The sequence below is a fragment of the Peromyscus leucopus genome, chromosome 12 (genome assembly GCF_004664715.2).
Source record: "Peromyscus leucopus breed LL Stock chromosome 12, UCI_PerLeu_2.1, whole genome shotgun sequence".
Taxonomy (NCBI): Eukaryota; Metazoa; Chordata; class Mammalia; order Rodentia; family Cricetidae; genus Peromyscus; species Peromyscus leucopus.
The window spans coordinates 47816332-47888420 of NC_051073.1; the positions used below are offsets into that span (position 1 = coordinate 47816332).

General features: G+C 38.6%; 1 protein-coding gene and 1 pseudogene across 2 annotated transcripts; one reads left to right on the forward strand and one right to left on the reverse strand.

The window, feature by feature from the left end:
- Positions 1-11099: 11099 nt before the first annotated feature.
- Positions 11100-45658, forward strand: LOC114685168 (T-cell receptor-associated transmembrane adapter 1). 2 transcript variants are annotated; one of them, XM_028859784.2, is made up of 6 exons: positions 11100-11523; positions 22331-22441; positions 29498-29534; positions 36700-36761; positions 38915-39003; positions 43379-45658. In XM_028859784.2, exons 1-6 carry the CDS (start codon positions 11517-11519, stop codon positions 43634-43636), a joined length of 564 nt encoding a protein of 187 aa, XP_028715617.1. In that variant the 5' UTR covers positions 11100-11516; the 3' UTR covers positions 43637-45658. The 2 variants fall into 2 exon arrangements, with proteins under 2 accessions (XP_028715617.1, XP_028715618.1); XM_028859785.2 differs by having other exon boundaries at positions 11106-11523; positions 38918-39003.
- A 364-nt stretch (positions 45659-46022) lies between these two features.
- Positions 46023-46803, reverse strand: LOC114685163 (annotated as a pseudogene).
- Between the last annotated feature and the right edge of the window lie 25286 nt (positions 46804-72089).

The following is a 72089-nucleotide window of genomic DNA, read 5'->3' on the forward strand; positions in this document are numbered from 1 at the left end:
AGTACCAACAGACTTGTGAAGAAGGAAATTGGGGTGAAATCCTGTTCACAATAGCTTCCAAATAAAACACAGTAAAATAAAATAAAATAATAAATGAAATAGCTAGAACTAAACAAGGAGGAGAAAATTTTTACAGTGAAAACAGTAAGACCCTGAGGAAGGAAACCAAAGGATGCCCTGGAGGACAGAATGCTACCCCATGCTCACGGATGAACAGGATTAATGCCGTGAAAATGGTTATATTAAGTTATATCTTATCTATATTTGAATATTCCAAGGTTTTTCTCTTATCTCAATGAAATCTCATCAAAATTATAATGAAATTCTTCACAGATCTAGGAAAAGAAACCCCAAATTTATGTGGAACCGTGAGAAACCCCAAAAAGTGATAGAAACACTTAGTAGAAAGAGAAATGCTGAAATATTCACAATACTTGATCTCAAATTATATCCCAGAGCAATAGTAACAAAACCAGTATGGTACTGGCACAAAAGCAGAAATATAGTCCAATATAATAAAATAGAAAAACCAGAGGTAAATCTGCAAAACTGTAACTCCTTTAATCTTGACAAATTGTCAAAAAAAAATGGAGGAATAGAAAAGCTCCTTTAACACACGGTGCTTGTAAAACTGGATTTCACCCTGTAACGGCATGAAACAGGGTTCACTTCTCTAATCCTGCATAGAAACCAATTAAAAACGGATCAAGACTTAAACCTTGAACGTGTTAGAGGAAAACAGTAAGAATACTTGATACCAGCATAGACAAGGATTTTCTGAAAAGTCCAGTGGCACAGAAAATTGAGAAATGGTCTTAGACGAAATTAAGATCTGCACAGCAGAGGAACTAGCCAGCTGAATGAAGAGACTGCCTCTAGGTGGGAAAATCATTGTCAACTCTATAGCTAATGAAGGATTGACATCAAAGGTATATAAAAGGATTATAAAAACATAATCCCCAAACCCACTTCATACAACCCACAGATGGATGAATGAAATAGGCAGACAGTCCTCAACTGAGGAAATGTTGGAAAAATGTTCAATATCCTTAGAGATCAGGAGAATGCAAATGTAAACTACCTTGTTCTGGCTAGCTGCAATCTGAGTGGCTATCATCAAGAGAAGAAATCTAGCTTCAGTATTCACAACTGCAGGAAATGGAGCCAACTTAGGTGTCCATCAAGGGGTGAATAAAGAAACTGCGATACATAAACACAATTTAATTTTGTGGAGCCATCAGGAAAAATGAACTTACGATATCTTCAGGAAAATGAACATAACTGAAAATCATTACGTGTAGTGATATAAACAGATGAAGAAAGACAGATAGTCACATCTTTATGTCTCTCTCTGTTTCTCTGTTTTTGTTTCTGTCTCTGTCTGTCTCTCTGTCTCTGTCTGTCTCTCTGTCTCTCTGTCTCTCTCTGTCTCTGTCTCTGTCTCTCTCTCTCTCTTTCTCTCTCTCTCTCTCACACACACACACACTAGAACATACTTTTAAAGACTGTGGCTTGCCAGTGAAATTCTGTTATTTCAATATTGCAAGTGTGAAAAAAATATTTACCATTTGCACCAACTGTTCAAGTCCTAAATTGAATAAACATTTGATTTTGTTTAGAAAGATTTAACTTTTGGAAATAGTTTTTTAATTCAAAGTTAATTACCACTCATTGTAAAAATTCAAAACAAGTAAAAGTTTACATAAGAAAAATAAATCACTTATTCTCTGAATACATGCCTACTGTTAGCCTTTGAGTGATATTTGTCCAGACTTTTAGAGTTTACATGTTTTTATGGAATTTTGTTTAGCCTCAGAAGAGGCAAAGGATGGTACTATCTATCCTATCTGCCATGTTAATGGAGGTAGTCTTTAGGAATCTAACAGTGTAATGCAAATTAAAAGAGAATTAAAAGGAGCAGGTGCAGGATCAGCTACCACACCTCCTTGTTTAGACTTCCTAATGAATAGCTATCATTAGTGAGATGCAGCTTTGCCTCCCCTCCATGTCTTTAGTCTAGTCCCCTGCTCCTGCAAGAAACGGTGTGACTGATGGAGAATGGAAGTGTCAGGAACTCGGAGCTGGTGACTTCCTGAGTTGAGATACTTGGGACATTTCTCAGCTTCGTTTCTCAAGCTGGGTGTGGGTGGAATAAGATCACACCTATGATGCTGCTGTGACTAGTTGTCTCTTACAAGCTTTCTTAAAATTAAATAAATGCACTGTATGAAGACTAATATGCCTCACACATTCATTAAACTGAACTAAGAACTACAGATGCTGGAGACACACTTTTGTTATCACAAAAATAATTGGGTCCTTTTATACTGGTTGTAACAGATTTGGGTAATATAGAATTCTATCGTCTGCCCCAGAAATCTCACTCTTCCTTATTTATAACTGCTAATTTAATTACCATAGTTTTTATAGACCTAGTGATATTTCTTCTTCTAATTCAGTTTTGGTAATTTGTATCATTTTAGAAATTTAATTTGTCTAAATATTAGCATTGTATGTGTCAAGTTGGTCATATTTTCTTATCAATATTTATTTCCTATAGTATATGTATTTACTATCTATCCGCTTTGTTAATCAATCAGGGCTCAGGAAATTAAGCCCTACAGAAGAAGGGGCAGAAAATTTTAAGAGCCAGAGAGGATGAAGGCTACCAAGAAAGCAGTCCCTCTCAGACATAATAGGTCTCATTGATATACATTTGAATTCACAGAGACTGTGGCAGAATGCAGAGGGCCTGCACATGTCTAAACCAGATGGGTCCCCCAGCACTGATAGGCGAAAGTAGACATTAATTTCCATCCCTAACCAAGAAGCTGTCCTCAACTGATAACCAATTTCAAGGGAAAAATTAATTTTCTCCAATGGAATCTCACTTAACCACACTTAAGGCACTTAAGGGCAGGCCCATGCCCAGTAGAAGATGATCAACACACAACGAACTCAATGGTAGTTTTGTAGATTTTTGTTTTGTTTCATGTTGCTTTGTTTGGGCTTTTTTTTTTTTTTTAACTTACTGGGTTTTGTTTGTATATTACAGTTACCCACCCACCCCATTTTTAAAATGGATTGTGTGTTTCTGTTTTTTTTTCATTTTTTTTTTAAAATTCTGGTTTATTTTGTTTGTATTATCTGCCTGCTTTTTTTTTTTTCCCTATAAAGAGAGAAAGGAGGCATGACATTGGGCACACGGGGAGGTAGGAATGATGTGGGAGTATATGGGAGAAAGGAAACCATGATTAGAATATATTGTCTGAAAAATATTTTCAATAAGAATATATAATAATCCCCATTACCCATCTGTCTTGTGGCGACAGGGGCAGGAGAGAAGTTCCTCCTCACCCCCCAACCCCCACTCCCCACCCATCAACGCTGGAGGCAGATGGGAGAGGCAGCCCTGTGGTCATGAGAGTGGAAAGCCATCCCTGACCCCACCAGCTGCCAACACTCTGGAGAGCAGGCCCTGCATCTCGCCAGGGCAGCACAACAGAACCAGCAGGTTAGGGCAGGTGTAGTTGAGCCAGACCGGAAATTGTGACCATAGGAGCACTGTCCACATTTCCTAACTGGCGGACCAACCCTACAGCTGCCCAGGCCCAGAACCAGGCTTATAACTTGGCCTGCCCCAACATCCACCCCATCCATCTATGATCATCTGGAGCACGTGAAGGAACCTGACCTCAGACCCAAAGCTGTAGAATCTCCACAACACAGGGAAGCAGCAGAATGTCCAGGGAGAGTCCAAGTCGGGGCCCGGCATTGAACGTGTAGTGAGACCAGGGGCCTCGAATCAGATCAATGACTCTTAGCAATGAACACTTGCAAGTGGAAATGTATGGACACAGGAGAATACGGCATGACTTGTTGGGTCGCTTTGCAGCTTCCATGACAGGATTTTTAATTCCTTTCCTCTTTCCCTCCTCTCATTTTATTTTCTTCATTTTTTTTCTCTTGAATTTTGTTTTATTCAGAGTGGGAGGTGGACGGGTAGAGGGCAGGATGAAAGGGATTCGGAATGAATGAGAGTAAGATACATGATGTGAAAAACACTTAGAATAAATAAATTTTATTAAAGAAAAAGAATATATAATAAAATAAAAATACTCCCTCCAAAGTTTTCTTGTGTCATTTTGGGGCCCATTGCTTTCCCAGTCTCTAGCTTTTGAACTTAACAATATAATTTCTATTTTAATTGAATCTCTTGTCATTTTAAATCAGATTATAAAATGAAAATGATATTTTTCTATTAATCTATCATCAACCAACTACTGTTATACCTGCTGATAAGTTATAATAAACTTTTTGAAAATTCCATAGACTCTATAAGCCAGTTTTATTTTGTATTGGTAAACCATGTCTTTGATTTCTCTTTAAAATTATTATTGAAACTAAAATCTCCAGGACATCATTAGTGATGGGAATGGATGTCTTCGGCCTATACTGGTTTTAGAGGGAAAATAGCATTTCACATTCAAGGATGGTATGATGTGAAGGCTTTATTTTATAAGAATTGTTAATTAAGTTGAAAAAAATTCCCTTTTAGTCCGACTTTCCTCAGGGTTTTGTTTTTCACTGGTCTGAAATGCATGCTGGGATTTGCCAAGTTATTTCTCCTTTATTCTAACGGTGATCCGTGTTTTTAGTTTGTTGATCTGGTGACTTACACTGATTGGGTTTTTTTTTTTTTGGTTTTTTGAGACAGGGTTCACTGATTGGTTTTGAAATGTTAAATTTTCTTTGCATTTCTGAAATAAGCCTCCTTTGGTCACAATTATCCTTTTAATATGTTGCCTTATTATAGTTGCTAAAACTCTACTAAGAATTTTCTATTTGTGCAGATGAGGAACAATTTACCTCTAGTTTTCTTTTCTTACAATGCCCTTTAGAAATTTGTTATAAGGGCAATGCTTACTAAGCATTTCACAGCTAGCAGATGCTGTCCTGGGTAATTTACATATTATGTTCAAACTTCTATTTTGATACAGTTTTGGACTTTAGAAAACTAAAGTTTTCTAAAACTGTAAAAATAATATAATATATTTTATATACTTCTATTGATTTCACACATTCTAACCACCTACTTCATAGATATTATTTTCTCGCTCATTCTCTGTTGCTTTTCATTTTCATGACTCATATTTAAAACAGGGAAAATCCTATATATTTTCCTTATATCCCCTTTCTATCATTTTATAAAGTCATTGGGTAATTTCTATCCTTATTTTTTTCTTGTTATTCTGTGCAGAACCAGGTTCCCGATTTAAGCCGTCTCAGATATTATTTCAGAGTCAATAAAATTGATCTGATTAATTTAGCTGAAAATCTCAAGATGAATTGTTATTATTTACTCTGCAGCACTCTTGTAGATAAATCTATTTATAACACTATGAAGTCCATGTCTGACAGGACAGATAATGGCTCTCTAAAACTAACCTTCTCCCTGAACCACCTCTCCTATTTCTGTTTTTAGAGCCATCTCCTCTCTTCGAGAGATTGCAGGCTGATTTCTGAGCGCTACAGCCTCATGACTGACATTCCCTGACTGTGAGTTTGGCTAAGGAAGAAAGAATGTGAAAGGCTGAAAGCAGAGGAGAGCAGCTCATTTTTTTTTTGCCTTATCATAGCATGGCACTAGGTGTTGGTGACTAAAATCTGTGCCTCCTGCCATGAAGCTAGGAATCTCACAGGGCTTCCTTAGCTGGCATTCCTCTGATACTTTCAAGCCCAGGGTTGGTCCTCAGCATATTCTTTTGTTAACTCAGAAGCCTTTCACTTTCCCTTATGCTTTTCTGTGTGATGATTAATCTGGTCAGTTTGACTGGATTGAACAATACCTTGGGGATTGCTACAGCACACCTCTAGGTGTCCTTGTTACAACATTTCCATTGACAAGTATGTCATGAGCTCTCTGATCTAATGAATGGATTATTCCATGGATAGATTTAAAAAAAATGGCTAGAATATTGGGAAATGATAGATTACGGGCAGTAGGCCTGGTTAGAAGAAGTAGCTTGAGGGCTGTAATAGTCCTGTCCATACTGTTCTGTTTCCTGAGAGCCAATTCCTCCACCACTTTCTTCTTGCCATGATGGACTAAAACCATGAACAAAAGAAATCTTTCCCCATCTAAGTTGCTATCAAGTAATAATAAAACTGACGTGCCCTGCCTGCACCTAGGTAAGTATTCCCTTTATTTAACCCTTTCCAGCTCCTTTGACTGTTAGCATTCTGCCCAGCCAGGACTCCAGCTGGTGCGTCAATTCTCCACGCTCCTGCTCTTGTTCTTTGCTCCTCCTCTCAAGAGTTCTCCAGTGAGAACGCCTGTCCCTGGAAGTACTCTAGCCCCAGTCATCTCTTGTTTTGATCAAAATTTAATCTACTACATGTCTTACTGGTGGAAGATCAACCAAAAGAAGATTCACTGTGTCAGAAGCTCTGAAGTTTGCTACTTGTGTTGCAAATGTCCGCAGGCGTTTGGAGTTTTGGGGGCTCCTTCCTTTAATCTCAAGAAAACTGTTTTTAATGAGGAAACTTCATAGTCAGATGATAAAACTCATATTATCATCCTGTCCTTCGAGTAAGCCTAGCCCTGAATGTGCAAGCAGTTCAGAAAAAAAAAGCACTTAATCCAGTGTTTCCTGAAATACTTCTTCAGAACAATAGTCCTGCAAAATTTTTAAGAATAAAAGGGCAGTTACTTTAATGTAACACTTTTAGAAATAATTTTATATACAACAATTTGTAACTAAAGCCATTAGAAGTCCTACAGTATATAAGTATATATACTTACTTTGAGCTTTTTATATTTCAAACAAAAACAAAATTTGTCAGACTGTGTAGGCTGTTTGCTTATTCCTCCCTCTAAGACTTGGAAGAGCATCTCCATAAAGGGACGAACTGTCTTCCTGAAAACCTGGACAGAAGCTTCTCCCATGGAAGAAAACAGCCTACATCTGCTATCATATACTTTTCTTTAGTGCTTCTGAATTTTTGTTATCTGCTCTTTAAATCTTTGCTTTCCAATTCTGTTTCCATAAAACACATAAAGGACATGAAAAAGATTCAAGAATCTTATGCCAAACCCACTTTTTGTTCTATGGCTTTTAACTTGGTTTCACTTTCCTGTCTGAATGAGTAGATTTGCCAGGGGATCTCAGTCTAAATTCAATGAAGTTTAATAGAAATGTGAATGATCAATAAGGTCTAATCACATGCAATTGTAGCTCTATAACTAGTTTTGAATGGTTTCATGGTTTAAAACTGCCTGGTTACAGGTAGAGGGCGCTCTCCCTTCTTGTCTCCCCTAAAGCTGTGTGCTTCCTTTGCACATGCTTCAGGGTGGCTGAGTGATTTGCAATAACAAAAAAATTCTGCAGAGTGATAAGTTCTATTGCCATAAAATAGAAAAGCTTTTAAAATAGGAGAATTAAAGTGGGAGCTTTTAAAATTGCACAGTGCTTTTTATTTGGAATATTTCAAATTATAGAGAAATGAAACTATAAATATACCATAATGTCTGCTTTTAGGTGTTTAGAGTCTCTTGGAATAGATAGATGATAGATAGATAAGTAGATGGATGGATGGATGGATAGATAAACGAATATAGAGATATGTGAATATGTATATATGTTCCACACAGATATAAACATACCATACCAATAAGGGATAATTAATTATAAAAATGATAAATAACCATTAAAATAATCTATACGAAGTAGGCCCATTTCTTTACACTGTGTCCTAGTTTCTATTTTTCTGCATATGGAACCTGAGTGGCAGCTGTCATTGTATGTTTTTTACTTTTGCCAGCAAAACTTCAATTTTCTTGCTCTTCAAATTCTCATTTCTTGACAGGTATCCATCAAAACCTCTTCTCAAATTTCCTACACTTGTAACATGCTTGGAGTGCATCAGGACATTTCTGCTCAGTCTAGCTATCTTTTAAATTTCGTTTTGATAACCCATCTCATTAAAATGTAGTGCAGACTCCTCATGTTTATTTATTATTTGAACATAGCTCATGAAGCCATTATTCAAATCTGACTGTACTCACTAATATATTTCATAACGTACATATATCCCCAGACATTTTTGTATTCCGGTAATGTTTCCATTAGCCATCCATTTTTTAATGAAAAGCTATTTATTTTCCTGGAAATGAAAGAAAAAAAATCTGTGGAGCTCTCTGCTGAACACTCACAGGCTTTCCCTGTGGTTTTTGCACAACTTGGTTCTATTTTCCGATTGTGTAAACCTAAGGAGTGGGTAGCATTGTAATACAGCTCACATTTCAAAAATACTACAATCATTAGAAAGTATGACGCAGAATTCTTAGCCTTGGTTTTTTCTTCTATTTCCAAGGTCCCAGTCATGCATTTGGGATATATACTTACTCCTTTAGGCCAGTAAGCGATTCTCTTCTTGAGCTAGAGCACATCAACTGTGTCCTGTGTTCTGATTTTCGATTCCATTTAGACCTGCGTGTGTAAACTCACAAGCTTGAGCCTGGGAAGCCCTGGGACAGCCACGGCCAACAGTGAGTTTGCTTGGAGAGTCCTTCCAGCTGTTTTGTGTTTCTGGGGCCAGTAACAGAATTCTTGCATTTTTGCCCAAGTTCTTCTTGCTGTTGACCCGTGGACTGAAAGCCTGTTCCTAAATACTGCTGTTGTTTCTGGAATTGAAATTCCTGGATAACCTGGGGTTTGAGCGCCTTCTTCCTTCTCTCTGTTTTCTGTAATATTCCTTCTGCTAAAGATGTGTTTTGCACCCCAAGTTCTCAGCTCTGAGACCTTTTCCCAATGTCACCTGTATGAATCACATTACAGTTGCTTGTTTGGTTAACCTGTGGGGTTCCTGCTTGGATCCATGGTCAGTTATCTTCCTGAATGACCAACCCCTCAAGGCCATCCCACAATGGCATCCTTTCCTTTTGAACTGATGTTCCAGGAATCTATGTCAGTGTAAATGTCTGGGATTCGGTCCTTCAGCTGCCTCATCTCCATCCCAGTGTTCCCTCTGAATGAATCCTTCTAACTCTTCATTGTTTTTGGAACTCTACATGAACCAAATACTATTATTTTCCTGAAGCAGTGTTCTGTGGGCACTCAGATCTGCTCCATGGAACCTGCCATCCTGACGGTAGCTGATGAAGAAACAGTGCTCTGGCCGAACACATCTGAGAAGGACTCTGAAGACGAGATTAGCCGGTTTCCCTTTTTTGCAAAACTTGTCTAGATTCAATATACTAATATGCACCCATACAGGCAAAATTAAGATATTTTTCCTCGATACATTTGTTTAGGAATATTGTTTTCTAAGAGCTTCTTAAAGCCAAGTATTCTGTAAAACATTAAAAGTGATTTATTATTGTTATTACGTGTGTGTTTTTGTGCACTGTGGCAGGTGTGGTGTGTGTGTGGGGGGCGGTGGGTCAGGGGACAAATATTGAGTGTAAGTTCTCCTTCCATTGTGGGTTCTCGGTGGGCAATTCAGATAGGCAGACTTGTGGGACAAGCACTTCTATCCACGCAGCCATCTTGTCAGCTCTAGAACATGGTTTTAAAATGCTTCTAAGGGTTAGATTAGAGAATCTTTTAGTGTTTTTCAGTTTTACAGACTGGTTCAATTATTCACAATAAGTATTCTGGCAGGAAGGAAGTGAAAAAAAAGGTCTCTGAGTATTTAGCCAGCTCCATCTAAAGAAGCAAGAGCCATGAGCACAGCACCTGGGTTCCTACATAGTTCTTGTCTATAGAGGTGCAAAGATGCTGCAGAAGACCCCATCCATTGTGTTATGTGTTTCAACAGCATGATAATATTTACTGAAACCTAATGGGTCAAGCGCAATTCTAGGTTCTGAAGCTGTAATGGTTAATTAGGCTAATTCCATCTTGTATGTATGAATTTCTTTAAACATCATCCAGAGAACCTATATTCATATTACCAAGAATATGGAATCCACCAATGAGTCCACAAACAACTGAGAGCATATGGGAATGTGGCATGTACTAAACTGAATGTTATCTCGGTGGTTAAAAGCGAAAGAACATGCTGTATGTGGACAAAATAGTTTTACTTTTGATAAAGAGAATGAAATACTGTCTTTTATGACAACACAGATTGGATTGGAAGGTAACACACTAATTTAAATAATTCAGTCCCAGAAAGACAAATACACATATTTCCCCTCATTCATAGAAGGTATAAATAGAGTTCACAGAAATAGAGGTTAGTGGTTACTGGAGGCCAGGAAGGGGAAGGAAAGGAGACAGAGTATAGCCAAATAATAAGAAGCAAGATGCATTTAGAGAGCAGAAGTTAATTTGTGTTCTATATCACAGCAGCATGAATACACTCTCTAACAATTTATGATGTATTTAAACATATCTCAACAAGTCACTTTCCAATACACAGAAATAGTAAATGTTAAGAGAGATGAAAGCTAATTACCTGGATTTTATCATTATGCATTGCATGCATGTGCAGAATTACACCATATCCCATAAATATGTGCATATGTTAATTACATTACGTTTTAAAGCTGAAGAAGCCATGTTAGATAAAAATCTTTCCATGTGTCTACACTAACAATTATATATATATATACAACACATATATATAAGTGTATATATATATATATATATATATATATATATATATATATATCCAGGGCTGCACCGTGCCAAAAATCGTGATTCTCTGGGGTTCATGGTTACCCCCCAATGCGTTGAAATACTGCTGCATAACACCCTTAGATACAGATGTTTAAGAAATGCCGGTGCTGATGCAGGGATAGTGGTAAAGCTTGCTGGTGAGTCGGGCTTATACAGAGCGACTCATGCTGGCTACCGTGATGGCTGGTGGGACCAAGGCAGGCCCCTGGCCCCCTGGTAGGATGATGTCCATCTGACAGGCATGTATTACTCACTAAGCACTCAGAATGTTCATTCTCCTCTCTTCATTGGGTCTCAAAGGACAGAGCGAGCCGCTGAACACACACCGGGGCTTGCTTACTATTGGCCCACCAGTTCAGTAGATTTCCTTTGATTTTCATGTGAACTCAGAGGTGAGGAGACTCCTGGATTTCCTCAAGGGATATGGTGTATTTCTCCTTGATTCATTAACACCTTGCTTTCATTCTTTATTTAAGGCAGACTTTATTTTTAAATCAGGTAGCGATAAAAATTCAGCTCTCGGCATACAGAAGCACAGCAGATTTTTCTTCCCACGTTCCACCACTATTTAAGTCGACTCGGTTCAACCTAAACTCTTGAAGCCTCTCTCACCACATTTCCTGTTTATAACTGAACAAAGTACACACAAAAGAGTTGAAGAAACAGAGGAGAGGAGAAAAAAAACCCGAGTGCTGATAAAGATATATGTCGGCGCTATGCTGTTTCTAACATAACAGAGCAACGGCGTTTAGAAAAAAAAGCTGGTAGGAGAATTTGCAGTCTGTCCTTCTGTTTCATGGCTGCACACAGGTGCTTCTGAAAAGAACCATGTCAGGTGGGTGGCATTCTGAAGTCCTTTTTTTTTTTTTCATTCCTACGACTAACAGTTTATTTACTAATTTCTAAGTCTTAACAAAGAGATATTTACTTGTGGGAAAGTAAGTTGGTTAACATGGCGTTTTAAAAAATGTACAATGATGTTTTGTATGACTGGAAAGTGGTTTGAATTGCATTCATAGTATATTGATTATTTGCTCCTGAAAGGAAAAAAAAAAAAAACTTAGGCAGCGTTTTCTATAAACACAGTTATCACGGCTATTGATGAATGTTCACTAGTAACTGTGCCATTTGAAAGTTTGTTGTTTTTACAGAATCTTTTTTTGACTTTGCATATTTCTCCTTGGTTGGTGTAGACAGAAAATGGGATAGGAATAATTGATTGTAACTGTCTAGCAATTAGGCATTATAGTTTCCCCTGAGGGATCAGTAGAATTGCCAATAATCATGGAGATGAAAAACTCATGAGATAGATTGTGATGGGATCTCAGATGATTTCCCTGCTACGAATCCAAGCCCATCATTCCTTCCTTCCACATTCCTGATGTTCTCTTCACTTTTTTAACAAATGTTTTTACAACAGAAAAAAAATGTGTATTATTTAAAGAAAGAGCACTGTGAAACAGAAAACCCTTTGTTTGTTTGTTTGTGTTTGTTCTCAAGACAGGGTTTCTCTGTGTAGCTCTGACTGTCCTGGAATTCTGTAGACCAGGCTGGCCTCAAATTCACAGAGATCTGATTGCCTCTGCCTCTTCCTCCCAGGTGCTCGGATAAAAGGCATGTACCACCACCACCCAGCAGAAAAATTATCTTACAAGCTGACATTTAATTACTTTAAAATGCAAAACGTTAACTTGAATTTCCTTCTAAGTTTTACTCCTGTGCATTGCACACAGTTTGCCTTTTATAACTGGAATAATAACATGCATTAAATCATAAACTCAGCTTTGCTACCAGCTCTGTAACATACCCATTTCCTTCTTCATTATAGCACCTGCCTCGTCATGTTAAATAGATGCACAGAATGATATCCAGTGCACTAATTAGAATTTGTCCATTCATTCATCTATTGTTAGACACTTCTGTTGTATCCAGTTTTTTTTTTTGTATGTGTATTTTAAATGGCAGGAAAATGAACAACTCTAAGGCTTTCACGTATTGAGGGTTATTTTTCAGAAATTATATCTAGAATCAAAATTACTGAATAAGATGTTATGGATATTTTGAGTTTCATTGTTGCTAAATTGCTTCTCCAAGGCTGATGGCAATTCCCTCCCATTCTAGAATGCTTACTTTTAATGGTTGATCTCATTTGACAATCTTCGTGAGCACAATGTACTAGTCCACTGCTTAATACGTATCACTTTGGTTACAATCAGCTTGGACACCAAACATTCTGCACAGATTTTTAAGCTGTTTGTAACTCTGTGGTTTGTACCTTTCTGACCGTATCTTATGCCTAATTGTTATGCTGTTGGCACATTTAATATCAATACTTATTGGGCAGTAATAGAGCAAAGATATCACATATTATAATTTCTGAGAGTTCACTTCTCAGAATTTTGTTTGAAGGATTTTAAAAAATCATTTGTCTGGGTAAGGCACAGGAGTGTAACTTAACATACAACATTCATATATGCCTTCTCTTTCCTGGTTCACAGGAGAACAAAAATAAAGGGACTAGTTCTAATTTTGCTAGGGTCATGTAAAGAAACAGACACAGCAGTTCTCTGCCCATGCTGCTGACAGGAGCTTGGGAAGGGGAAGGTCAAAGACAATGAATGTGATGTTCAACTCTCTCTGGAACTTACCAATTCTCAATGAGAAGAGATAATGGTAAGTTTTCTCCATCCACTTCACAGCTCTGCACTTGAGCACAGGGCAGGGATGCTGTCATTGTCAATGAGGCCTCCCCAAAATGGAGATGAAAGTGTTTGTGATTAAAGCTTCCTAGATCTTAAAAGTCAAAATGATCTCCACCATGCAAAATTTAATATGAACCAAGGGAATCTGGTAACAACATTTTCCATTTTTTAAATAGATGAAATAAACATACTGATCTAATAACTAAGGCCATGCTTCCCTATTCACATAAAATTAACCAGATCAAATGGAGAAATCTGTTCCTTTGGCCCATCATTTAATGAATAATGGTTCATCGTTTACTTAACACTGTTTGTTTGTGTTGTTTGCTTTATGGAGTTCTCACTGTCTTTGCTCACTGGAATTTTACTTACATTTCTGGGCAAAGTGACACTCTAAGAGACTAGGGTTAGCTAATTATGAATAGCCTCTTAAACCCAGGCATTCTTTTAAAGATCCGGAGACAGTGTTTCCCATGTAACTTCAGTAATATTTGTCAGTAAATTTAAGACAAGCTAATCAAAGGAAAAAAACACGCCAACACTTAAAGGCCATAGGCATGAAACACATATGCTCACAAGTTCATAGTAACATATCATTATTACACAAATTCTTACACATTTTAAATTTTATTTAATTATCACAGCATTCCTTAATTTAAAGAAAATAGCACAGGCCTTTGCAAACATTTAACTCTAGTGTTTGTGGGTTGGAAGATTCCACATACCCATGCTTATGTCCATAGTCTTTCCAGATTGCTTCTCTAACAAAAGACAGAGTGTGTGTACAAGATGAAGTAACTAAGCGTGGATGAGCAGCAGCTTGTCTACAGAGGGGATTTGGGCAGCACCTCAACCCCAACAGCATTTGTGACATTTACCAATCTCATATAAAGGTTAGTTTTAAAAGCAACAAAGGAATTTAGCATCGGAGAAATCTGCAGCATGGTCTCTTAAAATCTGCCATCTACCTCACAGGCCTATGTACATTTTTTTTTCTTCCAGTTAACTTAAATAAAATCTAAGAGGAATCCAGATGCTTTAGAAAGAGGTGGGCTTGATGCCACAAAGATGAAGTTGGAAGCTCCAGATTGACAGCAGGCTAACTGAGGATCACTGATTTTCAAGAAGGAAGTTACATAACTTCCAGAGGACTAGTCTTGTTCTCATTCTCATGCCGTGTGAAAAATAGACATATCAAAAGTTGTGTTGCTATTTCGCTTCTCCCCCACCACTCTGTGAGCTATACCATTTACATCTCAGATACCCTCTGTTCATGGCAGGAATTCATTTTGAAGTTTGTGAGTTTCAAATTTTGCATTAGAAACAAGTTATTTACTTGGAAACCTAGAGCTGATGGGAGAGCTCCCCTGATACTAACATCTATGATTCTCATGCTTTTTATTGGTGATGATGGGCCTAGGTGGTGGAGGTTTGGAATATAGACATGGTGATAACGTGCTATATAACCCCCAAATCAAAAATATGCTGTGTTCAACACAACCATCAGCACACTGAAAAAAAAGTGTCATTAATAGACACATGGGAATTGTAACATCAATTCAATTTTCTTTCAGAACATTTCAGTGCTTCAAATAAATATGAATATTTGTGTAATGCATAAAGGATGTCCTTTGCTCTAATAGACTTTATAAGTCAAACAAAGGAACTAAGAGCAGATGGCTAAATGTGGTAAATCCATATACTTGTCCTAGTTAAAGATAGTCTGAAGTCTGAAATATGTAAAGCACTATGTTTACTTCTTTCTACCGTTAATTGTTTAAGTGAAAGTTTCTGCATTAATAAAATCTGCTAATAGAGAAGCATTACATTTGCTTAGTCAGGTCTCCTTCCATAACTCATGCAATTATGAACTCCATATACAGTGCCTGCCAATACCTGTTGACTTTAAGGGAGTCAGAGCTCTTACAATCAAATCCACTGGTACTAGTCATTGGTGGCTGAAAACTAGATAGAAATTCACATACGACTTTTCTGTCTGCCATAGCCTCACAAATGATTTCCTAAACCCTTTGGCTTCCTAATGATGTAAATACCCAAATTCATATTGTATATGAATTGCTTTTAAGTCAAGAAAAACCATATACATGAAGGTACAATTAATTTAAAATGCTACTTAAACTTGCTCTTGTTGAATAGATGTTGAGCACAATAGGATGCACTCTGCACTCACAGAGACTCTGAGGGATAAGGAGATATTTGCATTGCAAACAGAGAATTACTGGAGGGGGAAGCCATAGTTGTGTGTGTGTGTGTGTGTGTGTGTGTGTGTGTGTGTGTGTGTGTTAGAGAAGTTCTTCCATTTAATCACCCAATCTTTGCTCTTTTCATGTATGTATTTTATTTTTCAATGTGAGGGTAAGCATTGCTGACCATCAAGAAAATGCAAAAGATGTTAAGAGTGTCACAAAGTACAAAACTTCTAAATAAAAACCTTCCCCTTTAAAACTCAGATCTTATTACTGAGGAAGAAGTTTCTGAAAAATAGAAACATGGAGTCTAAAGTCAGAGAGAAACTGGATCCAGTGTTAAATTGACTCTCCCTAACAAGTCAAAACCTCTCCCAATATATTGCAATTTAAAGTGTGTTGTCGAAGTTTAGATTTGCTCATGAAAAACAAATTTGCTCTTTTGTAAACAATGAAACACATCCCCAAGGGGTTGTGTAGTGTGGCCCAAGTTCTTACCCTGTACCACTGACATAGTCCATGAATGCTGTCAGAATTTTAGCTTTTAGCATAAAATGGTATTGGTATTTTAGTTGTTTATTTGTAGCTGAGAGAAAAAAAATTATGTTCCTGTAGCAATTAATGAATTAATATAACTATTTCACTTCTCCTTTTGATTGGAAAGGATAAAGTGCAACTTCCATTTGAAATAAAATTTTGCCCAAATGATAGAATGATTTATAACTATTTTTAGTGCAATTAAAAAGTAAGTGCTTTCTGTTTACTTCTTTGAACTATGACTTTTTATATTTATTCCAAGTACAGCAATTTATTGACTGTATACAAAATTAGAAATTGGGGGAAATGAAAAAAAAAAACTACTAAGTAGAAAAATTAATTTTAGCAAGCTTCCAAAAATGGTGAGTGCCAGAGATTCATTATTATTTTCTGTAACTGTTACTCCACAGACAGAGCAGTGTCAGAGATATATAGTAGGATGAAAAGTCACCACGTAAGTCAGGTTAGAGGAAAAATTAAGGCTTAAAGGACACATGTCATCAAAGTGACTATTATAAGGTTCTAGAAATTTGTCCAAGAAAGGCTGGAAGGAAGTTCAGTGACAGGCAATATTCAGCTGGACTGTAAGAGTGGACTATTCTTGAGATCATTATATTTTAGATACCTCAAACAAACTGTTCTGTAGTATTTTTATAATTAATAAATTTAGTGATGAGTTTCATATGACTATTGCTTTTTCTTTAAACCTGTTTTCTTTTGTCCTGATAACAGGGCAGAACATACGGAAAACAGACCAACATAAAAAGAGCAATGGAGAATTCTAAATTTTATTTACTGACTACAACCTGAACTTCAGCTCTCTGTTTGTACACTTTAATGGTTTGTCAGATGGACAATGCCTTCACATTCTCTTAAGAATTGGTACCTACTAGGGAGTAGAAAGTTATCCGAGCCTGTTCTTTCTCTACCTATGAACAATCCCAGCTATTTTCATTTAGATAGTGTCAAATTTAATTTCCAAAATCAATTCTACATTCCTTGGGCTGATGCATGATCAAGATTCCAACCCCCCTTAGAGATCCAGTGCATGACTTCTAGGTTAGATTATTCTAAAGTTCAGTTTCATCAAAAGTAAATTATCGATGTATCCATTAAATGTTTACTTTTAGACAGTGCAATATTTGGGTCAAGTTTACAATAACTTAATTGTAAGATGTGAACTAAGGGAATTAATAGTAAATTATAGCATACTGCATAATTTTTACTATCCTAAGTAGCTGTGAGGAACAAAGTTTTCAAAACGATGGATATTTGTCAAAAAGTAATTTGGATTGTACTGATTATTCTTTCTTTGGGAATAACCAGTCAGCTTAGCTGCTTGGTGAAGTGCCTGAAGGAAGAATTATACTATGAACACATAGGAAAACATCTGTTTTTTTTTTTGTAGGATGGTACAAACTTAAGGAAAATAAACATTTTAGGTTTTTAGGTTCAAATGCTGAAAAGAGAAGAGCAGAGAGAGCAAATCCTCATGACAGGCTTCTTAGCATTATTATGTTGCCCACCAGGAGGTCATTTTCACTCACAGTGAACTCTTCAAGACTTAAGATCTTGGCCTTGTGCAAGTATACCTTTTCTGGCCTGGCAGCTGGCTTCATAGCCTAGCTCCACTTGTAATCGTTTTCAAATTCTCCTTCCCAGACATTTTCAGACATCAATCGAACTCCCAAAGGAAGACAGCTTTTATATTTATAGTGGACACACCTCTGAGTTTAATCAGATGGCTAGCTATCACTAACTGCTTATTTCAAGTTTTCTGAGAAACAAATGAATAACCACCACATTTCTTGGTAATTCTGGACTCAGAGCAGACAGATGTCTTTAGTTCTGGGCATTGTTGATGCACACTTTTACCAAAGCTGCAGTGGCCTCATGCATCACTGTCTCTTGCACAGAGGTCTGTTTCCCAGGTGATGGGAGGTTGGGTCTCCTCCTCAGCCAAGTTAGAGATAAGTGGAACAGAATCTGTGGCATGCCGTCCTCAGTTATGGATGTGTCTGAACTTCACACTTGGCCAGAACCTTTCTTTTGGCTCTCAGATATTATATTAATCACTCTTCATTCAATTTTACAGTTATTGAGTGATCTGATAGTGGTTAGTGAGAAATGTCAATCTCCTGAATTTGTTACAGAAATAATAACATCCTTACCAGGAGTGAGAAGATAATGTAACAAAGATAATACTAATATCAACAGCTAACATTTATTGAGCATTTTAATAGTTAGTCACACTGTTTTGAAAAACTCACCCAATTCACAACAATAAACATTATTATTACTTTCCTTTTACAGATGGGGAAATTAAAGTATAAAGACAAAGATAAATAAGACAGTGTCTGGCCCTTAGAAGGTTCACACTTTAGATTAGTAGTGAAGTTGGTACACAAATGATTAACAGAATGCTTGTTGAAGTGTAAAGAGATGAAGGAAAGTCTCAGAAAGAAGAATGTCTATTTGGTTTTGAGTTAATCTAAGGAGAAAGGCATTTCAGGCAAAGGACAATTAACAGAGACATAAGAACATAATGAGGTATGGTATCTATTGATGACTACAAGTACTTCATAGTGATTGGAAAATGGTATATGATGGAGAGATGGCAGCAGTTAAACCCCAAAAGATAAGCAGGAAATCTGGTGTAGCATTTTGTGGAAAGAGTTTATGATAAGGAATTAAGTGATGTCATAGGCTGTGGAGAACATTTAACAAGAAAAACCTGGAGCTGGGGAGGTGGCTCAGAAGGTAAAGTACTTGCTGTTCATGAATGAGGACCTGAGTTAGGATCCCCAAAACTCATGTAAAAGTTGGGTGTGGTGGCATTTGTCTATAACCTCAGTACTGTATGGCAGAGAGAGACAGAACCCAGAGGCTTGCTGGTAAGCCAATTTAACTGAAACAGTGACATCCAGGTTCACTGAGAGACCCTGTCTCAAAAAAAAAAAAATTAATGTGACAAGCAAGAGAAAAACAGCCAAAGTCAACCTCTGACCATCATGTCCTCCACATTGGCAAGTACACCAGCATATTCATCTATTCACATATATACAACATGAATACATGTCCATGGGTGGAAAAAAGCCTTCACCAACTTTATCCAGAGTTCTTCAGGGAGGGGAGCATATGAGATTAGATGGTAAGATGGTGATTCTGCAAAGGAGTGTTGAGTGATGTGGTGTGATCAACTGAAGCAGCAATAAATGAGAAGCTGCTGTCAACTGTGCATGTAGAAAAAGAGCCAAGCCGGTCAGTGAAGACAGTGTATTGTGATTGTAAACCTTGGATATAAGTAAGAAAGTCCTTCACATTATATATACATTAAAAACTTTTGTAAAAATTGTATTTATTTATTTATTTGTGTATGGAGGTCAGAAGACGTCTTGCAGGAGGTGGCTCTCTTCTTCCACCATGTGGGCTCCAGGGATCTTTCTCAAGATGGTGAGGTTTGGCCCCAAACACCTTTACCCACTGAGCAATCTCTCCAGTCTCAATATTATTTACTGTTTCATCTGGCCATTCATCTTCACAATTTTTAACCTAAAAGCATGAAAGGTATGTAGTTTTAGCAGGTTATACTTTACTAATATTCCTAGGCTTCTTACGGTTTTATTTTTCAAGCAGTTAACTATACAGAAATCAATAAATGCTGAGCATGGTAGCATATTCTTATAATCCCAGCACTAGTGAGTTCAAGGCCAGCCTGAGTTACACAAGAATGTTTCAAACAAACAAAAGCAAGCAGGTAATCAAATAAACTGTTTTGTGTATATATAAAATATCAGTGACATGCAGAATTTCTAGGTAGATTTGACATAGTAGTTACTATATTATAGAATGCTCATAAATACTTGGTAGAGTTTTGTTCATGAGGAATACATCGGTTGCTGCCTCTTAATAAAATTTGGTTGTTTTTAGTAACATTATTGCACAGGGAAAACATTACTAAGGCTTCCATTGTTTTTACATTTTATGAAACAAGTATTCCCTTAAAGAAAAAAATCCCACATATTTCATTATCATTATCAATTATTTTTCCATTTTTTAATTAACCCTTGAAAATTATTTTATAAAGAACACATTATATGTTGTCACATAAGGAAGTCAAAAATAGCCCTATTCTCAATTGTTTATGGTGTCCTGAAGATATAGGAATAATAACAGAATTAAATTAAATAGCAAGTAATAAGTAGACAAATATTTCTGGCTTTAAATGAAGCTCAAATTAGTTTAATTGGAACAATATATGTGTGAATATATAGTGTTCAGGGGTGGCTCAATGGGCAAGAGTACAAACAGGAAGACGTGAGCTTTGATCCTATCATCCATATTTAAGGAGCAAAACAACCAAATCATTGAGTGTGGCCTCATGTGAGTCTGTAAAGCCAGCATTGTTGAAACAGGAAGATTATTGGAGCTTGTTGACTGCCAGCCTAGCTCAAAGTTCAGTGAGAAACCCTGCCTAAAAGGAACAAAGAGTAATAAAGTGAGAAACCCAACACACCCTCTGGTCTTCATGTGCCCACCCACACATTCATGCACATACACCACATTCACACACATACAAATAAATGACATGTAAATTATATGTATATATGAATGTGCATGTCTATATCATAAATACATATGTAGTACAACTAATTATTTATATGCCTGAGCATGTTTATTTAAAAATCAGTGATGCCCACTTGAACACAGGAACATTGGAGGGCAACTAAACAACAAGAAGTGAGTAAAGCAGTCCCAATCCAAACATCATATTTGAGATACAGAAAACAGTAGAGAAGCACGAAGATGTTTTCATGGACACCCAGTATTCTCATTTAGTGCTTAAAGACAGGGCAAGGGAAACAAAACAATTTTCTCCTCTGTGAAGTTTTTAACACTCTGTTTATTGTATTTATCAAAGTGATATTTTAATTTCCTAAGAGGTTCTAACTTGGTCTCTGACTTGGTTTCATAGTGAGTGAGTAGGGATGCAGAAGGACTGTGGTCTCTCTTACAGCTACTTTTACTTGCAAGCTACTTATAGCTTGCAGTTCTAATGACATGTGCAACATCTATGTTCCCCACAAAGGAGTTTCATGAAGGCAAGGCCTCTGTTGGTTGGCGTTAGTTTTTTTTTTTTTTTTTTTGTTTGTTTTAAATTTTTGATTCTTTAGTATCAGGTATAGACTCTGGCATAAGGGAGTTATCAAATTTATACTGGTTTGATAACAGAGATTTAGAAGTTACTCTTCTGAGATCAGTGTATGACATGGGTCGTGTTGGCATGACTACCAAGATATACCAACTGTGGTCTGTTATGTTCACAGTTGCTCATCAATCTGTGGAGGTAACAATAAATCATCTGGGGTAATCAACTAGCAATAACCAACTTACATCTTTTTACCTCTCAGAAATAAAATGAAAAGAGAGTCCTTCATAGCAGTGAACTCTCCCCTGTCCATTAATAGGACACTCAGTCATCAGGAAAGGTCCTTGTGGCCCATGCTAATAAAACTGTGCTACAATGATTGCAGAATTGCTGCTTCATCCCAATATCTAAAGTGTTGCAGTTCCAGGACTGATGAAAGAACCAAGTGATTTCCTGAAGAAGAAACACACACACACACACACACACACACACACACACACACACACACAGAGAGAGAGAAATAAAATTTTAGCCTATAGAATAAAGTCTGGGAAGAATCTATGAAATGAAGATTCATGGAGTGATCAAGGTAATCTTGATTTTTTTTAATTGAATTCTTATAATCAGTCAGTACTTGTCACCCTTTAGTAGCCAAATTTATCTTTCATTTTATTAGCACTAAAAATATGAAAATCTTGCTTTAACCACTCTGAATCCAGAGACTTATCAACACTTGGAAATCTGCAAATATCCGATTGTCAATGTTTATTAATCTTCTGGCAGATTTGTCATTCATTACAAGTAGAGGAAATTAATTAATTAATTTTGAGACAAACGCTTACTTTGAAGACCAGGCTCGCCCAGACTCCTAGCCATTCTAATACCTTAGCGTCTCAAGTGCCGCACTCACTAGCATGAATTGCCACACTCACCAGTGTGAACTGCGACTCTCAGCTGAACACAGTGGTTTGAATTGCAGCATCTGCTAAAGTAAAACATATGTGTGGTAAGCTGCTGTATCACAGACATATCTACTTTTGTTTCCAGGAATCTCCGGCTGCCCCTTTTTGCTCTGGGGACTTCTAGCCTTCTTTGGTTTGGCTCTGGTTATATCGTTAATCTTCAATATTTCCCATTATGTAGAAAAGCAGCAACAAGGTAAGACCTTCTGGAAAACTGTTCTATGGTACCTGCTCGAACGCAGACTCTATCACCACTGGCAAACTCCGGAGTAGATACTGTTATGAAATGTCATTAATCGTGTATTGTAACCATGGGAAATCCATGTGGTACTGTTTTCACCCGGAGGGATCTCTTTAAGGATGAAATAACATTAGAGATGTGAGAAGAAGCTCCCAAACTTAGCTTTCTCTCTGTCTCAGGAGTGACAGCTGGAAGGAATTAGTCTGGTAAGCAGGTTTTTCTAAATGAACAAATCGGGAACTGGAGATCTTTTGAGACAGTGACAAAGGTAAAGAGTTGCTCCCCAAGGCTGGACTGAAGTTGTTCGGTCCCCTCAGGCTCTGGCCACGGGACTCAGCCCTGACTGGAAAAGCCACAGACTGAACCTGGGCCCGTTAGGACACAGCAGGTCTGGAACAGGTCAGTGGATCTGTCACTCCCACTCTTAGCTTTGTCTGTTTTAGCCGGGTGGCTTTGATCTACACATGCCATAGATAAAATGGCATCATGTGCACAGTGGGCACCTGGCCCATGTACACTGAATACATGGATCATTGCGCAATAGAACCAAAGTGCAACCATTTCTGGGAGGTGCTTTAATATTTGAAGGACAGAGAAACTTCAGGTAAAGCTGTAAGTAGTCGGGAAAGATTTTTTTTTTTTAAAAAAAGTGCTTTTTCCAAACTCACGAAAAGAGCTAAAACTAAGTTATCAAAGTGGAGTTAAACAGAGCACATATGTCTAAGAAAACCTGCATGAAGCGAATGTAAATGCTGATCGAATTGTAGAGCATGTCCTTGATCCACTCAGAAGCTTCCTAAGTGTTGATAATGTATGGAGAAGTCATCGTCATGCAAATTTTAAAAACTGAGAGGTACTTAAGAATGAGTGACGTCGCTGAGGTCACATAGCAATCCAATATCAAAATCATGCCTGAGTAGCCAAGGAGGACATATACTAGTTTTTCACATCTCAACGTGAATAGCTTTTTATAATTTTCACTTTTGGTGCTTCACGCATTAGATTTTATTTGTCCATATCCAGATCATTTTCCATCATACACACAGAGGCAGTCCCTTTGCATTTAGTTTTGCATGTCAGGTTTGATTTATTTAAAAAAAAAAAAAAACCGCATACAAGCTATAATTGTCTCAGCCTTACCACAAATGACTCTATTTTTTTTTTTTAAAGTACTGCGGTGGAAAAAACATTTTTGAAAATAGGAAATAATAAATTAAGCGTATGATGTCTTTCTTTTGCTTAATGCCAGCCATTCGATTTTTAACAGCCTAGCTCCTAAAGAAAATCAAATCTGATGGGAATTAAAATTCACTCTGATTGTAGGTTTCAGCTGTCAGATTTTGCGCAAGTAGCAGCTTCTCTGAGTCTCAGTTTCCATTTGACAGCAAATGGAAAACACCATTCAGAACATCAGGGTCTAGTGAGAAAAAGAAAACCTGCGTGTGTCTTAGCACAGCGCTGGGACTCAGCAGGTTGGTTGTGCACCTGGTATAGTCCACATCACAAGCCTCGGGGACCTGGCGCTTCTTGCCCTCTTCCCACAGTAATTACTTCGCCCACAGTAATCACCGAGGGCCTTCTGTGGCCCACATCAGTTCATTTAACTTTAGTACGTTATTTCAGTAGGCATCAGCTTCTCAGCCTCTTTGCCGCTCCAACCATGTCTGTGCCCTGTAGATACTCTGTAGCTCCAGGCTAACCTCCTGTCGCCATATTTACATTATTTAACAAGTTAACAACATCGGGGGCTTTAGCGGTCCCTGCTACACTCCCGCGAGTCATTTCAACTCCATTTCAGTGAGTGTTTTGAGGCTTCAGTGGGATTGGGTCCAGACATCAGTGCATCTCAGGTCATTTTATTTGATATACACTTCTTAGGAGGAACCCAATGTGACTGATGTGCAAACGTAAGATGATCAGCCTTAGAGAAGCTTCACCAGGGCTCTACAAGTGCCAGTTGCTCTCATTCACCTCCCTGACTGCCCAATCCTTCCCAACAGTTTTCCTCAAGTGTGGCTATCTACCCTGCCATCTTTTCCAAATCACAGGAACAAATAACACTATCCTTCTGTTCCCGAGACTACAGGCAGCTGGAATTGTCTCTGCGAATGCTCAGTTCCTTCCTAACGCTGAAGACTTAGGCTTGCTCTGTTTCTTTGGCAAGGCAGGTTAGAAGAGATTTTTGTCACATCAGCCAGCTTTCTCCCACGTGGTCTGTAAATGGAATGCTCTTGCTGCCTCCCGTCACTTTTATGTCGGCATCTTTGTGCTACTCTTTGTGGCTGAGAAACTTGCAAGATATGAATCCTCCTTGGCCAACAGTCAGTGAAGAAACTTTGGGGGTGTATTAAATAGCTTACAAAAGGAACTCTCCTTCCAGCGACAGTGTAATATCTACATATTCAATCAGATAGACATGACAAGCCTTGTCTTGATGCTTTCTGTAGCAGCTAGCTAGAAGCTTTGAAAATGAGCCCTCTCTCTGCTTTCCAACATAAATCTTTATTTTTATTCAATGTGCTGTCCAAATCTTTAGGAGGAGTATATTCATTTCTTTTCCTGATAATGTCTTTTCTTCTATTAAATCCAAAGAATATATATATTTTATATATATAATTAGGTTTTTGAGACAGGGTTTCTCTGTGTAGCTTTGTGCCTTTCCTGGATCTCACTCTGTAGACCAGGCTGGCCTCGAGCTCACAGAGATCCGCCTTCCTCTGCTTCCTGAGTGCTGGGATTAAAGGCATGCAACACCACTGCCCAGCCAAAGAATATTATTTCGACTCTTTCTCTTTGATTTGAGAGATTTCTTCTTCTCACTAGACTGTGGCATGTTTTTGACTGAAATGAATCAGAAGAAAGAATTCAGTGTTAGCGTTCCAGCCATGTCCTGCTGTTTCTTGCTGTAACAGAGTGTGCAGAGAGGAGTGGACACCCTAAAGGGGAAGCATAAAAGCAAGTGTCTTTGCCTTGCAGCCTCTCACATACACACCAACCACAAGCCTTGCATCTTTATCACAGGGGAGGGTGGGGGAACCTCACCCAGCTCTTCTCACTCATGATCTTGCACACTTTGCTGCTCTGTAGCAGAGCACAGTTTTCAATTCAGCCACATAGCACTGAGATGACTAGGCAGCATTTAAATCATGCCATTTATTCATAAATAAAACTTCTGAGCCTCTGTGACAGGGAAGGTCTTTGCAGGAGCCTGAGCTTGCTCACCTTCATGCTTAGCAAGAGATCATTGGCTGTTAACCTGCTTAGAAAGGACTGTAAAACTAAAATTACCCAAGTAATGAGGGCTAGCTAGCATCCAAATACACATTTATTTTTTTAAGGCTAGTGCAGCATGCAGTGTCCTTGGACTTTTAAAGTCTTCTTTCACAGAGCTTCTTCTGCAGTTGTATGATGTATAATATCCCATATTCATTTATTTTCTTTTGTTAGTTTGTATTGTTTCACACATCTTTCATCCTATTTAAGGACCCTGTGCTATTATATAATATCTTGTTCATAGTTGCTTTTATTCAACTTTTCTCACAGAACTTTATAGTGTTTTATTTTCTTTTTTATTCTAGGGATAAAACATTCAACTATATTTCTCTATTCTAGAGTTACTCTTTCAAACATTACACGAGTATGTTTTCTAGGCACCAAAATTCATATTATAATTATTTTTACCAAAAAGTCTTTATTTTATAAAAAATATTTGTCAGTTTGAGAAAATATTTTGTGAGACAGCTAATTTTCCTTATTCTTATTACTAAATGACATTCTTTTGTTTTAGTTTAATTTTGTGAATAAGATTCATGTGCTCAGGCTGGTGTCAAACTCACTGTGTAGTAGAAGATGACCTTGAACTTCTGTTTCCCCTATTTTGATCTTCAAAATGCTGGGATAAGAGACAGGCACCACCATGACCAGTTCATTCGGTGCTGGGGATCCACCTGAGAGCTTTGTGTGTGCTAGCCAAGCACTTTACCGATGGAGCTACATAGCCCAATATTCATTATTTTTTTAATTTAAAAAATATTCTTTATTTTTATTCTCAAATTTTTATTATAAGCAAAAATGTTTAACTGGCCGCAATATCCTCTCTGTAATGGTGAAATTTCAGAGATTTCCTTCAAAGTCAAACTTTAATTATCTTATATATTTCCCTTTATTAACTGAAAAATATAAGTCTATTTCCAGTTAACTCATTTACGAAGAAACTTTACAATTCAATGAGCACAAATTGTGGTTCATATAATATGGATTTAGACCACATGATATTGATAAGTAGCTTTGTCATTTATAAAATGCCCTGACATTGTTTTAATTATTTTCCATATCCACTCCAAGAAGCTGGTCTAGGTTTTGCTATTCTGTTCTACAGATGAATTGATCAGCATAGCTTTTGAATAATTTTCATACTGTCACATAACAAGTGCCCTACAGAACTGACACCCAATCCAATATTAGCTAATTCCCAACCATGGATATGTTCCATGAAACATCATCCTAGAGTTTATATTCTTATAGATGTACTTAAAATTCTAAGTGCATTAGTTACTTTTCTGTTGCTGTGATAAAACATCATTATCAAGACAACTTCTAAATAAAGGAATTAGGCTTATGGTTCCAGAGGAATACAAGTCTGTCATAGTGGGAGGCCAGGGTCATGGTAGCCCAAGCAAGAAGTTGAGAGCCTACATCTTCAAAGTCAGGCACAAAGCAGAGAGAGAGAGAGAGAGAGAGAGAGAGAGAGAGAGAGAGAGAGAGAGAGAGAGAGAGAGAGAGAGAGAGAGCTGGAAGTAGGTAATGGTTTTTAACTCTCAAAGCCCATCCCTGGTGACATACTTCCTCTAGCGATGCTGCACCTCCCAACCACCTCAAACATTGTGACCAGCTGGATACCAAGTAGTCAAATGCCCAAGACTTTGGGGGACATTTCTCCTTTAAAGCACAACACCAAGGAAACCTTAAAGTTCCTAGAGATCTGAGTGTCAGTGGTTCCTTTTTCTAAATATAGAAATAAATACATGCTATGTCATACTTTTTTCCCACTTTATGATTTTCTGACCATGTTTTCTCCTTGTGTTTATTGATATGAGTTATTTTTTCTCATGTTTTCTGACTTTGCTACACTTTCATTAACTCGGGACTATTGTGATGTGTCGTTTTTGACCTTTCTAGGCTCCCTCCAGGGTTCATCAGTATTCATGTTCAAAAGACTAATCAGAAAGCAGCTGAAAGTAACTTCATATTTTATATGAAGTTTCTTGGTAGGACATTTACTAAAGACTAGAACAATCATATTTCTGACATCCTAAGTGGATTACTTCCATCATTTTGGGTTCTGAGGCAGCTTAAAAGACATGTTCTGCAAGAACAGCCCTCATTTGGGTGTCCTCAGAACTCCTCCCCATCACTGACATGAAACATGTCCATTTCCTTCACAAATGTGACCACTTTCATAAACACTTCAGCTAATTGTTCTGAAATAGTCAGCATCCTCTCTGGAGACAAAGTCTACACTATCACATGTTCACCTAAAAGTATCTTTCCCAGTTGTTTGGTGAACGGCTCAGTTATTTTACATGGTTCTTGCTAGTGCTTTCCTGGGTCACAGTGTTTTCTACACATTAAAGTTGTAAGACCATTTAGAAACTGAGAGGGGTACCTGTCCTTATTTTTATAGAATAACTCCAACAAAAGTTCAATTTTTGTTCTATGCCTCATTAGTAGTAGGAAATTCAAATAGGGTAAATGTAATATTGCATATATCCTTCTAGCTTATATATGATAATAAACATATATTATACATTACATATAATATATAAATATATAGCTATTCTATTCAAATATGATAAATGTCATATCACATATATCTTTCTAGTTTAGTATATAAGTCATTGATGAAGAAACAATAAAATCTCTAAAATAAAGTTGATATTAAGCATCAAAACTGTACCTTGACTATCTCTAAGTCCATTAATTTCAATAATTTAGTATGAATCTATTACTTTCATAAAGCATTCCACAAAAACTATATTTACCCATCTCTTTTAAATAAACAGATGCATTTAACAAGCTATTTGTCTTTGAGGTACCACCTTCAAGATTCATTATGAGCTATTATTATTATTATTATTATTATTATTATTATTGTCATCGTTGTTGTTAGAAAGGTCTATTAGAACCAACACAACCAAAAACAGAAGTAACAGTAAAACCCAGAAGTGTCAGTGGGATTCAAAGGCAGAAACTATGTTCATGTTTCACAACAGTCAACAACGAGGGTTATAGGCATAGAAGTCTCAGATTTTCCTAATTGCTTTCTGTGCACAAAATAGTCATGCATCTGGTTTAATACTATGCTCAAGCTGTCTTGTTTTCATCTCAAAATATCAGACATAATTTGATGGGCTCAGAAAGGAAGATGTCTCTATCCACTATATTACTACCACAAAACACCAAAGGCAGTTAATTTTGTAAAGAAAAATGTTTTATTTAGCTTACAGTTCTAGAAAGTTCAAAGTCTGAACAGTTATAGCATAGGCTCTACCCCTTGACTACGTCACCTCATATCAGATTGCAACGGCAAGGGTACATGTTAGAGTAACTGATCATGTCTTCAGCCGGGAGACAGAGAGGAGCAGCCAGTTTTGCTCCTGTTTATGACTATCTTCCAAGAATTACCAAGCAGTCACATGAGAACATGATTAATCCCTTCTGGCAGCAACATTCAGGGTGATTAAAGGATTTTCCCTTAGATTCCACTCTTAAAAGTTCCAGTGTGCTCTGTGATACTGTCATCCTGAGGAGTAAACATTAGCACAGGGACCCCTTGGAGACTCCCAAATCACCTCCAAATCCTATCGTCCTCAGTTTAATTAGTAGTAGCTGCTGTGGCTTGACCAGATTCGTTAATTTACACCAAGGCTTAGCTCCCCTCAGAAGACTTTATGAAATATTTTTAAATGTGTAAACATTTCTTTTAATTTGTATATTTTTAATATTTTTCAGACAAAATGTACAGATACTGTGATGACTACATTCCAAGGTATGTTAAAACTGAATAATGCATTATAATTTCCAACTAATAAGGAAAGTAACAGTGCTATATAGCAATACGTGGCTTTGCCTCAGAAATGTTACCACATGATCTAAAAGAAAACGAAAAGTAAATTATAATTACTTTACTCTCATCTGAAAATTGGAAGCCATAACATTATCATCCAGTTATAAATATATCAACCTAATCAAAGAGCTGAGTGAAGAGTAAAAATGACAGTCTAACGTGATATCGATAAAACTCTCATTAATATCTGATACAGACATCTATATTATAACTAAGATGAAACTTTAAGATTACAGTCTAATTTTATATAGCATTATATGACATTTCAGAATGTAGAGAAGGAAGTCCATAAAACATCATAAGACTTAAGATAAGTCACAAGGCATGATGGTTCATGCCAGTAACACCAGCAGTGGAGAGGGCAAGACTGAAAAGAACACAAGTTTATGGCCAGCCTGGGCTACATAGTGAATTTTGAAGTCAACATGGGGTATATAGGGCCTTTGTTTCAAAAAGCAAACAAAACAAATAGAAAACACACGCGCGCGCGTGCACACACACACACACACACACACACACACACACACACACATACACTTAGTGGCATGTTGTTTGCAAGGATGATTTCAATCAATAGTTAACTGTGATGAATTTATACAGCAAAATAATACTTAAACTTAATTTCATCTCTTTACTACTTCCTGGCTTAGTAACAGAGAAAGTGTATAATATATATTTTTAATTTTTATTTTTGAGAAAGAGTCTCTCTGGATGTCCTGGAACTCACTATTTAGCCCAAGCTAGCTTCAGATTCAAAGAGATCCACCTGCCTCTGCCTCTTGAGTGCTGGGATTAAATACATGTGCCACACCATACCCAGTTTGTACAATTTATTTTTAAAAGAAAGTCTAGGGAATGAATCATAGCAAAGAAATTTCATTTTTCTAGATAGTATATTGTAACCCAAATTGTATGATTTTATATTGGATATTTCATTGTAGGAATGAAAATCCAAACAAGGAGTATTTCTTGCAGGATTCTTCAATTCTGAAATGGTGGACTGAGTATTCTTTGGACAAGCTTTCTAACTGGACAGGACAGGATAGGACAGAATTTCAAACCCTTGGACTCTACAAGGGCTTTTTATAACAGCTTCTGCTCTGTTTAAAAATGTCTCTTACAGATACAAGCTATGGTTGCAGGTAGATTCTCTGCATACAGATTTTTGTGACTACTCTTCACACTGGAATCTTTAGTGTGAGATAATTTCATGCCATCAAGAATGACTTGCTAACAACAAACATGAGAACACTCATCTCTTTTCTGATTAACTTGATTCTTGACGTTTGAAGGGTAATTAAGATACAGCGTGCCAGGTGTGCTGGTGGCACTAATCTGTATTCCCAGCCCTAGGAAGGCGAGGCAGGAAAGTCTATTCTGAGTTTCTGGCTAGTCTGGGTTGCATGAAGTGAGCCTCCCTCAAAATACAAAAGCCAAAAAACAAAATAAAAAAAGATACAGAACAGAAGTCTTGAGGTTTGATTGCTCAGCTAAAGCCTTTCTTTGGTATCAGCATGAGAAGAGTTGAAAAGAAAAATTGGTATAATACCCATCTCAATGTAAATAGGCTTTTATCTGTACTACAGATGTGGGAATAAGGCTGAATCTTATGTAACATTCATTCATCTAGCAAATAATCCCTCAAGAATAAGCACTACCACAGAAATCCACAAAGATACCCCCACAATAGAATGCTGGCAATGGTCAAGAGACAGCCCGAACTGACCTACTCTGGTGATGGGATGTCCAAACTCCCTAATAGTCGTGCCAGAAACCCCATCCAACGACTGAGGGATCTGGATGCAGAGATCCACGGCTAGGCCCCGGGTGGAGCTCCAGGAGTATAATTAGCGAGAAAGAGGAGGATTTATATGAGCAAGAATTGTTGAAACCAAGGTTGGATACAGCACAGGGACAAATAGCCAAATGAATGGAAACACATGAACTATGAACCAAAGGCTGAGGGGCCCCCAACTGGATCAGGCCCTCTGAATAGGTGAGACAGTTGATTGGTTTGATCAGTTTGGGAGGCAACTAGGCAGTGGTACTGGGTCCTGTGCCCATTGCAAGAGTTGGCTGTTTGAAACCTGGGGCTTATGCAGGGATGCTTGGCCCAGTCTGGGAGGAAGGGACTGGACCTTCCTGGACTGAATCTACCAGGTCGATCTCAGTCCTCGGGGGGAGGCTTTGCCCTGGAGGAGGTGGGAGTGGGGGTGGGCTGGGGGGAAGGGGAGAGTGTGGGCAGGGGAGAACAGGGTAACCCATGGCTGATATGTAGAACTGAATGGTATTGTAAAATAAAATAAAAGGAAAAAAAAGAATAAGCACTATACTAGGAAATTATAAACTAAGATCACTGATTCCCAAAGAGTAAACTCCCTCCAAATGAAGGAAAGCAAAGATCACCATCATGCCGATCATCAGGTAGAGAAGTTTAAACACTTCAACCCACTGTGTCTTGAGCTACACTTTCCTACCTGCCAGGTCTAGTGAGGAAGACTCTAACACACACCAGGTGCTTCATGGAAAGAGTTTATACATTACAATTGTGCAGTAAGGGACAAAGAGACCTCACATTCATCATGAATGGTTCCTAGAGGCTAGGACAGATGCTGCCTGGATGCTGCCTGGGGCACAGCATCTCATCTGCATGTGTCTTACTTACACTGTATGTGAGCAAAATCAAAAATCAGCCAGCATTGGCTTTTATACCCCAGAGGCAAAATGACAACTAAAGCTGTTAAGACTCCTGTCTCTATGGAGACTGAAGCGAAGCCTGGGCTTTTCCAGTCAGTTCTTCTTCATCCCATGATGTTGTAGCCTCTGTTTCATACTCTGGTTATCCTTGAGCATTACAAATGTGACAGGAATGTTCCAAAGTCACCTGGAGGGTAGTCTTCCAAAAATAAAATGACCAAATGGAAAGACATAGATCTTCTCCTCAAAGATTTAATCATCTATTGTCTGATAATAAATGCCTTAAATATCTATTGCCTTTTGTAATACATCCCCATTTATGCAAAAATTGAATATACAATGCAGATACTACCTCCAAAAGGTACGTTAATTCCCAGACTTCTGAATATATAACTACTCCCCTCTACTTGATTGTGTGGATTGAAGATTAAAAACACGTTTGTTAGGGTGGCCTTGAGACTCTGGAAAACAAAATTACCATGACCTCCACTCACTACAATGTAAAACTATCAACAGAAAACAAGTAGAAACCAATCTCTTTGAGGTGGGGCTAAAATTACTGAAGCCTCTTCAGTTAGACAGAAATGACCAGACGGTCTATCATCCTGGATTCCCCTTTTCATTCTCCTTGGCTCTAATTCACCGCCTCAGCTCTTGCCAAAGTGACCATTGAATTCTATAGGGTCAAATCTTAATTTTGTTTTGCTGGCCCATCTGTAACCCTGGGGACTGTGGCACTTTCTATTTGAAAAGCTCACTTCCCTGGCTCTGAGTCACCAAGAAACCTCTTTGGTTTTGCTTCCTGTGGTGGTTTGAATAGGTATTGCCCCATAGACTCATGTTTTAGATGCTTGACCCACAGAGAATGGCACTATTAGGAGGTGTGGCCTCTTTGGAGTGGGTGTGGCTTCACTGGAGTAGGTGTGGCCTTGTTTGAGGAAGTGTGTCACTGTGGGGGTGGGCTTTAAGGTCTTCTATGCTCCAGATAGGCCTAGTGTGGCAGTCTCTTTCTGTTGTCTGTGGTAGAACTCTCAGTTCCTTTTCCAGCACCATGTCTGTCTGCACACCACCATGTTCTGCCATGATGGTAATGGACTAAACCTCTGAAACTGTAAGCCAGCCCCAATTAAATGTTTTCTTTTATAATAGCTATTGTGATCATGGTGTATCTTTACAGCAATAAAACCCTAACTAAGCCTGGCCTGGTGGCTAGTGGCACACACCTTTAATCTCAACAATTGGAAGGCAGAGGCAATAGGATCTCTGAGTTTGAAGCCAGCCTGGTCTACAGAGCAAGTTCCAGGACAGCCAGGGCTACACAAAGAAACTTGAAAAACCAGAAGGAACAAACAACAAAAACAAACAAATGACAACAACAAACAAACAAACCCCAAGACACTCCCCTTTCTAGTAGCTTCTTTCCCCTTGTCCCTTCCCCTGATCCTTAAAACCCCAGAGTGTCAGCGCTCCCCTAGCAACCTGCTTTTCTACCAGTATTCATTCCCCAAGTAATCTCACCCTCCTTTGTGGTTGTAGATAACATTCAGATGCCAATGCAACCTGAACTTATGTCTCTACCTAGTCAAAAAAATGCCTTTTAAGGAAATCAAGCTAACATTTGTCAACATCAGCTTCTGATACACCCCAAGCCTGCTCTTTCCCTAGCCTGATAACTCCCCAACTCCTTAGAACAACTTGATTAGTTTTGTAGAAATATCCTACCTTTTTGTTTTGGTGTTGGAACTCTGTATTATATTCTAGAATTTGGAGGCTGAGAAGAATTAATTAATTTTAATGTCCTTGAGTTGTAAGTATTACAGTTAGAAACTTGTAGGATTGAAGTTCAAAGGGATCCAAGAAGAAATAATTTTTTAAGAGTAATTCACATACACTTAGATTACAAAGCACTTGAGGTAAATAAAGTAAATGTTTTTAAACAGTGATTGGATAAGGTCTAAATGAAAGCTCAAAATTTGGATAATAAAAGAGGTTACAATAATATATTTCACAATTTTGAAGTGTCAGTAAATGTTCCTAATGGCTAGAGGTCCTCTTTAGGCATGCCCAGATTGAGAGTCTGACTTGACCCCAAACTTGGGGTAAATTATCCTCTCAGGTATGAGCTCAGTTATGAATTTTTTAAAAGGCAGTCACTATATAAGCTAGGCATATAACTCAGAGGAAGGATACCTACTTAGCATGCACAAGATCTGACATTTGATTCTCAGCATTGAAGAAGGAAAAAAAGAACAGCAATTATTGTAATCTCCCACATAAAACATTGCCAAACATTTGTTGTTGAAGTTTATTACATGTCTGCAAAAAGCTGGAGCTATTTGGCATTGCCAAGTAAAAACACGTTTTTTAATTTGTTCGTTAAGCAGCTGCTTATGAATAATAGTTTATTTGAGGTGATTAATCACTTGAGACCAGCCTGCAGACACAGGGCACTGCATTATAAATCACATCTTATTTTCATTCATAGGGAATAGAGTGATATTCATTTTTTGGACATGATTTATCATTTGCAGGTTGTATCTACTATCTCTGTGGGCTGGGAAAATGGATGGCTCATCTTATTAAAAAGTCTTCAACTTTTGCTATAATATTTTCTGCATAGCCAGAAGAAAACCATGATCAAGACCATTGGTTCCAGTATTAAGGTGTACTGGATGGAAAGAATGTTGTAAATGGTTTCCTCACTATCAGATAAGTGAAATGTGGGCGAGCATCTAGGCTTTCTAAACCATTTCGTGTGGGCATCTTTTGAACTGTTATTTGTTTAAGGAGACCTACTTAGTATTTATAGATACTCTGTCTTCTTTAAGAAGTACAGGAAGCACTACTGGTGTCATGCCTTGGGATGACTTTCTTTCCCTTTGGTTATAATTCCTTCCAGCTCTCTGTGACATGCAATCTCAAAGTAAAAGTAGTGGATGCTATTTCATAAAATTTCATTTACCAAGTGATGTGTTCCTCTGTCCCTACCCTGCCAACGTAAAATTTAACCAGTAGGGCCATTGTCATTTCGAGTGATATCAGTAGACAATCTGGTGATGCTGGTAAGGTACTTACTGTAATAATGGCATTATTCACATAAAGTAAGAAGGAAAGTTAACAAGAACCAATACTCTCATATCCCTGTTAGCTCTCTTGACTAGAGGGGCAGGAAACTAAAATCTTTATATAGTCTTCTGGACTGTTTCCCTAAAGTCTTTAGACTATTTATCTTTTGCATGACTTTCTTAGAATATAGGTAGAGCATAGGATGTTGCAACCAAATTTACATTGTGACCCTAGCTCTACAATTACTAACTGTGTATCTGTATACTTAACTCCCATGCATTGCAGATTTCTAGTGTGTACAGTATAGGGAATCATACTCTTCTATAGGCCTGGCCCAAGGGTTGAATGAGCCCTGGCAGAGTGGGAAATTCTCATAACTGGTAATTATTTCTGATATTGTTCATAAAAGTAAGTTAATAAATTAATCTATCTGAGTCTCAGGCTTCTTGTAGTTACATTGTAAGTGTAACTATATGTTGCTAATGTTGTCAATCATTATGTTTCATATACCAATCTGAGTCTATAGAATTTACCTAACAAATGTAGGGGTTTTGGGGTGGGGTTTCAAGACAGGGTTTCTCTGTTTAGTCCTTGCTGTCCTGGCACTCACATTGTAGACCAGGCTGTCCTCAAACTCAGAGATCTGCCTGCCTTTGCTCTCTAGTACTAGGATTAAAGGCTACATCACTGCCTGGTGCGGTTTTAAAGGACCTTTTAGAGCTGTACTGGTAGCAGGCAAACAGGCAGTACAGCTAACAGCACAGACGACTTGTAATCTAATCCTAACTCCGCTATTTTCTACTTTTGTGACCTTGTGAACTTGAAATCGAGAAGTCATGTAACCTTTGTGTATTTCATGTTCTTATCTATAAAATCAAGGTGATATAGTCCTGGTCTGTTAGAATTGCTTTGAGAATTAAACAAACAAACTTTATTAAATGTGCTTACAAAAGTCCCTAGCACATAACAGTTCTCAGTAATCATTTACTATCCTTATGCCTGAAAGAAGGCTCCAATCTCAACTTTTAATTTGCACATACACACACACATAAAGACAAACATAGACACACACATATGCACATACACAGACATACATATACATATACACACACACATGAATACATGATTCATGCTTCCACTTATTCATATATGATCACTTCTACCATAAGAGTCTCAGGATGAACAAGAACACACGATGTTTTACTAGATATTGAAGTTAGCTGAGAAATTAGTTATTAGTTAACCAAATATTACTTAGTAATTATGTTTTACTATGTGTAAAGTGGATTTTATCTAATAGAGAAAATTATTTCCCCTATTATAGAGCTGAAGAATATTACGTTGAAGATACTCCAATTTATGGTAACTTAGATAATATAATCCCAGGTAAGTTTTATTTTTCCATAACTAGACATCAACAATTTGAGGTATGCATTTCTAAAGCTATCACAGTTAGGCATTCTAGAAGCCATAAGTTATATACAGTATATTGCATAGGATATGTTGGTAAGGGCCACACTGTAAATTGTACTGTGATAGTCAATGCAAGCCAGCAGCTCCTGTTTTTCTGTGTGCTTCATTTCACGCTGGTAGCAACAACAATATATCACCACTAGAATAGCAATAGAAGGTTCTAGTCCTGTGAATTTTGACACACAGAGAATTTTGTGAAATGAAGCCACAAAAGAGAATATGATCCACAGAAACAGTATTTTGTGATCCATAAAGAACAGAATATGTTCACAGAAACAGTATCTTGTGATCTGTGTATAGAAGCCTGTGTACAGTTAATGGCCAAAACCATGAACACTTTCTCTGGTTTCCTGTGTTATTGCCTGTTCTCTTTAAGTGGAGAACCTGGGGCTGGATTGATAGCAGCTGGGGAGAAAGCAGAACCAAGTCATCACTAAGTGGTTTGTGCTTTTATTCTTCTACAAGTGCTCTTCACTTGAACCTTCTCTCAAAACAAAACACTCTCAAGTGCTCAGAGCAAGCAGCTGTGATCTGATCCCATGGCTGATGAGAGAAGCTGCTACCCTGCTATGGGCCTTCCCTCTGCTCATGAGCAGAGTCTCTGAGTTTATTCTGCTTGCAGATCTCTGTCTCAAATACAAAGGTTTTCTGTGATCTAAAAATACCATAGTATCTATGCATCCAAACCAATACAGAATTATAAAGTTAGAGATATGGGAATTTTATGATTCAAAGTTTTAACTGTCTTTCCATTATGAATATCCTCTAACTTCTACACTATAACAAGCCAGAAATATTATATTAAAATAATGTTCCTTCTGCTTTATGTTGCAGAATTATGATCTCATCCTTCATATTTAAGTTCCTATAAATTCTGATGGCCCAGAGCCCATCAGATCTGTACTTTCCAAACCAAAATATGCCAGGGGTTTATTTCCAGATGCTGACCTCACATGCTCTGGATTGGATTTAGAAATTGCTAACAAGGCTGGGCCATGGTGGCACACACCTTTAATCACAGCCCTCAGGAGGCAGAGCCAGGAGGACCTCTGTGAGTTCAAGGCCAGCCTTATCTACAGAGCAAGATTCAGGAGGACAGGCACCAAAACTACACAGAGAAACCTTGTCTCGAAAAATAAAAAAGAAATCTGCTAACAAGCAAATACAAGATTCTGATGCTAGTTTCCCATGGACCATGATTTGAGAAACAGCACTCTAGGCTGTTTTCCCATGTTGTTTTTTTAGGGAGGGTAGAAAGATTATTAGGTACCTTTTGGTATAATAAATATATCTTCCTCTCTGAGGTCAAATTGATGCATTGCACATTTTGGCTGGGTAACTAGCCACTCTAAGTAGATATATATAGGGATGTATTTGAGAGAATAAAGATACAAAATAGGATGGTTTACTAGCATGACAAATGTAGTGAGTACAAGTCTGTTGACTTTTAGACACTGCACAAAAAGTTCTAGATCTTTCGAATAGCATTGAACAATCTTGAGGATTTGAAACAGTCCTGTCTAACTGAGATGCTTCTGATTAGTGGAACACAAATCAGAATCTAAGTCATTTTGTTCAAAATTAGAGTGAGGCACTTTAAGTGTTTCTGGATAAAGCATATTATTCATAGAATTAATTACAAAACTGTAATCATTGATGGACTTTGCAAGCAGATGGACTTTATGCTAGGGTGTACCACGTGCAGCCACACCCATGTAGTAGATAACACAGGCAACCCTTTAACTCCATTGGATCTCCAGATCATTTTGAACGGTAGTTCAGATGAGACTTCCACATGCTGTTGTGGTACAGAAAATCCCTATGACACAGTCTCCGTCTTGAGTTTCTTATCATCTATCAGTAATATTGTCGACAAAAGACTTTCTGTCTGATCTGCCAGTAACAGTTTGTGCTTTCATAACTTCTTTGCACGTCCATCTAAAAGACTACTTAAATAATTCTTGAGGCTGTATATTCTTAGCTAAATGTTGTTTGGATCACACATTTTATTTATACCAGCACTTTTCATTTTTTCCACGGAAATCTCCATCACCTCTACTCCCAAGAAGCAATGGATGAGGACTGCTATGAGCAAATGAAAGCTCGACCACAAAGGTCTGCAAGTGATACGCAAGAAGCCCCCACATCTGGACAGGTAACGTTTTCTGTATGAGTTAAGTCTAGTCTAGTTCAAAGCACCTGGACATATTTCAAGAGCACATAGGGTGTTTTCTGATACACATTTGAAGCAGCCTGTTAAAAATTTTGCAGCATGAATCACATGTCAAGTTCTGAGACTTGAGCTCTACAGGGAAATACAGAAGCAAGAGCAAACTCAAACAACACCAGAAGACTCAAAATTAGGTGTAGTTCAAAGAACAATAGGCCCTGTCTTTGTATATATATATATATATAAATGAATTTGCATAATGCCCCGAAAGCATCCAAACGTTCAAGTATTATTCTGTCTTCTTTTCTCTTATATCCCCTCACTACTGCCTAGACTAGTCATGGACAATTGTGACAGCCTTGCTTCATGTGCCCCATTTGCAGTCTCTGCTTAGAGTCCCATGAAGGAGGCAGCATTAAAATTCCTATTTTTTAAAACTTGCAAAGAAAGAAAAGCTTTATCCTTATCCTGGAGCACCCAGATACTGTGTGAGGAAACAGAATCCAAAGGCAGATTCATCTTACATACAATATTCTTGTTCTAAAATAGGTCACAGTTTGGAAATTTCCCATTGTGGTAGAATTTTTCTCCTTTTCACTACAAGAATTTTGTTAAGAAATCAGACTTCTTAACAATTCTATTAAGAAATCGGGATGTAGTGATATTTGAGAAAAAAGCCACCACATATGAAATCTGACATTTGGTTAATTATAAAATATGCTTTTAGGGGCTGGAGAGATGGCTCAGTGCAAGAGCGCTTGTTTTAGAACCCACACTGAACAGCCCACAATCACAGCTAACTCAAGCTCCATGGGATCTGACATCCCCTCTGCCCTCTACAGGCATGTGCATGCGCACACATACACAGGTGGGGGGGATATGTACATATATACACACATATACACATAAACACAAATCTTTAAAGTGCACTTTTATTTTTTTTAAAGTAGGAAAAGCTATATGACATGATATCTCTTGTTAAACTCATGAAAATAAAATGAAAGCTCTTGAAGGAGATTAAGGTGTAAATACACCATCTAGAAATGTAGATGTAACTATACCAAAAGTTATGAATATAAATTATGAATAAACACATGGGAATTGCATGGAGTCATTTTCTTTGAGCTGCAGCTGGCTTTTCCTCAAGTGGAAATGATGCAAAACCATGTAACACCGTTGAGCCTGCTCTTTTATGAATTATGTAGTTAAAGACATGATTCAGAAAACTAGTCTCTATTCCATTACATTCTTATACATTCAGTTTCACACATTAGAAGTCCTCTTCTCCTAATTGCTCCATTTCACCTCATCAGCATAGTCATGACCATTTGCTACTCTGATACTCATGCACTGATTGGTCACAAAAGCACAGGGAATCTACAATAACATGTGTAGGTTGAAGGAAGAAAGCATTTTCTGAGAAACTCGGGTCATTTCTTTGCCCTTTGCCTTTGTGTGTGGTTCAGAGACGGTAATTTGAGTATCTTGATCTAACATCGAAAAATTAAGTCCTAAGAGTTCATCAGAAAACCTAGGAATTAGATTATTCCCCAAGTGCTCCCATAGCCTATAAACTTTAAGGATATACACATGTGATATTCCTTTTATTTGTTTGTTGGCTTTGGGCCGATGTCTCGCCTCCTTACTCTGTCAAAAGCATCCTCTCCCTTCTCAGACAAATACTAATTATGCTCCGCATTATTTCTCCTGAGTTTCAGGATCTGACAACTTTAATTAATTTTCCTCTATTTTTCTTTTCTTCCTGGAAATGATCATTATCATTTGCCTAGCATGTGTGAAAATGATCTCAATATTAAAACAAAACCAACAGAACAACAGAAACTTCCTTTGTTCTTTTTTTCCCTCTAACTTTAGGACTAAGTGGAATTAAATGGGTTCTTTCCATCCCCTGTGGCTTCTATTTCTTGCTAGGGACTCACATTTCTTTACCCTTCCTCTATGAACCCCCAATGCCCTCAACTAAGCCAGCACAGTGGAAGTCTAAAGTAAACATTGAATGTACAGCTATGATCCTTTCTTGGGACTCAGATATTTTTTTTACCCTGACACTGCCTGATAAAACACAATAGTATTGCCACATATCATTTGGGGTGATTTCCTATAATTGCAGGAACCAAATTCCAACCACGCTGGTATTGAAGGGAGATGTCATGCCTCATATGACAGACAGAGCTAAGAATGTATTTTGCCTTTGAGACGACTGAGTAGCGACACACTCCTCATTCTCCTCATTATCTTTCTTTCTGTTCTGTTATCAGCAGACCCCTCAAGTGAGGTTGGACAAGCCACTAAAGGCTTATGCATTTTATTTTTTGATACAAGGGAAAAGATGCCTTTTCCATTCTTGATAGTAAATATCAATTTTCAAATGCCATCAAATGTGCCCATTCCTGGTGTCATGATATTACATATTCTGGCGGGTAGAGCCAAGGTGCCCCACGGCAGGTGAGAGACAGAGATGCCAGGCAGACAGCGCTTACTGAAGAGTTTTATTTGGTGGGGGGAAGAAAGACGGGAGAGAAGGAGGGAGGAAGAGAGGTGGGGGGTGAGGGGTTCGAGAGGTATGCATCTCATGGGAGGAAAGCAGAAGGAGAAGAGAGAGAAATGGGTGGAGAATTCTTAAGGAGAAGCTCTAAGAATAGGCTTCTACAGCAAGGCATAGGGTGGCACCAAAGGGCAGGATCAGAATATTAACACCTGGGCCATTCATTCTCTTGGGGCCTGTTGCCAGGATGATGGGAGGCAATGGATGCTTGCCATAGCATAGGTCAGTTGCTTGGTCTTGCTGGCCTTGGGTACAGGACTCCAAGTCTCTAGAACAGGATAGGGCAGAATTTACCAGAGAAGACAGGAGAGTTCAACAAAGTCCCAAAAGATCAACAAATCACCATTTCTTTATGGTTCTAAGTGAACTTTGATAACTTTTCACTAGTTGGCCTGGGGAAAGTTGAGGCAGACGACAGTACTAAATGTGTGCAGCAGTGAACTGACAAATTTTCTGGGATACAGAGCAGAGTGGGGAGTACTGAGCATCAAAATAGAAAACCTTAAAGGTCAGGACCTGAAATCCAGACTTTAGTCCATAGGCTGTGATTCTTTCAGAAGGACAGAGAGTAAAAGACAAGGGTTGTACCTTACAGTGATGATTTGAAAACAGTACAGTGGGATGAATGGTGGAGGGGAAGATGAACGTGTGGATAGCAGTTAGACAGGTCTTGCACGTTTGTGGAAATGATAAGGAATAGCAAGTCTGATAAAGACACTAAAGAGCATGTAAATGGAGCCATCTCTTCTGCCTGACATAAAAACATGAGACATTTCCCTTATAACAATAGGGAGATACTTGCCTAGGTGCGGGGAGTTTTTTCATCCAAATGTTACTTCCTCAGCCTCTGGCCACCATGATTTTGGCCGAGTCTTAGAGGTAAATCCTGAACATAGATAGCTACACTATATTCAATGAAAACCCTCCAATTTTAGTTTGAAGCTTGTAATAATAATATCATCTGCTTTTAAATAATTACAGCTTCAGTATGAACATTCTCTATTTACCAATCATATCTACACTATGAGATCAGTATTACTGCTTTCATTTTAAAAGCAAGAATACTGTGACTCAGTATGATTTTCAAGAAGCCACCCAAGCTCAAGTTGCCCAAGTTGTACATACACAACTGAGACTTAATGCTGGGATTTTCCAACAACACATTCAAGGTCTGGGCTTCAACCTGTTGTTTGCCCCAGGTTACCTTAGCCTTCTGTCCTCACCCTGACATTGACCCAGCTCTAGGACAGAGGGGAAGGGTAACAAAGTCCATTCTGTCTTAGGTATCAGTTGTGCGAAGAGATCTGTTTGCTTTATTCTAACAAATCTTTAAAACTGTAAAGCAAGAGGCAGAGGAAGGATTTGTGGGTCTGATTAAATCACCATTTATTGAGCATATGTAAAACACACCTTATACTTATTAGATTCCTCCCTATTGTATGCTTTCCCTCCTAAACAAATGAAGGTACAGTTACTCGGTAGAAGTGACATAAGACAGTAACTGCTTGAGGTGAAGGTGAAGATATAAGCAGATGAGAAACTGTCTAATGTGTTCACATAAATTTTGAGTATGAGGGAAAAAAATCCATGAAGCTTCATCTAAATACTTTTCTTTTCAACTCAAAAGTCTTGAATTAACTACTGATTTGTTGTTGTCTTTAACTGTCAACTTTGGCAAAATAAGGTAACTAAAGCCAGAAAAATTTTTTTTTCATAGGCTATGGAAATTTATAGAAGTCTTGGAAACTAAAGACTAGACCAACAATGAAAAACTAACATACCTTTTCTTTTCAGGGACGTGCCGAAGATCAGATGTGCTATGCTACACTGGATCACAGCTTCAAGGGGAAACGCAGAAGGCCCAGGAAACAGAACGCTAATTTGTTAGACAGGGAAAAGGATGCACAAGTGTGTGCAATGGATGCCAACATTTCTCAGATCAATTTGGTAGAAAATTCCCCACCAGATAACCAGGCAGTAGAGGAAAGTGTTCATGATGATCCTGCAAGACTGTTTGGATTAATCCGTGCCAAGAGAGAGCCTGCAATCTAGCTGGATGATGATCCAGCTCACTGATAAGCATCCTATCAGAGATGGTTAAGAAAACAAGAGGGTTGGCAGGACAGTCTGCTCATTTGTCGATGGGATGGTAGCTTCCTTTTTCTTCAGAGATTGCGTCTCCACACACTAAATCTAGTGCCATTAAATTTAATTACCTGAATTCAGTTAAAAAATATCCAAGTAGGAAAAGTAAAATAATAAAATCCAGTTTGCAAATTAAGTTACTTGATTACAAAGCCAAACTGTATAGCAATACCTAGGAAATTTTTTAAAAATTTTAAAAGTACATATGTGCTCTAGGATATGTCACTTGAAAGATAAAAGCCAATGTCTTAAAATATTAATCAATTGAACATTTCCTCTTTCATCACTGTGAATGAATAATTAGAAATTTCATATTGAAAGTACATTGCCAAGAAAAGTAGAATAATCTTGAGGAGTATTTTTCCAAAATATAAATAGCATAATTAGTTTAAAAATTGTTATAAGAGTTCCATGTTCCTTACAACAATAAAAAAAAAAAGAACTTAGAAATTCTACTGCCAGAGATAATCAGTATGAATAACTTTCTTTCTGTGTTTGTGAATATTGTATGGACATAACCATGTATATGTATCAGTTGTTCCCTTTCTCTGTTTTAACTTAAAAGTAGAGGATTATGAGTGTTATTTAAATTTTCTTCATGGATCAAGGTACTCTGGCTTTACTTCTACTATATTTAACTGTATCAAATGTACTACATTTTGTCTGTGTTACTGCTGGAAGCAAACGCAGGATCTTTCACACAAAAGTCAAGTGCTTCGTCACTGAGCTTCATCCCAAGTTCTGTCTCATAATTGTAAAGTCTGCGTTGTATCTCATTTATGATTCAATCAGAATTCATTCCATTAATATTGAAGACTACTTAAATTAATTCAAGTTTCTATTTATCTGTTCACAAATAATATTCTAATGAGAATGTTCCAAGACATGTCTGGATACTTATCTAGTTTCTTTTTTGTGGTAAGTCCCCTAAAGGAAATGAAATATATTTAAAGATATGTGTTCATATTGTTCATCTCCATAGGGCAGATCTCTAGAAGGTCAGAAGTTGGGTCAAAAATATGCACACAGTTTAATTTCTAAAGGATTAGCCCACATTGTCTCCCAAGCAGTTAACTCAATAATCTTTAGCATGGGGCGGAGGTGCTTAGCTGTGATCCCAGCATTCAGGAAGCTGAGGCAGGAAGAGCCCATTAGTTCCAGGCCATCTGGTCCTGAATAGTGAATTTCTGGTCAGCTTGGGTTAAGAGTGAAATCATGTTTCAAAAAAAAAAAAAAAAAAAAACCTATCAAAACCAAAATAGCTTCTATTGTCTTCCACTGAGAAAAGAAGCTTGTTGGTAGTTTATAATTAACATATTTAACTTGTTATAATATGTATTTTAAAAGGCTACTTTGGCAGAGAAGCTTGGGTACAACATACCCTTTTTTCTTTTCTGGCTATGTGCTATGGATTTTACATACATCACATTTTTATACTGTTTTTGAATTTTATTAAGTTTAAATGTAGTTATATAATTTGCCATTTCCCCTTTCTTCTTCCAAAACTTCCCCGTGTATCCTTTCTTGCTTTCTGTCAGTGACCTCTTTTTCTTTAATTGTTGTTACATCATATGTATGTGTATAATTGGAAAGCTCTACCTGTAGAAGACCATTTCTCCTACTCTGAACATTCTCCAGTTGCCCATAATTCTTTGTCTAGAGTTGAGAAACTGCAAGCTTTCGACCCTCTCCATGTTGGCACATCCATTGGCATCAACATTGTTCAGATCTTGTCAAGTCACTCATATTGATGACACTTCATGGGTGTAGGCTTTCTGATGTCATACGTTTTTATTTAAATTACCATTTAAAAATATTAGAATAATAAAAGGTACCTTCATAATGTACTTCAAATTTTCCATAATGTAATTGGAATGTCTAATTTCCTTTATAGGACTTAACCTAAAGAAGAAATTTTCCATAAAATTGGAATCTCAGTTTGTATGCATGCAGGATTCTGTCTGGTACCCTATACTTTAGCTTAAGGGATTTCTTTAACTATTTTTTCAGTCCAGATCAATGAGTAATAAAACTCCCTTTGTTAGAATTCCTAGCCACTCTCCCATGACCACGCAAGTGCTGGCAAGATGCTTAGTCATCCTCGGGCCTTACCTCCTGCATAATCCATGAGCTGCGTGATCACGTAATCTACGCACATGAGTGCCGTAGCTATATAAGCCTATATGCGCATGTGCGGGGGAACATATATGTGGGTCCCACTCATCCTTCCATCCTTTCTTCCTGCATGATCTTTCCATAGGCCTAAGCACCCCCTTCTGTTCCCTTCCCTTAATAAACTCTTATAGTGGGTTTTGTTGTACCTCGTGGCTTTTCTCACACAGTAAACAACACCACTTAATAAATAACACCCTTGTCATGCTGTGCATCTGAAAAAGCCATTGTTTAAATTTTTAGACACATTGTCATGGGGTGAAAAATTCCCAAGGTTGAGCTAACTATGCTTCTCTGAACAATCTGTACTGTTCCATTTTTTGAACAAGTAGATGCCATCCAAAGCCTTCCTGGTACCCTTTGGTTTGAACTGTGTAGCTTGCTGAATCAAAGCTGCTGGATTTGAAACAAGTTGAATATCATTTTCCTCAAAGATTAAGTCATCCCTCTAGATTTGAGAAGCAGAACAAGCAGCCCCTGTCTCCATCTGAACACTGTGGATGTATTTTTCACCCAATCAATTTTGAATTTCAACCAGAGGCTCATTCTCCTGAATAACAGCATGGATGGGGAAGTGTGTACTCACAGATCTCATCTTGTAGTGGAAGCCTGTTGTAAAGCTCTGGATCATGCTGTGAACATGTCTACAGGTAGTCTGAGCAGTGGCCAGTTCCATTCTGCTTGCCTACCATTTCTCAACCTGGGGCCTCTTTTTCTTTCCAAGGAGACTTAGCTCTACACTGATGTGATTAGAGACTTACCTGTGTGCTCCCTCAGAGTGGTGTCAACATTTTCTGGAACATTGACAGTTTGATTGTTAAGAATGGTCTTCATGGGCTGGAGAGATGGCTCAGAGGTTAAGAGCATTGACTGCTCTTCCAGAGATCCCGAGTTCAATTTCCAGCAACCACATGGTGGCTCACAACCATTTATAATGAGATCTGGTGCCCTCTTCTGGTGTGCAGACATATATACAAACAGAACACTGTATACATAATAAATAAATAAATCTTTAAAAAAAAGAGAGAGAGAATGGTCTTTATTCTCATAGTAGATGTGGCAAAAAAAAAGAGCTTTCTGATTCTTTAAATGATAGTATTTTTATTGGGTAAAAGATACTGTGAATTGTACTTTATCTAATGATGGCTGTTTTAGCACTAGTTTGAACATTTCTTATAAAGTCAAGTTATTTGAAGTTATTTGGACATATTTTGATCCTTTATTTTTCTATTAATTTTTTTTGGGGGGGTTTCTATTAGTTTTTTAGTTACCATATAAAGTAATGAGTTTTATTTGAGTATATGTGTGTGTGTGTGATTGTGCTTTGCTCTAATTTATTCCCTTCCCCTACTACCCTACTCTACATCACCCATCCACTGTGCTTTCATTCTCTTCCTTCCCTCAGGTAGTTCCCTTTTCCATTTACATATCACATGTATGCCATTACCATCTTTCCCCCTGACTTCCTCAGGAATCCTTCCTTCTCTCTCATGATTCCCTTCATTGACCTTCATGCACGCATGCACGCACGCACGCACGCACGCACGCACGTGCGCGCACACACACACACACACACAGATGCATATATAATTATAAATCTAGATTCTGCATAATAGAGAAAGCATGCAGCATTTTTCTGAGTCTGTCTTATCTTGCAAGAATATAATGATGCTTGCAAAGGTCATGATTTCATTTTCCTTTCTGAAATAAAACTCCATTTGTATATGTACCACATTTTTGCTGTCCATTCATCTGTGGATGCACAAGTAGGCTGGTTCCATTTCCTGTCTACTGTGGATGATCTAGCATTAAGCATGGATGCACAAGTATCTCTATGGTATGATGATGTAGCATCCTTTGGGATATATCTTCTAGAGAGAAATAGCTGTCTCATATGCTAGTTCCAATTTTAATTTTTGTATAACAGCTATACTGATTTCCTTAATGGCTACACAAGTTTACAGGCCTATCAGAGTGAGGATCGTCTCTAAGTATTTGATATCTTTTGTTTCCTTGATGATAGCCATTGCAATCGGAGTGAAATGGATTCACAGTTTGTATTCGCATTTTTCCTCACAGGTAACCTGAATATTTTTTGGCCATTTGTATTTCTTTTGAGGACTGTCTATTCAGTTCACTACTCCATTTGTTAACTAGATGATTTCACTTTTCTTATTTAACTTGTTTGTAGTTCTTTGTATATCCTGTATATTAATTTCTTCTCTGATATATAGTTGGCAAAGGCCATTTCTTACCCTCTTCACATAGGTTATTTCCTTTACCATGCAGAAACTTTTTAGAAATTCTTTTATTTATTTAAATTTTTTTCATTTTACATACCAATCACAGTTCCCCCTCCTATCCTTCCTCCCACTCACCCTCCCTCATCAACCCCCCATCCACTCCTCCAAAAGGGTAAGGGCTCCCATAGGAAGTAAGCAAAGCCTGGTACATTCAGTTGAGGCAGGACCAAGCCCCTCCCCGATGCATCAAGGCTGAACAAGGCGTCCCACCATAGGGAATGGGCTCCAAAAAGCCAGCTCATGCACCAGGGATAGATCCTGACCCCACCCATGCAGAAACTTTTAACCTCATCCCCTCGTATCACTTAACTCTTATTCCCTGGGCTATTGAATCCATTTCCAGAGTGCTCTTGCCTATGCCTGTATCTGCAGGTGTTTTTGTTTATTTTGTAGTTTCAGGTCTAAAATTAAGTTCTTTGATCCACTTTGAATTTTTTGTCATGTTGTGTGAGAGATAGAGATCTATGTGTGTAAATTCAGTTTTCCCAGTTAAAGTGACTTTCTTTCTTCAATGTTATACCTTTAACCTTTGTCCAAAATGATGTGGCTATAGCTGTAAGGTTTTATTTTTGAGTCCTCTATTCTGTCATATTATCTATATGTCTGCTTTTGTGCCAAGAGCATACTGTTTTATTACTATGATTCTGTAATATGCTCTGAGATCAGGTATTGTGATATCTGTATTGCTCTTTCTGCTAAGGCTGTCCTTGCCTATTTGGGTTTTGCACTTCCACATGTATATCAGGGTCGGTTTTTTGTTTTTATTGTTGTTGTGTGAAGAATGTCATTGGAATTTTGATGGAGATTGTGTTTGGTCTGTAAGACAGCTTTTGGTAACATAACCATTTCCACAATATTAATTCTGTAAATTCATGGTCAAGGGCAGTCTTTCCATCTTCTAGTGTCTTTTTCCATTTCTTTCTTTGGTGTCTTAAAGTTTTTATTGTAGAGGTCTTTTATATGGTTACCATGGGGAATCAAAATGATGGCAATAGCCTGTGCTGTTTTGGAGTCTTCTGGAAGCTCCCTGAATAAGAATTTTTAGAAAGACCATTTTGTCATTTGCATTTTGTGGTCAGTATTGAGTGAGTATTTGAGGAGTGCCCTTTACATATCTCTAGAACTTACACTATTACTCGAACAATCTCACCTACAACATTTTTCCCCTTTGACCTGTTTCCTCATTTCACATGATGCCTAAGCTTCCTCTGCCTTATGAGAGTATTTAAAAACATACCCCAGACGATTATGTAGGGAAACAGAAGGTTCATCTCCTTTGTTACCATATTCCTGGATCCTTGTCCCTCACTGCTTAATGTTCAATGTCTTAAATTCCATTGATTTGCCTATTTTGTCTGGGGTTTATCTATTTATCCAAGAAAGGATGGCAAGTCTTATGTGTTATTTCATCTTGACAAGATGCCAAAGCACTCACATCGTGTTACTATCATTCTGTAGTATACATATATTTCAGTCTAGTTCTTGGACATGATAATAAGCTATGAGTCAGTAGTCATCAGGCAATAATTAGGGGAATACTTCACCTGTGGAAGCTTGAAGAGTTTATGTTCCAAAAGGAGTATCCTTATAAACTCTCTCATTTCTGCTGAAATGTACAGAGAAAAGCAAAGACAAAAGTCAACAGAAGGAAACAGATGACTTTTTAAACTCTCGAATTTTTCATTGATGTTGCCGGAGAGGCTTTTCCTGGCGAGATACAACACACACATCTATTCACCCCAAACACTGAGCCAATGACAAACCAAAGTGACAACCGTATGAAAGCCCAACTTGCAGAATCAGTGAGTTCTTGTTAGGTTCCCGCTTCATCTCTATAAAGCCCAGCAGAACCAAAGTGAAATCTCACAGAAGCTGCAACACTAAGCTCTATGCATGACCTGCAGGCAGCTTGATGGGCCCAATGTCCTCTCAGCCACTGGCTCATTAGAGCCCCCTTCCCTGGCTGTCCTTTACTCCTTCTGTAAGTCTGGGGGTGGGGTGGGGGTGGGGCTCTCCTGAATCTATCAAGACTCAGCTTTTCCAGGCTTATAAAATCAGTTTTCTTCCTGAGTCTCGTGAGTCTACTCCCTCCCCACTGGAGGGAATGTTTCAGTTCAAAGGAACTTGCTATACAATAATTGATATTACCTTAAAGCTAGAAGGGAAGAAAAGAGCCCAACTCAAATCTCAAGGAGAACAATGATTGCTTATTTCCTTTTTGGTATTAAATAGCTTATTTCTGGTAGAATAAAGGCAGAGGGATTAGTTTCAGTACATAGTTCAAGTGTCTCTCTCTCTCTCTCTCTGAAGTTTTATCGTCATTTGATTAATAAGACATACAACATAAATTAGGACATTAAAAAGCAGAGAAGATGAAAATTTTGAGATAGGAGAGCTAGAATGTAAATTTATTGAGGCGCGTTCTCCTCTACTATTTATTCTTGTTTTAATCTCTATGGTGAATTGAATGATAAATATCCCCCACAGGATCAGATATTTGAACCCTAGGTTTCAGTTGGTGGCAGTGTTTGGGGAGAGGGGAAGAATGGGACCTTTAGGAGGTGAAGCCTTAATGGCAGAAATATTCCCGAGGACAGTTTCACTTGCTGGATATTTAATTACCCAATTGCTATGGATCTACCCTAATTCACAGAAGTCCAGCGGGCTATGGAAGACAAGATTCCAGCAGAAATGTTGATAATGGGACTCATCTCTCTTGCAGGATGGAGAGTGCCAGGGGCTGGGGAGGTAGCTCAGTCTGTGAACTGATCGCCTAGCAGGCAAGAAGACCTACCTGAGCTCACTCTCTAGAACCATGGGAAAGAGCTGAGCATGATAGTAAGTGCTTGTAATCCCAGTGATGAGGAGAGAGAAACAAATGGATCCCTGGAGCTGCCGGCCCAGCCTAATCAGGAAGCTCCAGGCAGATGAAGAAAGTCTAGCTCAAAAACAAAGCAAAGCCCATAGAGACTGAACCGACAACCAGGGAGCCTGCATGAGACTGACCTAGACACTGCATATATGTTACAGTTGTGTAGCTTGGTCCTTTTGTGAGACTCCTAACAGTGGGAACAGGGGCTGTCTCTGACTCTTTTACTGGCTTCTGGGACCCTACTTCTCATACGAGGTTGCCTTGCCTATCCTCAGTGCATGGGTAGGTGCCTAGTCTTACTGCAACTTGATATGCCATGTTTTATTGATACCCATGGGATACCTGCCCTTTCCTGAATGGAGACAGAAGAGGAAGGGACTAGTGATTGGAGGGGGGGGGGGATGAGGAAGAGGGACTGGGAGGGGAGGATGGGGAGAGAGGCTGCAGCCAGGGTGCAAAATAAATAGATGGATAAAAAAAAAAAAAAAAGAAAAAAGAAAAAAATCAAAGCAAACAAAAGCAAACCCAAACAACAAAAACAAACAAACAAAAAACCTGTCTGGCAACATAGGAGGAACAACAGCAGAGGATGACCTCTGGCCTCCAGGCACATAAACACACACATGTGCAAGCACACACGCATACACTTACAAACCCAAAGGGGGCGGTGACACAGGTTTCAGCCGGGAGGCAGGAGCTGAAGCCTCCTGTAGGGTTTGGGAGAGGCAAAGCTTGCCAGCCAGCAGCCATGTGCACCTTCCCTGATGATGTTTCTGTCCTTCACCCAGTTTTTGAACAGTCCATCACCTTAGGAAAGAAGTAATCCACCTGTACCTGCGGACAGCTCTTCCTTTCGCACAATTTGCCATTCTGTGATAATGACACGTTCTCCATGGACATAATCAAAATGTGTTCAAGATTAATGCCACATACGCCTCCTTTCACCATTAATAAGTAAAATCCCATTCACGCTTTATTCCATGTCTGCAAATACAAATGAAGTCTCGGGCCTGATTTTTTTTTTTTTTCCTTCACCTTTTCATGCTTAGTTACAGGATTTCCTGAGCCTGGGCTTAAAAAAAAATGAAAGTCTTCACAATTAACAAAAGGAGTCTAAGAGAGATAGAGCGATGTCCCCCCTCTCCTTAACTTAGAAGATAAAGCTTTCTGCATCATGAAACAAATTCAGACAGTCTGATTTGCTAAGCTTTTAAATTGAGAAGGTTCACAGGAATATCAATCTTGTTTCCTGCGCAACAAGGAGACCCGTGTGAATATTCATAACCGCTGCCAGCTCCTTCCTGTCTCTCTGCTAATATAAATTTGTCCTTGGAAGTCTCAAAGACTTGCAAGACTAAAGATTCTTGTCATTCCCCCTGATAACACCCAGGGAAGTGTGCAGTTCTCTCTGCTTATCTCATTAGGCTCAATATTATTATTATAATTGACCCATCAGTGCCCTTAGACAATATAAATACTTGCAGTATTGGTAAGTTGTACCAGAAAAGACTCTCTGGCAGTTTTTTTCTTCTTTTATGGGCATGAGGGGGAAAGTTAAAGTCTACAACTGCAGCTTCTCTTGTTTTAACAGGGAGATTAAGGGTCTAATTTTTCCAGAAAAATACCTGTTTAAATCTACTTACAGGGCTATTAAGGGGGTCAGACAAGGCTATAAATGAAGAAGTAAGCATTATGCAAAAGGAGGAATGCTGAGATTTTCAAAATCGTTTCATAAGGTATTTTTCTAGCAAATACTTCTAGAAGCCCACTCTGTGTTAATCATTATTCTATGTCCTAGTCAGCTCAGGACCCATTTTGTCTGTCCTTCTTGCTTTCTATCATCAATATAATAGCATCTGATTTTTGTTTATATTGCTACATGGGCCCTCCTTTCATCTTTCAAGCTATGACCTCACTGCCTCTTTCTCTTGAACCTCATCTTTTGGGCAACATGAAAGACAACGTAAGCAGCTGGAATGGTCTCCTAACTCACACTAATAATTGAATGTCACTCAAGCTTGACAGGAGAGAGCATGAAACAGAACTAATTTGATTTGCACAAATAAAGCCACGTAGAATTACTTAGAGCGAAGTGTTGCAGAAAAACTCGCATCTGGCACATGACAATGGTGAACTAACATTTTCAATAACGGTTTGATTTTTATCTCTTCTTATTTGAAGGCCAGCCTTGATTTGGAATGTACATATAAGAAACCTGAGCAAGAGAGAGGTTAGCATCTTATTTAAGAACATGTGTAATAGCTGTTACCCGTTACTGCAGAGATTGGGATTTAAGACTGTCTTGTCGACTTATAAACATTCTACTGAATAAGCAGAGCCTTTCCTTCTGAAATAAATTCCTCCATGTGTTTTGGTAGCTTTGTTTGGCTTTCCAGCCTTCTGCTTTATGCTGAAGCACTTGTATAAATCTTTCTTGATGGAGGACAGGTATCAGAAAGGCATACTAAGTGAATATACAGTGTGGAATGAGAAAAGTCATCCATTCCTATACATGTGTTTAGGGAAATTACCAAAATTTAATTGTTTACCTATATTGTGGCAGGCATAGTTCTAGACCCTGAAGAGCGAGGCATAGCCTGTGCCCTGAGAGAACTCTGGATTCCTTACAGACCCATCACTCTGAACCACTTCGTAATGTCACAGAACCTCTTGGCCATTTTTAGCAGGCTTTAACCGAGCTATGTCTTTCTCGATGTGGCTAGTGGACAACTTGGTATTTCATTTCTCAGAAATGTAGAGCCCTGGGCTGAGATCAGAATGAGATGGGGGAAGAAAGTCAAAATTCCTGTCAAGGCTTTGGATTAATGCCTGTCTGGGGTGCTCGTGTGGGTCCAGCAGCAAGTGCACTAAATATTAACAAAGCAATGCATCCAAACTGACCTCGGAGGTGCTGACGTCATGTCTTGATTACTTTATTGGCTGCTGCTTGCCCATATTAGCTCCACTAAAACGACTCGCATTTCTGTCCTGAAATTTTTATTGGCTTCATTTTCTACCCAGGATAACTAAACAAATAAAGATAATTGGGCAAATTAAGATGAAAAAAAGCACGCTAATCACTTGTCATTGTGTTCTCATCAGCAGATAATTCATCTAGTTCTGATGCTGCCATTTAATCTACTTCCTTTCAATTTGGGTAATGTCCTACTCTAGTCAGGGGAATTAAACGCCTACTCGAGTAGAAAGGATGTTTCCATAAGACAGAAGAACACAAGAACCTCAGCTGTTTGCATGGGCATTTTGTTCTATAGCACCTGGGCATACGCCAGCAACAAAGGACCCACTCTGACTTACTTTTGGGGATATTCAAATGGAAGAAAATTAAATTTTGTGTGATGATCAATATTTTGTGTTCTGTAGAGAAAAAGGACCTATGCTGAAGAAAAGTGCAAACACAGGCTAGGCTGAAATTCAGAATTCATCCCATGCCTCCAAAATTAGATATACTCACAATAAATCATTCCGCTGGGTCTCTGGGCTTTAGTAATTCAATCACAGTTTATTTATAATAGCTTCTTTTCCCTTCATCTGTAGATATGGGAGGGGAGGAATGAGCCCTTCAAACAGCATAATAACAAACAGCTGTTGCTTGTACCAGACATTTCCCAAGGAGCAAAATACAAGTAGTGTTATTTTCCTCATTTTTTTGTGTGTGTTTTGAAAGCTTCTTGTCACTGAACAATCTTTCCATGATGTATTTGCCATGTTACATAAGAAAGAGAGATTATACGATGATTTTAATCATGCTCGGCATGTTGCAGACAGTTTTTCCTCTCAGTATGATGAGGTAGAGAATGCCTATCAAAATCTCCGATCCCCATCAGTTGTGAGCTGCTGCTGACCCTTCCCTGTCATGCTGGACAGCAGTTGCTCTGACATTTATGTCCCCCTTCTCCTCAGACACTTCCAAAGAACTCAGAAAAACACTGTAATGAAGCTGGAAGAGCCGAGACACAAATCCTGCCACCTAAGAACTCTCTAGAGCCTTGTGGGAGTCCCTCCAGAATCTGCTTCAAAGCAAGGGGCATTGACACTTTTCTGACAAGACATTAAACCCACAGGAAAGCCCTTCCACTTGCTCTATATTAAAATTCAGTTTCATTTTAAACATAAAAGTTGAATTAAATCAAACTGTTTGCCTCTTACTTATGTAAGATGCAAAATAACATCATATTGGTTCGTGGCTTCTTCAGGGAGCTATAGCCTTCTCTGGCCAGAATGTCTAAAAGACCAGGGATCCTTTTTTTGTGTTGAACCCCAAATCTATTTTCTATGTATGTGCTCATTAGCATCTACACATGTTAATGGGAGTTAAAGGAAGGATTTGATGATTTTATTTTAAGTTTATACAATGTTTTCTCAGTCTACAGAGTTATCCAGCATATTAGAGGTGACTCTCACACTCCTTAATCCATTGTCCTGTATACCTGCTGCTTCTGAGAGAACTGTCCTAGACAATTGTCCTGCAGATGTGGCCATGCCTGGTCTAATAATACAGCGTGACTGACTGTGGGCTGATGATGTAATCTGTTAAGTCAAAGCTTGGTGATCACTTATTGGACAATCAGATTCCTTTTTCAAAAGTCATTTTTAAAATTCACTATCTGGTTCTTGAAGCTATGTGACAAAGATTTTATTATGATTCTTACTTTATAAATGGAGAAATTGGAAATTAGATGCTGATAAAAAGTACTAGTTCATTAAGTTCTCCAAATCAGGCCTCAAATATGCTTTGTATCCTGCCTCTTATAGTCTCAATCATAACACATGCATTCACTCATTCCACAAAGGGATGAATGCATGCTTCTTTCTTTCTCAGCTTTGCTTTCTCTACTCTTATATAGTTCAGAAGCTCCTGCCTAGGGAGTGGTACCACCCACAGTGGGTGGGTCTTCCCACCTCAGTTAATATAATCAACACCCCCCCAACAGACATGCTTCCAAGTCAACCTAATCTTAGCAATCCTTCATTGACACTTCCTAGATAATTTTAGATTATGTCATAACCCTGTCCCTAGTCAACTTGTCACACCAACATATCACTCTTAAGCCATAACATTATACTCTTTGTCCCCTAAACCTCGTAATATAAAATACAGTCCAACTTTAAAAGTCCTCATAGTTTATAACAATTCTAACACTTTAAAAGCCTGAAGTTACTTAACTATGAGGGATTATATACTTCTAACATATAATGGTACAGACTAAACAGTCCTATGCCAAAATGGAAAGCTGGATTATGAATGATCAAACTAGGAAACCAAAAATCCAGCAGGGAAAATACCAAATCCTGCCATTCCATATCCAGCAATACAAAAATATTTCTTAATATTAATAGATTCTAACAATCAATGATTTCTATTAATATATAGTTTAAGCTCTCTCCCAACTCAATCTAGTGTCTCATTTGGCTCCAGGCAGTGAAATCTTGCTTCTTTTATGATCCCTCTCTCTTTCACAGCCACCACGAGGTGAGTGTCCCCATCTGGAACATGCTCTCATTGCTCTGACTCTCTGCCTCACTCATAACAGACCAAGCATGGATGAGTCACTGAAACCATGGTAGAAAATGAACTTCTGTCTTTTTAAACTGCTTTCCTTAGGTACTTTGCCATGGGGACCAAAAACTGACACAGCAAAATCAGCACTGAAAAGGGGAAACCTTGCTGTGACACTGACCATGTGGTTCCTAAGTCTTTGAGGTGGGAGGATTTTGAAAATGTTTGGAGATGTAGGCTGTAGAAGACCTGGGATGCTGCCAGAAGACTTTAATAGGAAATTATTCTAGGAGTATAGAAAACAATGGGTAACACAAACATGGAAAGTAAAAACTACTCGTTAGATTTTAGAAGAGAACACGGACTCTACTGGCAATTATACTAGAGGCCAATCATGCCACAGTCTGGCAAAGAACTTAGCTGTCTTTTGGACCTTTTCCATGAATTTGTGTGAGGCTGAATTAGAAGGTTATGGACTAACTGATAGGTGGAATTTAAAGGTGTCTCAGAATTCAGTCTGTGGCATGAGTATTGCTGCCTGTTATTAATCAGATTTACCTTGAGAATTGGGAGCAAAGAGCAGAGTGCAAGGGTTAAAAAAGCTTGCAGATTGACCAGAGAAGGAGCAAGTTGAAGGTTCAGTACAAGAAGGGCTTGATAAAGAGATTAGTATCATTCAAAGGAAGCCAGTCACTTTGCATTAGAATAATAGGAAAGATGCTTTGAGGACATATGGAGTCGCCACTAATCACAAAGCCAAGGGTGTGAAAGTGTAAATTCACTTGAAAGACCTTTTCTTGATAAGAGATTACCCCTAGAACACACTATTTTCAAAGAGCTGCTGTGGTAGTTTCTGTCATCAGTCCCCATAAGATCATAGGGAGTGGTACAATAAGGAGGTGTGGCTTTGTTAGAGTAGGTATGGCCTTGTTGGAGAAAGTGTGTCACTGTAGAGGCAGGCTTTGAAGTTTCCTATGCTTAAGCTTCACTCAGTGTATGAGACCATTTCCTGTTGCCTTTGAACTCCTACCACACCTCCCAATATCAGATAAGGAGCTGTAGGATTTGGGGTTTTTCCTGCCCAGTTTTATGCTTGCTTTGGTTGAATCTCTTTGTTTTATGCTCCAGGTCTTGCCTTTTGGAATGGGAACATCCACCTTGTGCTGGTATCTCTTCCAAACACATAACTATCTTTTTACATTTTTTAAAGGCGCTTACAAGTGAGTCTTTCCCACATCTCAGACCAAACATTGGTATTGAGATTGTGAGAATGCTGGAACTCTTATGACTTTGGAGAACAACAATACATTCTCAATTGTAAATGTGATAGTTACATCAGTTATATTAGGTGGAATTGCTAGCTTGTTGTTGTTGTTAGAGTTTAATACAGTTGTTAGTAGTTGTTAATAGGCCAAATAGAGTTGAAGGAGGTGTGTCTGTTTAAATCTATTGTTGAGTTAGACAGAACTATGAAATATATCACCTGAATCTACTCATGTAGACTATTTACATGTGCACATTACTTTACTGTCTTTGTAAAATCAGGATGTAGGAAGAAGGATAGGTTAAATATTAGATTTATAAAGAATAATTCCTTCACCAAGAATCATGTAAGTTGTATATATTAGAAAGTGCAAAATGGTGGCAGAAGGCTAGAGCATTGGTTCAATGAATAAGAGTATTTGTCAGCCAGCATGAGGACTCGAGTTAAAGCCCCTGAATACACATAAATGTTTGATGTGTGATATAGTCCGGGTGTTCCTACTGGGAGATAGAAGGCATCCTTAGAAGAATTTCCAGAAGCTTGTGGACCAGTTAGCCTACAGAAAAACAGCAAAAGCGACTATTCTGGTTGATTTTGTGTCAAGTTGACACAAGTTAGAGTTATCTAAGATGAAAGAATGACAAATGAGAAAACGTCATAAGATGGCCTATGGGTAAGCCTGTGGAATATTTTCTTAATAAGAAATTGATGTGGGAAAGCCTGGCCCACTGTGGATAGTGACACTCCCAGGGCACGTGGTCCTAGACTACATAAGAAAGCAAGCTGAGCAAACCATGGGGAGCAAGCTGGTAAGCAGTGTTCTTTATGGCTTCTGCTTCAGTTCCTGCCTCCAGGTTCCTGCTCCGACTCCCTTCAACAGTGGACTATGATGTGAAACTGAAAGCTGAAATAAACCTGTTCCCCTCCTTGTTCCTTTGGTCATGATATTTTATCACAGCAATAGAAACACTAACTAAGACAGACTCTGTCTCAAGCATGATGGAAATCCAGGGACAACACAAAAGGTTGTCCTCTGACCTCCATGGGTACATTGTGGCAGATGTATGCCCAATCATACATTGTATATATAGACATGCTAAAAAATATATATATATATATGCTGGATATGACAGAATCAACTAGATACATCTCCAAGATGTATTGGCAAATGAAACAGTTTTGGCATGAAAACTATTGTAAAATTCCATTGTTACATTCATATCTATGCACACAAACACAAAGAAAATGGAAAAATCAACACATAGGTCTAGAGAAGAGACTGAAAGGACACACATACAAATCAAAGAATGACTAATGAATGTAGGGCTTGGATGGCTCCAGTTTTACATAAAATTGAAGGTAAGGCAGACTTGAAGATGTTGACTTGAAGATGTTGGTTTTGGATACTTCTTTACAGAAGAATTCTTTCATTGCTTGTCAGTAGACAACCTTCAACTGTCAGCTCTTTCTAGAACTGCTTCAGTTTTAAAGGGCTGTTTTGCATAAAGTCACACAAAGTGACAGAAATCAGTGACCCACATTTAATAATTGATCAAAACCCTAGACATTTTAGAGCAAAATTGAATACTTTAGTGGCCATTTTAGCCTCAGAGCCTCCCCGTGAGGTCAGCTGAGGATATACATCATGATGACTTTCTTTACTCTGCTCTCTTTCCTCCCCTCTCCTTTTCTTCTCTTTGCTTTTCTCCTCTCCTCTTCATTTTTCTTCCACAGGTGTTGGTAAAGAGCTCCTCTGATAAGTAAGCATTCTACATTGGAACTTCTGTCTCAGAATTTGCTTCCCACCAAACGTGGTGGATGACAATGATCTCTCGTCCTCTGAAAAGCTGTATGTTCTGCAAAATTGCATAATAAAATCAACCAAGCTTATGGCAAACACACAAAATACAAGGGCTGGGGCGAAGTTTAAAACCCCATACAGCAGGGTAAGATACAGCCAACATAAATTGCAGTGAGTTTAGCCACTGGTATTTAGCCTTAATTCCTGACTCCTGCTTCCCCCTTTAGAATGCAACTCTTCAGGGAACATGGTACCAGGAGGGACCAGCCTCATCATAATGAACAAGAAGGGGTTGCTTTCATTATCAAACATTTTTTGTTGCATCCCAGGGGGCACCATCAGGTATCTTCCACTTTCTTTATCTCTTTCTATTTTATCTTTTGAGACAATTCTCTTACTGATTCTGGAGCTCACCAGTTGGCTAGACTGACTGGCCTGTGATTCCTCATAATCTGATGGTGGGTGGGGATGTGCGCGCATACACACACACACACACACACACACACCACATACAGCTGCTCCCGTTCATAGTTGTCCTTACAGAGATGTGCCTGATTTTGACATGGGCACTGGAGATCTGAGTTCCTGATCTCATGCACACGCGGCAAGCACTGAGCCATCTCTTTAGCCTCAACGTATTCCTTTCACAATTTCTTGCTTCATATTCCCAGTTTCATCAGATGGTCCCACACAGTGGGAACTGAAGCAGCTCGACCACTTCCCGCACTGAGGCACTCCTGCAGGAATTCTGTGCTTTCTTGCTAAGCTCTTCATGTGTCACCGAGACGTTCTCATTAATGTGGTAAAGCTTATCCTGAGCACAATACTAATAGAATGGATAATCTCATTCAGAATCCAATGCAGCTTTTGTGCTGGAGGGCATAAGTCCTGATTCTCATTATAAACGCAAAGCATGAAAGAGATGACACAGATCCTGCCAGACTTTTCTAAAAGCCCCTCCACGTGCTGTTAGCTGAACTGAAGTTTGAAATGCATGTGTATGAATGATGAATAAATTTTAAAGAAATAAAAAAAAACATGTAAAAATGATATTTTGGTACAACTTCGGACTTAATGAGCGTAGTTCAATTTCAAGTTCCTGGGTTTTCTTTGGACAATTCTCTGAGGTCAGAATTGTCCTCATCTGTCCATTTATTCTTATTTGCAGGCTCATTGATCTGCCATAAATTGAATTAGTTTTCACTTCTGACATGGTTTGAATGGGTGCCCTTCAAAATTTAGGTGTTGTCAATGTGACTAAGAACTAGTACTTTTAAGAGCTTTGGCCAATTGGACTGCTTTGTTGAAGATGAAGTTTTCATAAAGCCTTCTACTGGTTTTTCCTTCTGGCTCCAACCCGAAGAAAATGAAGTAAGAAGCTGTCTTAGTTAGGGTTTCTAATGTTATGAAGGGACACCATGACCATGCAACTCTTATAAAGGAAAACATTTCATTGGGGCTTGCTTGCAGTTTCAGAGGTTCAGTCCATTATCATCATGATGGGACATGGTGACTTACAGGCAGAAAGGGGGCTGGAGCTGGTAAACTGAGCGTCACACTGAGCGAAGCTTGAGCAAAGGAGACCTCAAAGCCCACCCCTACAATGACACACTTCCTCCAACAAGGCCATACCTGTTCCAATAAAGTCACACCACCTAATAGTGCCACTCCCTGTGGGGGTCATTTTCTTTCAAATCACCACAAAGGTTCTCACCAAGTTAAACGGCACTTCCTTAACCTTGGACTTCCTGGACTTCAGAACTGTCACAGACTAAACTTGTGTTCTTTATAAGGTACCCAGTCTATACAGGCCTGTGACAGAGGTACCAAGGAGACCAAGACACCCACTCTTGTATTTTCCATTCATTTGGTGAATAAAGTCATGAGGCAGAGGGAGGATTCCATTCTTTTGGGCTTTCCAAAATAGCTCTCTTACTCCCGTATTTTGAAACAGGAGTCAAAGCAATCATTCGGTACAGTAGAAAACCTTGATGTCAAAAATGTCGGATTAATGTCTTAGCTCGTCCCTTCACTGTATAGCCTTGTGGGTGAAAGTAAATAATGAGTTAATAACTAGCAAGCTGTTCCTTTCTGTCCCACAGGAATGGCCACCACCCCATACTCCTGAAATGCCATCTCATCAAGCATTTGAGTCTCTACAGGTTTTTCCCATGCTTCTTCCTCTAGGACTTAACCACAAGACAGCAAATATAAAAAACTGGAAGTATGCACGGGGGCCAACCAGATGTGACTGGGGGTGTGTTTAAGTTGAAGAAGTTCTGACAGCTGGACTCTGAGGCAAGGGGACAGCTTGCCACTATTTTCTGAGTTAAAGTGACTGGAGTCCCTTTCAAAGGGGACTTCTTTAGGCTGTTCTAGTCTGATGTTCTCCTCATTAATTTTGAGATGCCCCAGAGAATTGGGCTGTGACTTTGGTGGAAATTTTGTGTAAAATAAACAACATCCTCACTGCATCCTGACACTTACCAAGAGAATCCTGAAGTTGATTTGACCCTGGGTTTTCACTTCTCAAAATTTATACTTTAAACATATTGCTCTCGGATCAGTAAGTTTTCCTGTCCTTAAGGGAATATATCATTTTGTTTTAGATGACATGATGATTAATCTTAGTTTTTAACTTGACAGGATTTAAAATCACCTAGGAGACAGACCTCTGGGCCACGACCATGAGTGTACTTCTGAAAAAGGTTTATCTGAAGTGGGAAGGTCCTGAATGTTGGTGGCAGCATTCCATGAGCTGGCATCCCAAAAGGAATAAAAAGGAAAAAAAGAAAACTGAGCAGCTTCATTTATCGCCTTCTGCTTTCTGACTGTGGACACAGCGTGATCAGCCCCATTCTGCTCCTGCCACCATCCGCCATGCCTCTCCGCCATGGCAGACTCTGCCCCCCAGGACTGGAAGCCTACTACGCCCTTCCTCCCTTACTTCACGTTTGCCAGGTATTTTGCCACAGAAATAAAAAGAATAACTAACACAGATGATAAACCAAGTTCTAGTTAACACTACTGCCCTCAAAAAGTTAGTGGACATGAAAAGCCACCACGGAGGTACTGGTTCACATAAGCCACAACTTCATCATACGGTCCCTATCAAGGAACCAAAACCCTCGGTTCAGGTTTCTGTACCTTATTCAGGCAGTTCTCAGATGCGTTCATCCCAGGCACATCTCCTGCCCCATTTTTGTCTGTAGAAATGGTCTTCTGCTCATTCTGCTACTCACTATTCTCTTCTGCTCCTTAGGACACTGACAAGGTCATGGTTCTCCCATATTCATGGGTTCAACTCAGAAGCACATGCTGGAGCCATTTGAGGAACTCTCATTTCTTCTGTAATCGCCCATTCATATTGGGCTTCATTTTGATTCAAACTAGGTTAAAGATAATAATAGGGACAAAAAATTGGTTAGAGTGCAGATAATTTTCAGAAATTGATCTGTTAATATCTCATCTCTCCTCCAGCCTTAAGAATCTCTTTAACGGGGCTGAGGTTACACTAGGTGTTCCTATATCTCCTCCTACCACTAATTTAGTGTAAACATTTTATGGTCTGAACTCCTCAAGTCTTTTAGGTCTTAGCTTTGGACACCCAAAAGTAATTTTTGGTTTGGTTTGTTGTTTGATACCAGCTGGGACTGCAAATCCTGCTGACCAAATAAGAGAGAATGTTTACTAGACAACAAATAACACCAAGAATAGAATACATATTAATGATGGTTCACTTCAGTGTCCATACACCATAGCTGCTTGGGTACCCAAGCCCATCTGTCTGGGTTCTGCCCAAACAGCTCAAACACAAGAGAAGCCTTCCTCTTGGCATCCCCACCCCACCTTTGGATTATTCAGTTAGGAACTAGTTATAATGATTTGAAGTGTGTTGCTACAGAACTTCCCCGGGTGCAAATGAATTTCCTGAGACTATCAAGCCAAAGAGAAAACACATCCAGAGTCGCTCTATATTGTCACTATCCTCTGCTCTCCCTCAGATACTCTCCCCTGCTCACCACACTAACAGCCCAAAGGCAGAATTCCAGACCGTGGCGTCTAACGGAAACTTGAGTTTTTGTAGCCACCGTGGTTTCTGTAGCTCTTCTGCCATCCTGCGTAGGCAACCAGCTCTTGATCAGCAAGCCCCATCTCCCATTGAAGGGGCTTCAGCCCTAGGGCACCTCGGAGTGCAATGCATGGATCAGTGGAATACAGAGCCCTGGATGGGTTATTAGAGCCCAGCTCCACAGGTTCCACAGAGCTGCCTGATCCTGTCTCCAGCTTCCACTTACGATCTGCACCATCCTGGAAACCTTACTCATGCTTTACTTTGCCTTCGCCACACTTCTGCTTAACGGCAGCATTTCTCAGAAACTGCTTTGGTTTTTTGTCTCCGATGTGTCTGGTGCTATTTATTATACCTTAAATAACACGTTCTTGGGAAAGTTTCCCAAAGTTCTCTCACAGACTCCTTTTTTTCTGTTTTGCTAGCCACTGACTGACCCTTCTTTGTAAGATGGTTTGCGCTCCCATTCCGTCCCCGGGGCGATTGGTTGATACGCAGAGATGGTTGCTGCGTGAATGAAGAGGCGTCTCATCCCAGTTGTGCAGGAAGACCCACGTCTGCTATTTCACTGTGACCTTCTCCGTCTTCTTTCCCGTTTTCATCTCATGCTTCTTTTCCCTTTAATGGCAATATCTGCTCCCAGCGAACACTAGACTCAGATAGATGAACGAATATATGTGGTGTTTTTTGTTTTGTTTTCTTTTTCTTTTCTCTCCTTCAGGGCCAATTACAGACTGTGGTGCTGATTTTCCTTTAGGGTCACCCAGACCTTGTTTAATGAGCAACATGAGTTTGCCAGGCAATGCTGTGTCTCGGGATTGGGGTCAGAGACTGCAAAACGAGCTGCAAAATAAAACAACAACAAAAAAAAGTTTTTTCAAAACACAGTGGCAGTTTTTTCTCTCCATCAAATGTCATTTATTCTGCTTTGCGATATTTACGGGTGTATCTTGCCAATGTAATACCATACCAATTAAGGGGGAAATAGAAATTTGCCTCCTTATGAAATAACCGAGTATTCAAGTTGGCTGGATGGTCTCAAAAGTTTGTAAACACAGATTCTCTTGCTCTTGTTCTCTGAAATGGGGGCTATCTGGGTATCACCTGCCATTCTGAATCCTTTGCCTTGTGGTTTTTCCCAATTTCAGCTTGTGGGTGTGTTGGCTACTTCACACATGGCTGCAACAAAATACCTGCTGAAAAACCATGTGAGGAAGGAAAGGATTTCTTGGCTTATATTTTGTGGGGAATCATTTCACCACAGTGGAGAAAATGTGATGGTGAGCAGATGGGCATGACAAGGGGCCAGAAGCTGAGGACATGCTGGCTAGAATGCACAGGCAGTCGGAGAGTGCAGAGGTAAATGTTTGTGTTCATTGAGGTTTCTCCTTCTTATGTGGGCCTTGGCCCAGTACATAGACTTGTGCAGTCCACATGTGGGGCTTCCTGTCTCTGTTAACCTGATCTATGCAATTCCTTTCCTGGCATGCTCAGAAGCTTGGCTGTAGATCCTGTTAAGATGACAGCCAATACTAACCACCACACTAGATGCTGTAAAATATTACTAAAACAAAACCTCTTTGTTCATGAACATCAGGTACAGTTATATCTAAGCCAGAATTGAACAAGGTCTCCATTAAACTTTTATGACTGCTGACTTTCAGTATAATATTTTCAACAATGTATTTAGAACCCCCACCAAGACTGTTCAGTAGGGTTTCTATTGCTGTGAAGAGACACCATGACCATGACAACTCTTATGAACGAAAACATTTAATTGGGGCTGGCTTGCAGGTTCAGAAGTTTAGTCCACTGTCTACATGGCAGTGTGCTGGCAGACATGGTGCTGAAGGATCTGAGACTTCTACACCTTGATCTGCAGGCAACACAAGCAGCTATGAACCACACTGGGAATAGCTTGAGCATAGGGGACCTCATAGCCTGTCGCCACAGTGACACACTTCCTCCAACAAGGCCACACCTTCAAATAGTGCCACTCCCTATGAACCCAACATAGGTCTATGGGGACCATACTTATTCAAATCACCACAAAGACTAATATCGAGGGAATGTTATTTATTCTGACCAGGGCAAATATTAACCAAAAAAAAAAATGTCATTAGACATTCTGGTAACACAACTTTATTTTATAAACTTATTATTTTGACCACAAAAGAAGTGGAATTAAAAACCAAAACATTTAAGGTGATAACCATTTGGACCTAAACAGTTCACTCTTTAACCAGCCTTTCTCACAGCTATCATCAAAGCTGATAATGCTAAGGAACAGCTTAGAGCTGAAATCATTATAGTTTATTTGAAACTGACAAAAACAAATAAATGAGGCAGATATTTTATTTATAGACATTTTATTTAGAACATAATCGGCATTGCCAAGAATCCACAGACAAGTATGGATGTCGAGCATTCTCAGCAAATAGCTCAGTTACAGCTGAAAAGGCATAAAATCGACATTAAAGATCAGTCACTTTATTCTTTTTCTAATACAGCATTTGGAGGGAATAGCTTTCCTGATGATTTATATTTTTTCTTAATTAAAAAGTATGAAACTTGGGGAGGAAGGCTGGGGGGGCTGGAGGAGGGAGGAGAGGGGAGTCTGTGGTTGGTATGTAAAATGAATAGAAAATGTTCACTAATAATTTTAAAATGATTCTATTGAAAACAAAATAATTTGACTCTGAAACCTAATTTTGACTCTTCAATTTTTTTTTATTTAGATTTTCATCAAACCATGAATTTTGAGGGCCTTGATCTTAAATGCTTTTTTGGAAATTGGTTCTTCAGTTTAGTACGGGGTCAGTTAGAACACAAAGTAGGTCAGCGTCTCCAGGGGAAAGTGAGCCATTGGCAGTTGGGCATCAAGGAAGGCTCTGAGGGTCCTGAACAGCTGTATGAAAAGCAGAATTATTGTAGGGAAGTACTACAGTGTTCCTCCTTGTTCTTTGCTCACAAATTCTATTTTGAAAAAATGTGAAATTTGCACATTGTCAGTGACTGTTCAACCACTGAAATTAGCGTCTGTGCACATGGAAATATCAGCCTTCCACACTAACCTCAGTTCTAGAAAATGATATTTTTCCTCAGGAGGACAAGGCTGTTTGTTAAAAACACACTGTTTGATTCCTGCTTTGAAAAATGCTTAGAAATTTCTTCTACATTGTTTTTAGAAACAATAGTTTCAGCAAATTAGAGTCATCCCAGATAATATCCTTATCTATCTATCATCTATCTATCTATCTATCTATCTATCTATCTATCTATCTATCTAGCCATCCACCTATCTAATTGTCTAACAATTTATCTATCTCTATCTGCCCATCATCAGTCAGTCAGTCAGTCAATCAGTCTGTCTGTCTGTCTGTCTGTATCTATCTATCTATCTATCTATCTATCTATCTATCTAACTATCTGTCATCTATCTATACATACATTTATTTGTGTATGTCTGCATGTTGGGGTTGAGGGTCAAAAGACAACTTTGCAAGAGTCAATTCTCTCTTCTACCATATGTGTTCCAGGGACCTAACTAAGATCATCAGGCTCAGCAGCAGGGGCCTTTAACCTTGGGCCATCTCAACAGCCCCCTGACTGAATGCTGGGATTACAAGCACATGCCACCACAACCATCCTTGTTCTTCATTAAATATTTTATTTTCATATAATTGCAGATTCACATAAATGAAAGGGGCATAGAAATACAGTAATCCTTTACTTAACTTCTCTAATGGTAACCACAGTCAGTCTACAGTGTAGTGAAAAAATAGACATGTCATTGATGTCTGACATTAAACCAATCAAGACCACCACCTGCAATGGGATGTTCTGCATGCTTTAAATGTGTTGCTCTGATTGGTTGATAAATAAAAGCTGATTGGCCAGTAGCCAGGAAGGAACTATAGGTGGGATAAGCAGACAAGGGGGATTCTGGGAAGAGGAAGGCTGAGGTGGAGATGCAGCCCACCATCTAGAGAGCAGTATGTAATGGCACACAGGTAAAGCCATGGAACATGTGGCAACACATAGATTAACAGAAATGGGCTAAGTTTAAATATAACAGCTGAGCTAATAGCCAAGCAGTTTTAATTAATATAAGTTTCTGAGTGATTGTTTTATAAGCAGTTGTGGGGTCCTGGGGCTGGGATGGAGAAAACTTCAGCTATAACCACCATTGCCGTCACACCACACACACACACACACACACACACACACACACACACACACACACACACACTGCACACTGCTCCTTTACTTCCACTCACTTCCCTCTTTTTCTACCTTTTCCTTAATATCTGTTCTCCACGTCTGTAATTTTTATCATTTCAAGAACTTTATATACATAAAACCACACACTGTACGCCATTTGTAACTCTATTTAAAAACTCAGCATTATATTCTAGAGATTTTATTCAGGTTATTGCATGTATTGGTAGCTGGTTTCTTTTCATGGCTGTGTAGTATTTCATAATATGAATCTACCACAGTTTGCTTCATCATTCAAACAGAATCATTCAAAAAAGAAAGACACCCGTGCTTTTCTTTTTGTTGTTGTTTTATTTACGAATAATGGGGCTATAATATCCTGTGGAACCATTGCTTAGTGGTAAAGTAATTACATGTTTAGGGGTTTTATTTTATTTGTTTTGTTTCCCTTGTTATTGGAGCTGGAACCCAGAGCCTGTGCCTGCTAGGCAAGGCTCTACTACTGAGACACATCCATAGCCCCTGGTAAAGTGTGTATTGATCTGATTTAATTGCCTAGAGTGACTTGCAACTTATTAGGTACCTCAGGCTGGTCCCCAGCTCATGAGTCTCCTGCCTCAGCCTCCTTAGTTATATCATTACAGGCATGTGTCCCTTGCCTAGCTACATAATTGAGGGTTTTGTTGTTGCTGCTTTTTCCAGTTTTGTCATTGTTGCTATTGTTTTTATTTTATTTTATTTCTTAAAGAAACTGCCCTAATGTTTTCCATATGGGCATTTACATTCCCACTGCATTGTAGCTCTAAGGAATCCAGTTTCTCCACAGCCCTGGTGTCATCATTCTTTTTCATTTCCATAGACATGCAATTTGTTCATGTGGTTTTGACTTTTCATTTCCTGGCATCTGATGATACTGACTACCTTTGCATGTGCGTGTTTGCCATCTGTTCATCTTGTTTAGTGATATGGTCTGTTCGTTTCTGTGGACCAGGTCTCAGTTTGGAAATACATTGAGTTTTACTGTTTTTCTTTTTAATGTTTACATACAATAATGCCAAACAAATTAAATCAGCCACAGAAAGACAAATATTGCATGGCTGCATTAAGTAAGAAATGCAAAAATATCAAGTTTGGAAACACCCATTCTTAAAATGTAGGTGGCCGGCCCGGCAGTAGTGGCGCATGCATTTAATCCTAGCACTCGGGGGGCAGAGACCTGTGGATCTCTGTGAGTTCAAAGCCAACCTGGTCTACAGAGTGAGTTCCAGGGTAGCCAGGGCTACACAGAGAAACCCTGTCTCAAAAAAACAAAACAAAACAAAAAACAAAAAAAAAGAAAGAAAAGGAAAGAAAAGAAAGAAAAAAGAAAAAGAAAAGGAAGATGTAGGTGAAGCCAATGGTGGTTCTCAGTGGCCTGCCTCCAACTTCAGAATATACACAGAGTCAGGTAGAGTGGGTATGTGGGCAAAGCTAGCTGTGCCCTCTGTTCTGATGACCACAGTGACCCATGCAGCCAAGGCTCAGCAGGACAAGTAGTCTTCATCTAGCTTCGGTATAGGTGGGCTGAGAGAGTAGGAGGGAAGTCTCTCATTTTTAAATGGAGAATTGACTGTGTTAGATTCATTTGTACCTCAGGGAAGACTTGGAGGAAAATATAGTCAGTATACAGGGAGACATGTAGAGACTGGAGACCCAGAGAGATGCAGTATCATCCCTTGTATGAGTCCTTACATCTAGCTGTCAACATACAGTTACATAAGTGAATAGATTCTTTTCATTTCTACTTAAAGCTGTTTTGAGCTACATGCTGTCAAGTACTCCACTGAAATGCACTCCCGTTGTGGAGCTCTGAGCTGGTAGGAGTACAGCCACCAATGAATTTCAAACCAGGCTACACATGTCTGCAAAAGTGGGACTTAATCTAGAAGACAATTTCTGTGAGTTTCATTCTAAAGCAGAATATAATGTTCTCAGAAAGGATATTCCAACACTGCATGTGCAATAGAATAGACAGTGAGTTTAGCGGATCCCAGCTCTGATTCATCTAACTTACTCATTCGGGCTGACTAGGCAGGCGGTGCATCCATGGAGCTTAGCACTGGGCAGTCCACACAGCGTTTTGTTGCTACATCACTCATCTTTCATTGTTAGTTCTTTCAAGCTCATCTATAATCCAGTAGAGTTCTAGCAGAAAATCCCCGAAGCAATTTTGTGGAAATTGACAAATTGATTTTACACTGTCTGTAGAAACACTGAGGATCCTGACTAGCCAAGATAATCATGATGAAGATGCAAATACCAGATGCCAAGACTGATTATGACAATACTAGTAATTACATGTGCAACAGTGATGTGGAGCAAGTTAAGGAGAACAGTGAAAACTAAACAAAGAATTCATTCTTTTACTTAACATTTAAAACTAACTTTAGACTTACAGAAAACTGAACAACTGATGAGTTTCTTACATCTGTTTTCCCACTTTCTCCAATGTCAAATCTTATTTTTTTAACTTTAAATTTGACATGTAAAATTATTTTTATGTTTTAATCTGTGTTCTTTTTATAATCCCTGTGGCCTTGAAGATCAATTTTATTTTTTCCTTTGCACGTTTTTCTACCCCTTTGATCTCTGAAGTCTTGGTATTTTACTTACAAATCTGCCTAGGTCTTTATATTTAACTGCTAATATTACACTGGTAAAAGTTCAATTTAATTGTGTTATATTTTTCTCAAAACAAATTTCATATGTAAATTTAGTCAAATAATTTTATATAAATACACCAGCAAAATACTTAAATAGAATAGAGCAATTATACAGTATCTGGTAGCAGAGGTATTTATTTTTGCAACAGATTAAAACACACACACACACACACACACACACACACACACAAGTTAATGATTCTCCTTTGTATTAATGAGTGAGTTTCTTGTCTTTCTCTTTATTCATTCAACAGTGGCATGTCATTCTTTTTTATAGTTTCATTTTGTGTGTGTGTGTGTGTGTGTGTGTGTGTGTGTGTGTGTACATGTACACACATAAGGGTGCAAGTGTCCACAGAAGCCAAAAGATGGAGCTGGATCCCCTGGAACTCGAATTAGAGGAAATTGTGAGCCTCCTGACATGAACCAAATTTGAGTCTTCTGCAAGTGCAGCAAGCACTCTTAGACTCTGAGGCATCTCTCCAGCCTCATCATTCTATTTTTAAGAATAGACTGTGATTTCTTTAAATAGTCAGAGATCATTTGCAGTCACGTTAGGTGACCAGATGAATAAATGCCATTTTGGTGAGAAAATGCACAATCAACACAAAGAACATCTTGGATGATAATATAACATTATGACTTTCTTATGTGCTCAAGAAACTGCTTAAAAGCCAATTTAGAAAGCATTTTTAAGTAAAAGCATTAGCTGGATTGTATGGGGTTCTCTGGAAATAAATCTGAAGGATAATAGGAAAAAATATTTTGCCGTTCTGACTTGTGTGACATAATGAGGGGACAGATGGCATGAAATTTCAAACCTGCAGAAGAGCAAGAGGATCTGTTCAGCTCTGCCATTTTTAAATGTGTGATCACAGGCAAGTTTTGTGTTTCCTTTATCACGTATCTGATGAGTGCCTACTGTGTGGCAGATGGAAAGTGCTGGAGATACCTTGATAAACTGAAATGCAAGAAGTCTACAGAGAGGAGTTCTATCCCAGTGGGGCTGCATAATAAGAAACAAACACATGGAATGATGTAAGGGTGGCGTGTGAAGAGCACAGGAGGAAGAATGCGAAGGCTGTGTTCTTATTTTACTTATTCATCCTTAAGTTGAATTAGACTTATTGGGTACATAATTATGGCACCATGTTATGTTTTAAGATGTGTTTAAGGTGTATAATGTTTAAACAAGATTAAACATATCTGTATCTCCAGACATTTTGCATTCTATGCAGTGAGAACTCTAAAATCCTTTCTGCTAGCATTTTGAAGAATACAACACATCACTGTGATCTGTTACTGCCCTACTCTGCAATAGCGTACAGAACTGTAACTTAGCACACAGTAATAACCTTGCCTCAGTCCTGCCCCCCTTCCACTCCACAGCCTCATTCATCTCTCGACTTGTATGCAATCAACATTTTATATTCAT

Bases quoted from the DNA above. Each gene is read 5' to 3' on its own strand.
- LOC114685168 (XM_028859784.2), top strand. The intron at 29,535-36,699 runs GTATGTTAAAAC...CCCCTATTATAG, and splicing joins TGTGATGACTACATTCCAAG to AGCTGAAGAATATTACGTTG. The intron at 36,762-38,914 runs GTAAGTTTTATT...TCTACTCCCAAG, and splicing joins CTTAGATAATATAATCCCAG to AAGCAATGGATGAGGACTGC.